Source organism: Elgaria multicarinata, chromosome 6, assembly GCF_023053635.1.
Source record: "Elgaria multicarinata webbii isolate HBS135686 ecotype San Diego chromosome 6, rElgMul1.1.pri, whole genome shotgun sequence".
In the NCBI taxonomy this organism is placed as follows: Eukaryota; Metazoa; Chordata; class Lepidosauria; order Squamata; family Anguidae; genus Elgaria; species Elgaria multicarinata.
Window position 1 is genome coordinate 53148430 of NC_086176.1, and position 60948 is coordinate 53209377.

General features: G+C 42.8%; 2 protein-coding genes across 3 annotated transcripts; both read right to left on the reverse strand.

The window, feature by feature from the left end:
* Positions 1–5596: 5596 nt before the first annotated feature.
* Positions 5597–31860, reverse strand: HSD17B3 (hydroxysteroid 17-beta dehydrogenase 3). Its single transcript, XM_063128577.1, has 11 exons — positions 31707–31860; positions 27657–27703; positions 23365–23440; positions 21191–21298; positions 19667–19734; positions 18661–18696; positions 16209–16243; positions 13527–13608; positions 11163–11228; positions 9337–9486; positions 5597–5779 (listed from the first exon to the last, which is right to left on the reverse strand). The coding sequence occupies exons 1-11, from the start codon at positions 31858–31860 to the stop codon at positions 5669–5671; spliced, it is 933 nt and encodes a 310-aa protein (XP_062984647.1). The 3' UTR covers positions 5597–5668.
* A 2095-nt stretch (positions 31861–33955) lies between these two features.
* On the reverse strand, positions 33956–55781 carry SLC35D2 (solute carrier family 35 member D2). Of its 2 annotated transcripts, none has more exons than XM_063129425.1 (12): positions 55578–55781; positions 51284–51317; positions 49435–49521; positions 48841–48908; positions 45901–45972; positions 42486–42554; positions 39643–39745; positions 38887–38979; positions 38022–38089; positions 36905–36983; positions 35787–35869; positions 33956–35686 (listed from the first exon to the last, which is right to left on the reverse strand). In XM_063129425.1, the coding sequence occupies exons 1-12, from the start codon at positions 55724–55726 to the stop codon at positions 35584–35586; spliced, it is 1008 nt and encodes a 335-aa protein (XP_062985495.1). In that variant the 5' UTR covers positions 55727–55781; the 3' UTR covers positions 33956–35583. The 2 variants fall into 2 exon arrangements, with proteins under 2 accessions (XP_062985495.1, XP_062985494.1); XM_063129424.1 differs by having other exon boundaries at positions 35787–35938.
* Positions 55782–60948: the final 5167 nt, after the last annotated feature.

Sequence of the window (60948 nt, forward strand, 5' to 3'; positions counted from 1 at the left end):
CTGTTGTGCATTTATACCTCATTGAGCACACAATGACATTTGTTATGGTATTTTGGATAATATGGAATAACAAGCAGGAAATCAGTATGAAAGTAGTACGTGGAAAGTGTAATGTGCTCCAACATTTATCAGTGCATTTTAATACCTCTATAAAGCAGTAGCGTAGAACTCTGGTCTCAGGGCCAAAATGCATTATTTAAAATGTGTTCTAACAGCTACATCTGTTTTTCATTTTTATTCTAAAATAGAGGCAGGAGGTCCAATCCAGATTAGGACCCTAACATGAGGGCAGGAGGACTTTTAAGATCTGGATTGGAGGTTCTGTGCCTACTTTTGAATTTTAAAAAAAGTGCCACTGCTAGACACACATTTAAAGTAATTCTTCTTTTGGCCCTCAGAATTCTTTAATTCTAAGTGTACTTTTACAACACGCTTCGGTTTGTAGATCTTTAAGTTCTAGTAAAACAAAAACAAAACATAAAACAATAACGTTTACTAACAGGGACTGGACAATGAGACCACATCACGCCAGTCCTTTTTGAACTTCACTGGCTGCCAGTCCAGGTCCGGGCCCAATTCAAAGTGCAGGTATTAACATTTAAAGCCCTAAATGGCTTGGGGCCAGGCTATCTGAAGGAACGCCTCCTCCCATATGTACCTGCCAAGGTCATCCTCAGGGCTCCTTCTCCATGAGCCCCTGCCAAAGGAAGTGAAGCAGGTGGCTACCAGGAGGAGGGCCTTCTCTGCTGTGGCACCCCGACTGTGGAATGAGCTCCCTAAGGAGGTTCGCTTGGCACCTACATTATACGCTTTTAGACGCCATGTACCTTTTTATTTTCCCAGCATTTTAACAGTCTATTAATTTAATTTTTACTTTGCTGTTTTAAATTTGTATTTTAAATTTGTATTTCTGCACTGCTGGTGATTTTATCCTGTTTGTGCTTTTATATTGTATTTTATATCATTTTTTAAATACTGTTTTATACTTTGAATGGTTTTAATTTTTGTGAACCACCCAGGGAGCTTTGGCTATTGGGTGGTATAAAAATGCAATAAATAAAATAAATAAAACCCCAAAGTAGATTCCAGAACCCTAAAAGACAGCGCACCCCGATCAACTGACAGTGCAAGGGGGAGCTGTAATTTGGGTCAGATCTACACCAAGCAGGATATGACACTTTGAAAACAGTTTGAAAACTGCATATGGAGTGTGTCCTGGGCCCCAACAGTTGTCACTACTGTTATAAACCCATGTAAAGCAGTAGTGTAGATCCTGCCCAAATCCACCTTTTTCTCATCATATGGCTTGTTTGGTGGGATGTAGGAGGTGTGTTTGTTTGGGCTGGGGAAGGGTTGATGATCTGTAGATAGAGACAGAATGTTTGTGTATGTTTTGGTGGTTGGAATAGTCTGGAAATAGAAGACAGGGGAATATTATCTTGGGTGTTGGCTGGTGGCTGGAAAGGATGTTGCCATGACTGACATGGTTCTGTTTGTGGAATAAAAATAATGAAAAGGTCTGTATAAGACAGAAGTGAAGAAGAACCATTAAAATTGAGATTTCTGTGGAATATCACCACAGCTAAAGAACACTATGCTGGCAAAGGAGAAGATGGAATTTCCAGATCCTAATGCTAACGCACACGTTTTGAACTTCCCTAAATGAGCAATTTATTACATGCTCATGATTGACCACTCACGGAAGTTTGTGGGTCCATTACACGACATCGTCAACAGCCAGGACATCTTTCACACCCCTGAAAATCTCGCTTTAAAAAGCCCAGAGATGATGCGGTAATATCTAGAAAATAGCAGGATTTCCCAGTGTATACACCCAGTGTTGCCCTATAATTATCCTACTGTCTCATTAAAGCAAATGGAAGTGAAAGCACCCAGAGAGGAAGTATTCAATTTCAAACCACGTGGTCACCCGTGGCTGCCCTTGTAATCCCAGAAAGAAAGCGGAAGCAGAAAGCCCTGGTAAGGCAGCGGGGATTTTTAGAAAATGTAGGGAAGCTCTTCATATTCTAGGATCAAAAGCTCTTCAATTTAACAGAGGAGTTAAATAATTTACAAAACCACTCATGGATCAAGAAAAGCATGGGTGTTGTAAGTCTAAATATATCTATCTGACATCATATTCGTTCTAATTGACCAACTTGTATCACTCACCACATAGATTTTCAGTGCCGGAATTCAAGTGGTTGACATAAATCACCTTGATTTGATAAAGTCTTAGAATGTTCAGGCTTTTTAATGGGAGAGTGTGCTGCTTGCTCCTTCTGCCTCGACTGTACACATGATCTTGCTTGTCATGGATAGTTTTCAATAGCACCAGACCTAGATTTCAAAAACTTTATAGCTGACTTCCAGCAGAGGTTGCCGCAGTAAAGAAAGTGCCAGCCAGCCTGGCTTTCCCCTGGGAAACACCCTGAACCACCAGTTTCCTGTTGCTGTGCTACACCAGGAGCATGGAAAGCCGCTACCAGGATGAGACCCCTGGCACAGCAGTTGTTGACTTTTTGCTGCTATCCATTGCTGCTCTGAAATTAGTCACAATTAGAATTTCTTGTCAGCACAGAGAATCTGATGCCTTTTAAAATTATTATTATTACAATAAACTGTACCCATTTGTGATTCATCTTCTGAGGAAAACATTGGCTGGTTCAGCACAATCAGGGAGATAAATTTTGGGATTTGGGAACACAAATGGCCCTAGTTGCTGAGGCTTTCCGGTTACTGAGCTTGCCTCAAAGGGACATAGGGCATTTCTACACAAGGCTTTTGTCCAGCACCTTTACTGAGGCTTCTGATTCTGAATTTTTTGATGGTTTAAGATTGGCTCTTTTACGTGTGTTTCCCACACCCCCAGGGGTATTCTTTATCCGCCTTTCTATATGTTTAATTATACAACCACCAGATGGCACTGTGGCATAGCAGAATTGTACAAATGCAATAACGTGATTCAGAGAAAATACCAGAATTTCCACATTAAGGAAAAACAACAATGTGATAATGAGTGCAAGCATGAGAGGCCATGGAGGATGACAATGTTGTGTAAAGGAACCATAAACTACCATGAGTGAGCAATCACGAATGCACATAAGAACATAAGAAGAGCCATGCTGAATCATACCAAGCATCCATCTAGTCCAGCATTCTGTCCACACAGTGGCCAACCAGCTGTTGGCCAGGAACCCACAAGCAGGACATGGTGCAAAAGCACCCTCCCACCCATGTTCCCCAACAACTAGTGTATATAGGCTTGCTGCTTCTGATGCTGAAGGTAGCAAATAGCCAGTCAGGACTAGTAGCCATTGATGGCCTTCTCCTCCAGGAATTTATCCAACCCTCTTTTAAAGCCATCCAAACTAGTGGCCATTACGACATCTTGTGGTAGCAAATTCCATAGCTTAGGTGTGCACTGTGTAAAGAAGCAGTTCCTCTTATCTGTCCCCAGTCTCCCACCAATCAGCTTCATGGGATGACTCTCGGTTCAAGTATTTGAAAAAGGAAGAAAAATTTCATCCTGCCCACATTCTCCACACCATGCGTAATTTTGCACACCTCCATCATGTCTCCCTTTAGCCTCTTTTCCCAGCTAAACAATCCCAGTTTCCCTCATAAGAGACACCAGGTTGGGGAAATCTGACATAAATGATCAGATGGAGATTGCGAATTATGCAGTTTCAAGCAGGGGGCTGTCTCTAAACATCATCTTTGCCCCATGGTGGCTACGAATCAGCACGGTTATATGATGCAACAGCCGATTCACTGCCACCGTCGGGCAAAGAGACAATGATGCACAGCAGAAAAGTCAGGCACTTATCCTGACTTTTCCTGGTGGAGCAAGGTCAGCACAGCTCTTCCATCATGCCCCAGCGCCATGCCTGGGGAAGTTCTCGGTGGAAGGCGACCCCCTATTGGTCACCAGAAGCCGGGGGAGGTGGTGGTCCCAGCAAGCCGAATGGCACCAGAAACCCCATGCTGCCTCCCTTCGTTTAGATAAATCGCCACCACCCTGCAGCAGTGACACTGCGGGGTTTGGCGGCGGAGTGGTGCAAACTTGGCACTGTAAAAGTAGGGCCCAGGACACTGCTGAAGTTGACTGTTAACATCAGAACGGAACCAAACACCAATAATTGTTGAAAGCTTAGCTAGTTCCACAACATATGTGTGCCATCAGCCCATGCCCACCCTGAGCCCATTACCTTAAATCAGGGGTGGGCAACTTCATGTTGCCCACCCCAGACCTTGCTGTGAGCTTCCCTCTGTGGGATTCTGCACACTCAGCAAGGCTCCAGGAAAATATCAATAGTACCACTACAGTGTGCGAAAGGGGTAAAGTTTAGCTTGAAAATGTGCTAAATTTGATCCTTTTAATGCCCTGTAGTGCTAAAACTGTTGATTCATCACCCCACCCCAATGCAGGTGGCAGGGTCCCCCCAGGGCGGGGCAGCAGCAGGGTCCACATGCATCCTGTGTGCCACATGGCTGTTGTCCACTCCTGCTTTAAATGTTCAAAAAACAACAAAAAGTAAAACCAAAAGCAATTGTAATATTTATTAGTTAATAATACGTATTTATGCTATTGCACATTAGTAATGATAGATTGATTACTTAACAATAATACTACAAGAGGTTTTGGGGTAGGTGCTACAAAACGCAGCTCAAGCATCCGCTACATTTTGAAGATTCAACATTTTCAAAAGCTTCAAGATACTTTTGAATTTTCACATATAAATTAAATAGCAATGGAAAAGTTATTTTAAAGTTTGCAGATCTAGGGGGAAAAGCTCTATTATGGATCCACTCTAATAATTCACAACGTTTCTTGAACTTAATCAATCATAAAGGATGACATATAATTTTTAATACAAGGATTTAGAATTTCTGCAGGTGGCAAACAACATCTTAAAAGAGGCAGCTTTCTAAAATGATGTCTGTACCATCTAAAAACGCATAATATATGTTTCTTGATTCAGAGCTATTTTATTTTGCCCATATGGAAATTTAACCAATGAAGTAATTGACCAAAACTCATATAATCAATTCACTCAGTTTTGTTGATGAAGCAGTACTAAATACCCATTATTCCGCTTGCTATTGGTAATATCTAATACAGTCCATCCCTCCAGCTGTTTTCAACTACATCCCCCATCAGCCCCAGCCACCATGGTTGATGGTCATGGATTATGGGTGATGTAGTCTAAAATATCTGAAAGACACTCAGTTGAGGAAGGCTGGTCCAATACGTTTCAGCATTGCGCTGGTACCTTTAACCATTTGTCTCACAAATGCTGTGTGACCCAAGTTCCTTCTATCCTCCACCACTATTCATATTTTCCCCGATTTCCTCCCACAAGACATACTCCCACATAGCTCTTCATCATCAAAATAATTCTGCGATTGTGTAATGAAAATCAATATTAAAATTAAATCAACCTGAAAATCAATACTTGGAAAATAAAATCACTTTAAAAAATGTGCTGGCTATAAACTCAGGCTACAGAAAAGACAACAGATTAATTTAATACCCAATTAAAAACAAGATTTTGAAGGGCTCTTCCTAATCATACTGAAAGCCTTTCAATTAATCAAATCCACTGCTGGCATGATTCATATGAGACTATCAAAGCAGGCTTCACATGTGCTCCAAGAGGTTTTATCAGGTGCTTTTCAAACACTTCATCATGGAACCGGAAATTCTGTCTTTTAGTCTTTCTTGTACTCTGTCACTCTCGAAGACCCACAAAGGAATACACTGCATGAACCGTGCCTTTAAAAAGTTATACAAAAGAGGGGAGAAAGATCTCATGTATACAGTCAGATTTTTATAAAACTGGTGAAACACTGAGTGATCATTTCCTATCTATCTATCTATCTATCTATCTATCTATCTATCTATCTATCTATCTATATGATTTTATAACACATACAATCATCATGCTACATCAACTTAATATACCACAATAATGAAATTAAAAAAGAACTTATTGAAATAATATAATACTGTCTTGTGCACCCCACCCCCCCAGGACCCTTATTTTCCTTTCCAAAATTGTAATGTATCCTGTGACGGTTTACTCCCTTTCCCTTTTTCTAATACAAATTTAACAAATGGACTCCAAACCTCATCAAAGTCATTTTGCTTCAGTAATCCTCTCTTAACTTTAATACTACTCATGAGTGTCATTAATAGCTATATCCCAGACTTCTTTATACCATTCTTCTATTTGATAATCCCTTTGTTCCTTCCAATTCCTGGCAATTATTAATCTAGCTGCAGTTAATAAGTTGTTTATTAAGTCTTTACTATTTTGTGTACATTTAACCCCTTCATATATTGATAACAGTGCTATCCTTGGCCCTATCTTTACCTTCCATCCCATTATATCATTTATCTCTTTAAATACTATTTGCCAAAACCTCTGAATAGCTTCACAAGTCCACCACATATGGAAATAAGTGCCTTTTTCCTGACAACCTCTCCAGCAATATACAGAATACTTTTTATCTATTTGGTGTAGTCTTACTGGTGTTAAATACCACCTCCATATCAGTTTATAATAATTTTCCTTTATTCTTACTGACATAGTCTTTAATAGACGTTGGTTCCATATCTTTTCCCACTCTTGACTACTCAACTGACTTTCCATGTCTTGATCCCATGTCATTTTATAATGTTCATATTGCTCTTCCAATCCCAGCAATATCTTATATAATGCACTCATTATACCCTTGCTAACTATCTTTCCACCTCCCTCTTCCCTTTGTATGATCCCTATCCCTTCTTTTCCCTATAGCTTTTAAACTTTGAGTTTGTTCTGACTCTATACTGTTAGCTTCACCCTTCCCGGTGCCTGTTTACACTTCCCTGTGCCTGTTTATTTATTTATTTATTTATTTATTACATTTTTATACCGCCCAATAGCCGAAGCTCTCTGGGCGGTTCACAAAAATTAAAATCATCATAAAACAACCAACAAGTTAAAAATACAAATACAAAATACAATATAAAAAGCACAACCAGGATAAAACCACGCAGCAAAATTGATATAAGGTTAAAATACAGAGTTAAAACAGTATAATTTAAATTTAAGTTAAAATTAAGTGTTAAAATACTGAGTGAATAAAAAGGTCTTCAGCTGGCGACGAAAGGAGTACAGTGTAGGCGCCAGGCGGACCTCTCTGGGGAGCTCATTCCACAACCGGGGTGCCACAGCGGAGAAAGCCCTCCTCCTAGTAGCCACCTGCCTCACTTCCTTTGGCAGGGGCTCACGGAGAAGGGCCCCTGTAGATGATCTTAAGGTCCGGGTAGGTACATATGGGAGGAGGCGTTCCTTTTGCATTCTCTTTCCCTCCTTATTGTTTACTACAACTTTATTAGATTGTAAGCCTATGCGGCAGGGTCTTGCTATTTACTGTGTTATCTGTACAGCACCATGTACATCGATGGTGCTATATAAATAAATAATAATAATAATAATAATAATAATAATAATAATAATGATCAGCTTTTCAATCTCCGTACACTCCCTACACTTTAAATTCTCCTTTTTCCATTTTTTTTGTCCATTGTTCTAGCTGTAATGCCTCCATCCAGGAATTTTTTCTCTCCCTTACTAACTCCTTTATTTTCTCTTTATTATCCATCTTTTCCATCCAATCTTTTAATGTATTTACTTCTCTTTCCCTTAAAACCTTTTCCAACTCTTTCTTTAAGTTCTCTGGAAAATTCTGCACCATTACTACTGGAGTTAGGGGGGGAGATCTTTGGCATTAATTTTCCTTTATATGAGTGATCATTTCCATGTGTAGTTTTTACAGGAATGCCACATTTTGGGTGCATGGTAACAGGGCCAACCCAAAACATTTTCCTGCCCCCACACTGCACCTAAAACAACAACAACAACAACAGCAATCTGATATAAAGATATGGTAGTTTAAGGCTTATTACTCAAGATCTACGAGACCGATTTTGCTCTCTCTTTTTGTTTTAAACTGAAGCTTGAGTGGTGTAGATGTGCAGAAAATTTTGAAAGTTTGAAAAAGTTCAAAGCTCAAGGTTCAATAGCAATCAATTTCCTGAGCATCAAACATGCAGGGCAGTCCCTCCACCAGCAGGATGACAGACAGCCCTGCTTGGCCAATCAGTGTGCAGTGAAGGCTGGTCCTAGGTGCAGCTGCACAACTAGGCTGTTGCCACTTGCACACACTTCATACGTATGCATTGAAATTGATATTTTTGAATCTATGAAACCACATTTTTCTTCTTTTTCTTTCTTTCTTTACTTTTCACAAAATTGTGTAATAAAAAATAAATTGTTTTTTTGTTTATTATATTTATATCCTGTCTTTATTCCTCCATGGAACCCAAGGAGTACATAATCCTCTTCCTCCTCTCTATTTTATCCTCACAACAACAACAACCCTGTGTTGTTGGTTGGGCTGAGAATCTGTAGGTATGTCCACACCATAGGGTGTAAAGGGAGGGAGGGGGAAGGATCGTGCTTACCGGCTTCTGTGATACTCTCCTAGCATCCATGTGACATCACGGAAAGATGTCGTGGCTGCCATTTTTTAAAGGAGTTTTTAAAACAACAACACCCAACCAGCTCTCCACCCCGATGGGCATGAACTGCCGCTGTGCAGGTCCGTTCCCATTTCAAGTGCCCCACTACTCAGGAGGATGGGATGACCCGGGAGCAGCAGCCACACAGCCTGCACTCCGCGGACTGCGGAGAAGTCAGGTTTTCCATGGTTCCCTATATCCTGGGGAAAGTCCTTGCTCGTCCCGAGTTGCTCCTAGGATTCCCTGTGTGTCATGTGGATGCACAAGGACAATCTAAAGACTACCCCAAGATATAGGGCTGGTGTAGACATGCCCTGTGACTGGCCCAAAATCACCCGGTGAGCTTCCATGGCTGAGTGGAGACTAGAACCCGGATCGCCTGACTCCCAGTCCAATACTTTAACCATGACACCACATTGGCTATAGTGAAGATCTCAGATTTCCCTCAGTATGTTACAGTAGAATCAATCGTGACTATTTCTGTAATCTGATGTGGTAATTTGGCTGCATAAATGCAACAGGGGCTGCAGTCCTGTTTTCTTTGCAGGGAGGGGGTAAGTCCTATTAAATACAGTGGAACTTACTTTCAGGTCGACATGGATAGGATTGGACTGGACAACATTGAAGACAAACATTAAAGTGTCATGGAAGGCAATAACAAACAGCATTCAAAGGAGCTTTACAGCCTCTAGAAATCAGTGATGAGAACTGGGAAGCCCTAAAGATCCCTTTCCTCAGATTAAAGTTTACAATAGAATTACCAAGATTTCATGGGCTAAGCATCCAAACGTCTCGGCGCCAAATGTGACATACTCCAGTGACTCTCTAGCGAACTCTTCTGCTGTTTTGGTGAATAGACTAGGCTTCATCCACATGGTCATTGGAGTAGAAACAGCAAAAGGAGTCACTGCCTGAAATGAGAGATAACATAACCACAGCAGAAACAAGCAGCCACCTCACATTCCTGAAGGCTTTGTAAATTACAGAAGGGAAGTGGGATCGTATAAAGTAGGGGTTTCAGTAAAATTTTAGAAACCATATAGGAGTTGCTGGGTTGTTCCCAATTGGACTGTCTGAGCAGTATCCAACATAGCTCGCCCACTAGTGGGATCTCCCGCTTGCACAGTGGGAAGCTAGCAGTGCCCAAAGCAATCAGAAATGAGCCGAAATCCTCTCTTCAAAAGAGTGCAGATCAGCAGAGCTCACAGAAGGGAGCTGTGATGGTCAGTCCAGTTCCAGAAATGAGAGTTTCCAGTCATTACCAGGCTTACTTGAAGAAACGCTAATTCCCCATTGCACAAGCAGTGGATCCCCCTTGCACAACACAACCAGCCGAGGCAGAGCAGCCCTATTGGACACTACCCATGTCTCAAAACCGACCCATGACAGAGCTCCAGGCCTAACTGGGGGTGTTAGGTCCATAGAATCATAGAATAGTAGAGTTGGAAGGGGCCTATAAGGCCACTGAGTCCAACACCCTGCTCAATGCAGGAATCCACCTCAAAGTATCCCTGACTGATGGTTGTCCAGCTGCATCTTGAATGTCTCTAGTGTGGGAGAGCCCATGACCTCCCTAGGTAACTGGTTCCATTGTCATACTGCTCTAACAGTCAGGAAGTTTTTTTCTGATGTCCAGCCGGAAACTGGCTTCCTGTCACTTGAGCCCATTATTCCATGCCCTGCACTCTGGGATGATCGAGAAGTGATCCTGGCCCTCCTCTGCGGGACAACCTTTCATGTCCCATATCATCCATTTTCTACAGACAAAGCACTTCTATGTAGAAAGTAGCATGATGCCTGCATCTAGATTCTCTTCTGCCAGCCACACATCGGTACATTTGATTATGTGCACACATAATTCCTGCGACGTGTCAGGAAAGCCCCCCCCCCCCATGCGTAGAACAATTTCCTTCATCTTGGAAACACTGGCAAACACCCTGTAGAAAGGAGAAGTGGGGTCTGCAGGGAGCATTTTTGCCAGGGAAAGGAGAAATGGATCCCTTTGACTGGAGTTTAAGGTTCTCGGTCTGGAAGTACTTACTTCGCTTTTCATATTGTTATAAGCCCCCTTTTACATCAGCTAGCATAATACAACTTTTATGTTACTTGAAGTTTGATTAGGACTACATCTTTTCCCCTGGAACTCCTCATTTTGTGTCTGGTTGCAGTTTAAAAAAGAAGAAAAACCATGATAGTGTTTGAGAGCAGGTCCTTCATAAATTGCGCTGCTGCTACTATCAACTCCACAGTTCCTCCCCACACTGCACTGCACTTTCCAGACAGTGGATATGTCAAACATTGCTATGACTTCATTTGTTAGCTAAAACCACGGAAAGGCAGGGAAGCAGGCTGCTTTCTCACACAATGAATGGATAGAATAGTGGCTGCATGTTCTGCCCCATTTCTCAGGTTGTGCCTGGGCTAGAGACTTGCTTTTTTTCCTGTTGAAATGAAAGTTTGGAATCTGGGCGTTATAATAAGGGCGAAGAAAGGAAAAACAATAAATACATCCACGGTTTCCCAGCACCTCATCTATTCAGTGAATTGTGCTTTATGCTTATTCCAGCAAAAAATAGAAATATATCACCTGTATGATCATTCCTTTTGCTTTATATTCCATTTGAAGGGCCCTGGAAAATGTGTATACAAAAGCCTAGACAGACAAAATTATATACATTGAGAAGATTTATGCTTTATTTAATTACTGAAACATCAGATTATAGCTAGAACTCCCCTTTCAGGAGTCCACGATCTTTCCTACCTATCACCACCCCACTTTAATGTTGGATGTTTTTCATACTGGGAACATAAAGGGTGCATGTATAGAGAAGTGTCACCAGTTTCACTAACGTTAAACCAGGTATAGAAGCCCCTGCAGGCATTCAGAATTAACTCACAAAGGGTGGGAGTGCTGGGAGGAGAGGGGCCTCACACATATTTGCTCCACCTCCACCATCCCCATCCCTGCAGAGGGAGCTTCTGACCATCACACAAGGTGTGCAAACGTATGAAGGGGGCTTCCACAAGTGGACTGGACTTGGCCCGTGGGCCTGAGGATCAACACCCCTGCTCTCTTTGAAAAGCTGTCCAGACCAAGGCAAAGAACCCTAAGAAGGGAGAGCAACGGAGGGCCTTGGAGTTGCCCTTCAATACTCAGCACCTGGACAAGTGACTGAGCAGCCACACAGCTCACCTGGCCAGTTTTCCCCATTATGTTGAGCTATATTATATTTCTATTTAAATTACAGTAATTATTTCTAATGTTCGTAGGTTCTTCCAAAGAAAACTGAGAGTCGTAGAATGACTACAGATGATGACATTAGCCTGGATTGAGCGCTATCTTATTGTATGGGATTCTGGCCATCTTTAAAATCTTAACAAGTCTTTTAGATATGTGGCAAACTCATCTTCTGTATGGACTTATAGAAGGCAAACCTGGCCAAAGTCAAAGACGCTTTAGTTAAATCAATGTTGGATTACTCTAACAGGCTGTATGCGTTGGTGCCTTTGAAAAGCGCAAAACACAGCTAGAGTTTTGACTGTTGTTCTTTTTGGATCATGGGATTCTTCCTTATTACATCATGTGGCTTGGGACCAGGATATTTACGGGACTGTCCCCTCCAACACAATTTTGTCCGCCTGCTAAGGAGGAAAGGGGAGGCCTGTTCCAGATCCTGCCACCCTCGGTGGAGTGGTTCATACACAGCAGAGAGCCTTCTTCTTCCTGGCACCCAGCTATGGAACTCTTTGCCCCAGGACATCCTATCAGATGTTTCTCAGACACCTAATAAAAAGTGTTTTATTTCAGCATGCCCATGGTATGGCCAGTTCTTGAATATTATTTCCCTATTGCAGCTTTCCCCAACTTGATGCCTTCAAGATGTGTTGGACTGCAACTCCCATAATTCTCAGGCAGCCAATGGCCATGCTGGCTGGGAATTATGGGAGTTGCAGTTGAACACATCTGGAGGACATCAGGGTGGAGCAAGGCTGCACTATAGGTTTTTATCTATAAAAACTGCTTTATAGCAGTTTTATAGCACTTTATAGCACTGCTTTATCTGCTGCTTCTAGTTTTCGTATTTTAAAATATTGTAGTGTTTCTAAATTTCGTTCAGGTTACCATATTGTTGGGATGGAAAGGATTTCCAATAAATAAATAAACAAACAAACAATAGCTTGCTGGGATTCTGAAAATTCTATTAAAGGTGTCTGTGCTCTTTTCCAGAAATACCATTCTGTCAAGAAGAAATTACACTTCACGCTTAACAGCACAATCCTGTACATATACCTTTTGGGGATCATCAGACAAGCGATTTATCGCATGCTCACAACTGGCCACTCGTGTTCTCTTGCGGGACATTTTGACGATGCAGAGATCATTCCTGTTTTAAAATAAGCCTCAGAAAACCCGACTTTTTAAAAATAAGTCGGGATTGGTCGGATTTCCTGCCATGTGCAGGAAAGTTCCCCTATAAAGGGTGCTGTTCCCATTGTTCTACTGAGGCCATGTGGTCTCTGAACACTTCCCCGTGTAATTGGAGCTTGTCCTCAATGCGGAAATGAAGTGGGGAGCAGAGCAACGGTATTAGATGATAGGGAAACGCGATTTCCCTCCATCTGAAGGAGCTCTTGGTCTAAGCAAACCTATCAGTATATTTGTTGTTTATTCGTTCAGTCGCTTCTGACTCTTCGTGACTTCATGGACCAGCCCACGCCAGAGCTTTCTGTCGGCCGTTGCCACCCCTAGCTCCCCCAAGGTCAAGTCTGTCACCTCCAGAATATCCTCCATCCATCTTGCCCTCTTCCTTTTGCCTTCCACTTTCCCTAGCATCAGCCTCTTATCCAGGGTATCCTGTCTTCTCATTATGTGGCCAAAGTACTTCAGTTTTGCCTTTAATACCATTCCCTCAAAGCTTAAAATAAAAACACACACACATGAAAGTCTTACTTTAGAGGCAGAATAGATGGCAAATAATGGACAGGGAAAGGTCCCAACGGCAGAAGAGAGATTCAGAACTATTCCCTTTTGTCTGAAAAATAAAACAAAATGTAGGGTAAATGATCATTGAATTATCTTACCTGCGTAAAACACCGGCGGGCTTCCCACACAATGAGAGCCAAATGACACATGACACATTCGCAACCATGTCAATTCCCCCATCCAAAATAAATAATAGCATATGTGGCAGGGCCTTCATTTCCATTGGGACTGCAGTGGGTTCATAGCGGGGGGGGGCGCTATTTCTGTCGGGACTGCCGGGGAGGAGAGGATCTGCATGGTGTGATGAAAACTGGGGTAGGCTGCATCTCCTTCTCTTTCATTTTAGACTGACATGGTTCCTTATGACATGTTTATCTTCACTGATATTTTGGCCTTCAGTTGTGCTTTTTATGTAGTGAGGGCCGGTATGAGTATATTTGTGCATTTCCAGAGAACTTTGTCAAGTCACAGGATTCTTGTTACACTGCAAGAGTGTCTGTCTGTTTTGTTCCTTTAATAGAGGGGATCGCCCGTCTCCTCACTCAGAGGCCCCCATCCTCACCCTTCTTATAGTAAAGTGCCTGGCTTCTAAAAGGTGCCCCACCAGTTCCTGGTGGATTTATTCCCAAATGTTTTACCATATAACATGAACAGTATATCTCTTTGTGTTAAAGTCAGTCTTGATTTTTCCTTTTGCAACAATTGTAATCAGAGGGGAGGGTTCTCAGCCCCTCGGTTATATTTTTTGTTGAATGGAAATCTCAGTCCTCAACTATAGTTTCAGGAGGGAAGATAATCTCAGCCATTCTTTGCAAAGCACCTTCATTTTCCCTTCCCTTATTTTCTGATCCTTCCTTTCTTCCTTACTACCCCTCTTACTGTCTATCTTTCTCTAAATTTCTCTAATCCTTCTTACATATTCATTGATGGCTAAATCCACCAGCCTGTGCGCTGTCTTAATTGAATTTTACTGATTTAAAATTTCATACTGGTTTTAACATTCGAATGGTTTAATTTGTTTTAGAATTGTATATTTATTGTATATGTATGATTTTAGCTGTACGAGGCCCTGAGAACCTTGTGATATAGGGTGGGATATAAATGTTTTAATAAATAAATAAAGCAATATTTTTTATTTTATTTTTTCCATTAGAAATATTTGGGGAGGCGCTCACACATTGGGGCACCAGCTTCTTGTGCAGGTGAAAAAAAAATGCTTAGAATAAACCCTGGATCACACTTTTCTCATGTTAATAATGGACGAGAAAGCATGCACTGCTGTTGTGATTGCTGGTTGGAACACCACTGTGTGAATGCCACGGGCTCCTATGGGACACTGTAGGTGACATAGCTCTCCCACCTACGCTTGTACAAGTTTCACAGGAAAATCCTATCCATGTCTCCTCCAGACACTGGGTTCAGTGGGACTTATTACCAGATAAGCAAGTATAGGATTGCAGCTTCAATTTGCTTTTGTTCTCATTTTAAGATTTTCAGAGTCATTTGGAAGCTCTGCACTGTGGTACAGCAAAACAATTGCATGGGAGGGAGCACACATCTATTCAGATTTTGAAAAAGAGGATGGAAAATGGAAGCATTTTATTTATTTGTTTGTTTGTTTGTTTGTTTATTATTGCATTTATATCCCGCCTTTTTTCCAAAAAGGAACCCAAGGTGGTGTATATAATCCACCTCCTCTCCATTTTATCCTCACAGCAAACAAACCTGTGAGGTAGGTAGGGCTGAGAGTCTGTGACTGGCCCAAAGTCAGCCAGTGGGCTTCCATGGCTGAGTGGAGACTAGAACCTAGATCTCCTGACTCCCAGTCCAACACTTTAGCCACTACACCACACTGACTCATTTGTACCTTTAGTCCTGGGGTGTCAAACCTCTTCCACCTTGAGGGCCGAATTCTATTTTGGAGAAGCTTTCGGAGGCCAGCGGTGGGTGGGGTCGAAGGGAAAAGGGACCAAAATACAGAAAATACCAGACTATTTCAGCTTAAAGCTCCTACTGCCAGTAAGTGAGCCTTAGAGTTTTTTTAAAAAAAAAGTTTGCTTTGTTCGCAGCCCACCTCCTAAATAGATCAGCCATTCCTGCATGCATGAATCTGGCAAATCGCCTTTTAAAGCCATCAAAGCCATTGTCGACCACCACCATACTTGTAGCAGTGTGTCCCTCTACTTAACCATATATTGTGTCAACAAATACCTTCTTTTATCTGTCCTGAATCTACCACTAATCAATTTCAAATCCTAGGGTTATGAGAAAGGGATAAAAATAAAATAAATCTCTCTATCCTCTTTCTTCACGCCATGCATAATTTTATACACATCTAACATATCCTCCCTCAGTGGTCAGGGGACCTGCAACATTTAAACTGCATCATTTAGTGGTCTCTGACCTGCATCATTTATACAGGTCAGAGAATTAGCACAGAAAATGTTCTCCATTGTTTGGGCTGTGCTGCACACAGTGGCACCAAGCTACATGGCCCAACATGTAGCACCAAGTTACATGGCCAGAAAGAGTGTGCACTTTATTGCAGCAAGTAACCCAACTACATAAAATCAATGCAAAGCCCATTAAAATTGGGGAGCGACTTTAAAAACGAACAAAAACAAAAGAGGACGTAGGGAAGAGGCTTACCTCGGCACCATCTGTTTCAAAATTATCCGGGTCATCTAAAAAAAACCCAAAACACACACCCTTATTTAGAAATTCATGTGTGTGCCTTTTTGAGAAAATATCAATAGTGTCATAGAATGGTAGGGTTAAAGAAATGCTGGCGATCATCTAGTCCAATCCCTTGCTCAGTGAAAGCATCCTGCAGCTACAATATCCCTGACAGATGGGTGTCCGGCTTCTGCTTCGATAGATCCAGCAAAGGACAACCCACTAGTGAATAGACATGGCTATTTATAATCAAAGCTGCTTCAATATAGTCAGGAAAGGACGGGTGTGCTGGTTCTACTGGGCAGATGGGAAGACAGGGACGCGCCTTTCAGAGGGGCTTCCCAATCTCTCAGTTTGGCACTTTAGCACATAATCAAATAAGCAGAAAAATGAAGGTAAAACCTGGCACTGGATCACATGGCTACAACACGAATTCCTACAGCACGTGCAGCCTAGAATTCCATGTGTCTGCTATACAGGGTGGGATCATCATGCACTATATGGGGGTGCCTTGCAGCTTGTACACATCAGTCATGTTGCATGAGAGGACACAACACTTTCCCCCACCCACTGAAATCCTTTGAAAGGAGGAAAAGTCATTTTAATAATGGGGAGAGAAGGAAGAATGGGAACTAGGACCCAAGAAGAAGCAAAGAGGGAGGAACAGTTTTAAATGATCTTGTTGAAATCATGTGCTCCTCTCAGGACATGGTATGGGGGAGGCATAGCAAGTGGGAATTGAAAGATTAAACAGTTGGGAAGATGTGGTGAAAGCTAGGTTAAGATCAGAGACTCCTAACAGTTCAAGAAGGGAAATATGATATTCTGTAATAAATATTTATAAAGGTACTTGTTGAGGTTGCAATGAACAGCGATGTTGATGTTTGAAATGTCTAAAACCAAGGTACACATTTCGAAGGACAGATCACCTTCCATTTGAATTTCTTTTGCTCTCTTTGTGAGCAGATACTGTGACAGCAAGAGCTGTCAGAATCTGTTCACCCAAAAAAAGGGGGGGAAAGGAAAACCAAGCCCATACATTTGGATAGCCCTATGGACATTAAGACTGCCAAAATCCCTTGTAAAATTGTGTATGGAGTTTAAATAGAGCTTAGACAAACAATTTCCCAAATGGTTTAGAAGAAAATGTGATAATAAAGACAACCAATTCTAACCCCGCATGGTTGGAGAGGGATAATAGGAACATTTCAGTACTCCCAGAAGGAAGAAAATCCTTCAACCAATGACATTTCTGCTGAAGTTAAGCATCTATATCAGAACGATAAGAAAATTAGACAGGTCCATGGAGGACAGACAGAGCAGTGCCTTTTAGCCATGACATCTAAAACCAGAACCCACATATTCAGAAGAAGATTAGTTGATTGAAACCAAGGATAGCATGAAGGTCATTTTCACACAGGCACACTAAAAGTGCTGAGTTTGTTTTGTTTCTCTTGTGATGTGTGAACATAAACTTGGAACATTCGGAGGTGGGTTTTTTTTTAATACTCTCTTCTGCTTCCTGTCACACATTATCCACATTCAGACTTGTGTATAAATTGCACAAGAGGGGCTCAAAGGCACTTTTGGTGTCCCATATTAAAAATGTGAACTATAGAGAGCTCCAAAAGATGCCCAGAGGTTGCAATGAATCCATTCAATAGCTAATGGCAAAGCAAATGAGCAGGAAGAACAGGACACAAGTGAAATGGAAGGAAAGCAAGAAGAAAGGCCCAGAAAGTTGAACTAGAAGGGTGGCTGGCTCTACCATTAGGGATACTGTGGCAGCAGCTTCAAGAGGTGGATGCTGGGGGAGTGGGGGGCAGAGGTTAGGTATTGGAGGTCAGAGCTGCGTGTGCCATGTGGCCTGTCCTGAACCCCTGCTGCCCTCAGGTGTGGTGAAGGACATTCTTCCGTCCACAGCGTTGAAGGTTCAACTGATAGTCCAATCATCTGTACATTGAAGGGGGAGTCCTTCACCTCTGGCAGCAACATGCCTTTGGCCAGCTTGGTTAACTGGTCTTATCAGGAACTCCCTGTGTTCTCAAGAAAGGAATTCTTGACTAAAAGAACTCAAGCTGTTTATCTCTGTGGCCCAGACAAGTTTTTTTTAAAAAAGACATGTATTCCATTCAGATGTTACAGCTTTCTTTCTTTCTTTCTGGCAAGCACATTACACAAAATTGTAACATGTGTCCATAAAGTGCAAACCAGTCCAGAGTAACCACAATTTAAGCTAATTTTGAAAACCTCCTCCAAGATCTTTTCAACGAATAGGCAACAAAGCTATGATCAGACAGAACATCTTGTACGAAAAACTTATTTGACTGCAAATTATTTGTTTTTGGAATCTGTTTTTGGAATTTTCTTTCACAAAAGAAATGCATTTTTTCCAACACAGGCTGAGCCTATATGTGGTACCTACCTTGGTGAGAGACAGGATGTTACAGTTGAGGAGGTCCTGTTGGGAGTAATAAATGGATTACATGGGTGCTTTGCTTGTCTGGTGAAGACAAGACGTCCAGAAATTAAAGGTGAACATATTAAAACAAATGACCAGAAACAGCTACTCACTGGCACACATGAGAGATACAATACAATCCTCTATATATTTACTCAGAACTCAGTCCCATTGTGTTCAATGGGACTTGTTTCCAGTAAGTGTGCACAGGGCTGCAGCCTTAATTTTGCTCTTCTGGTTACCTCCAGTCCATTGTAAAGCTGGACATTGTGAGGGAATTTCTCTGCATCCCTTTGCCTTTCTTCAAGCTTCCAGGACTTTCTGTGGATTTTATGAAGAAAGATTGGGTGCTTCCAGATGGAAGGCTGCTAGCACTAGCAATAAAGAGATATTGTGCAGCTATTCCATCTTTTCCTCCTTAATTGAATGGAGGAGGAGGAGGAGGGAATGGAAGTAGCAGTGGAAAAACACGGAAGGGTTATAAGCGCAAGAAAATGGTAAATTCTATGAATGAGGCAGCGCAATTGCACAATTAAGGCCTCTTCTGGAAGTAGCCATTGATTGGTTGCTTTTTCAAAAGCACAATTGTAGAATGATTTTCAGGGAAATAGAAGGTTTAAGGAATTTGACTGGCTTAAAATTACAGGGCCACGAACTTTGTATTAATGCTCTAATCAGTTCAAAAGAACCTTCATCAAAACAAATTCAGTCAGAAATGAATAGGATTCCTTATTTTAAAACAGGGGTGGGTGACTTTTGGCATCCCAGATGTTTTGGTGTGCATCTCCCAACAATAAGCCAACAGACCTGTATGGCCACAAGTTGCCCAGGCTTATTTTAAAAGCTCATTGGTCTTCTGTCCATTTTTTTCAAGACAGAAGTTCGTTGTCTATGTTTTCTGTGTGAAAGGGAACGTATCGGCGTTATCGGTTGCAGTCAAGGACACACACTATCACAGAATGCTCCTTACCTGATCTTTATCTGGCATATTAAGAAAACGGCATGGGAGGCGGTCAGGAAGTGTTCCAACATTGTTAACTAATAAAAGGAAGCATAGTAAGTAGAATCACATTACTAGATGGTAAAATTGCCTAAGCTGGGTTAATGACTTAGTTCGGCACATAGCAGCAGCAAATTGTGGGATAATTAACTTATAATTTGCTGCAGCGCATGCAGCAAATTATAGTGTCAATACACAACCTCAAATCTGCCTGATTGTAGGTTGCTCCATGATGCGCAAACCCAGACTCATGGTTGTTCGTGGGTTAAACAACCCAATGTTAACATTCAATTAGTTCTTAGGTTAACTTTGGATGGTTTAACCCATGAACAACTCAACAGTGTCTGGGTTCGGGCGTCACAGAGCAACCTAGGATTAGAGAGCCTGGAAGGTGTATACTGAAGCTGTAAGCGACTCATGCCTGGCATGCACAATGGCAAATTGTGATTAACCAACCCACACTTTGCTGTCATTACATGTGAACAGGCTCAGTGTGAAGGTAGAGCCATTGCTGAACTCACTTAGGGTATTTTATATAATACTAAGGCCATTTCTACACCAGCCCAGTGTAGAGGGAGAGAGGGGGCAGGATCTCGCGATATCCTGATCACGAAATCCTCCCCTTAGTCCACCTGTGGGTGCAACATCCCGGGATGAAGGAGGGTGTCGTGCCCGCCATTGTTTTTAATTTTTTTTTAAAAGGAGCTGAGTGCACATGCACTCCAATGAAAAGTGAGTTTTTAGACCCTGGACTTAAGGATCTTAAACCCCCCCCCCTTTAGACAGCTATGTATATTACGTCAGTGGTGAAGCACACTGCTAACAGACCTGCAGTCCCAATCTGGCCCACCTGGGGTTCTCCAGGTGGCTCCACCACCCTTCCCATGGCACTGTCCTTATCCTTTCACTGCCTGTAATCTGGTGGTTTCCTGGCTTTTGTAGCTTTGCAGGTTGCAATGCCTCTAGTAAGGTGTAGTTACAGGCAGCAAAAGCTTTAAGCTAAAATACGCTGCTATGTTTGGTATTTTGCTCTGCTCCTTGTGACTTTGGCCCCATGGATCACCTTAATGCGGTCCCTGGGAGCTTTTCCCAAATAGAATTCAGTCCACAGGCTGATAAAGGTTCAACACCGCTGCCATAAGAGCTAAAAACCTTCTATTAACCAACTGTCTGACTGCTTTTAACGATCAGTGGCATTATTAAATGCTCACCATAGCTTTCATCTTCAAAGAAAATCTCATGCATTTTTACTCATTCATCAGAACAGGTTGCTTAACTGTAACTGTGGTTCTTCGAGTGGTCATCTGTGCATTCACACATATGGGCTCTGCACAGGGGTGAAGCCCATACGTGTGATGCGCAGAGACCATGAAGAATAATTATGGCTTTCTAATATATTGAAAAAATTAAAAAATATATACATAGAAACAAGACATTTCTCACTTCAATCTGAAATTAACCCTTGAAAATCCATTGAACCCTTGGACAGCTTACCCAAAACTCCAATTTCTAATCCTTGCAGACTTTCTTCAATATCATCATATATGTTCTTTTTGGTGAAGTCAGCTTGTATTGTTTTCACTTTTTTCCCTGTGGTCTGCTCTTCATTTGAGGGGGAAAAAGAAAAAGAAAGAAAGAAAACACGTTTCCGTGCTGTACAAATTGAGTTGGCTGCTGCTAGAACAACAATGCACTACTGCAGAGATGCATCGTTGCTGGCTCGTCTTATAACACCAGTGTAGTGACACAAATTAAAGGCAGGCAATCAAATATTATGGAGTTCACTGGGAGGCAAGCCATGAGTGAGAAACAAATTCGGCTGTTGTGTCAAGTAGGAATCAATTCTCAATTGCCAGCAAAATAGCTCATTGTTAGATATGGTAACACTTTCCCATCAAAGATGAATCAAGAAAGTGATTCCCTGTTATCAGAGGAAGACGAGGGTAAAATGCCTCCTTGCAAAAGCCCCGAGTAAACAACGTGATTTCCCTTAATGTAGAGATGCTTCCTGTCTGGAGACCATAGGTTTAAATTGTTTTAATCTAATCAATTCATGGTATAAAGATTGATGCCCTAATTTTAGTTTAGCCATTTACTGATCACAACAATGTTTTAAGAAGAACAAGCAAACAAAGAAACAAACACAGGAATCCATGTTAGTCCATAATCCACCCCCACTACTCCCACCGCCAATCCACAGTTGGCCAATAGCTTCTAGCAGAGCCTAATCAAATTATGTCTGCTCCATCCTCCTACACTCCATCTTAAGACGGTGACCAAATGCAGACTTTTGTGTCTACAACATCCAAGGCCGTGTCTACACCAGCCCGATAGTCCAGGCTGGTCACCGCTGAGTCCCTGTGTGTCTAAATGATGCACAGGGACTCCTGGGGGCAGGATGGGGATGGACACGGGTTTTCCCAGGGATAAAAAAAAACCCCTGGGAAAACCCAGTTCTTTCCATGGTTTTTGGATCGTCTCGAGACTGCGGGAGGCGTGGGCGCCCGTCCCAGCTTCTACCCTCCACCCCGCAAGTAGCGGGGGTCAGCAGAGGGAAGGAGCTGGTCTGGGGGCAGTCCAGGGACATCAGGGTGGGGAGGGGAGCAGGGTCAGACCTTTAAAAAAACCCACACTTTTTGCTGGAACACAAGTTATTATTATTATTTATTTAATTTATTTATTTATATAGCGCCATCAATGTACATGGTGCTGTACAGAGTAAAACAATAAAATGGCAAGACCCTGCCGCATAGGCTTACATTCTAATAAAATCATAATAAAATAAGAAGGGGAAGAGAATGCACCAAGTGCGCTCTGGCTCCTTTTCCTTTAAAAAAAAAAAATGGCGGGTGCAACGCACACAACGTCCCTCCTCTCATCCGGGACATCACCCTTCCATTTAGACACCCTGTGATGATCCTGGAAGCAGGTAAGTCCGGGATCACCCCCCTCCCTCTCGTATGGTGTAGAAAGGCCCAAGTCAGCTTTTCTCCCCTGCCTCCCGTTTTGCTTAACTTCAATCCTGATAAAGAATTCGAAAAAACCGCCCAGAGAGCTTCGGCTATTGGGCGGTATAAAATGTAATAAATAAATAAATAAAATTTTTAAAAAACCTGAAAGCTTGCACACTCTTTTGTAGCAAAGGTAGCACCCAGCTGTAGAACATGAAGGAGAGATGGCGAGGAGGCATAGTTGATTATCACTCATTGTTGCATGTCCAGTGTACATTTACAGACTGCGGCTCATGCTGAAAACATGAGAGGCAATGTGGTGTAGTGGTTAGAGTGTTGGACTGGGAGTCGGGAGATCTGGGTTCCAGTCCCCACTTGGCCATGGAAGCTCACTGGGTGACTTTGGGCCAGTCACAGATTCTCAGCCCAACCTACCTCACAGGGTGGTTGTTGTGAGGATAAAATGGAGCGGAGGAGGATTACCTTGGGCTCCTTAAGGAGGAAAAAAGGCGGGTATAAATGTAACAAATAAATAAATACTTGCCATGTCATGTGTGGAACTTCCCAACACTAATATTATGTGGCGCTAAATACAGAAGAAAACTCTACATGTTGAGAAAATTGACCTTATACGCCTAGAGCAGTCTCCCAAGCTCCCCTTACACACACACACCCCAGCCAGCATGGGAAGAATGCTTTCATTTTATAGGGACTTACCTATTTCAGAGGCTACCTTCTGCAATTTTTCAAGCGTTCTGCTAATCAAAACAATATTTAGTCCACGTTTGGCCAGCTACAAAAACAAGTTTTAAACATATTAATGTTTCAGAATTGAGCAGGTTGTGATGTGATGGAGCACTTTCAGTGTAAAGATCACTGTGCTTTCATTAATGGCATTTTGTGAGAAAACAACCCCAACCTCCAAGAGGAACTGACCATCTTGTACTATCTTGTCAGCACACTTTCTAGATGCCTACTACGTCTGTCCTAATATCCACAAAGTTGTGGAATGCCCAAGGGCACTGAAACACAAAGCAATTAGTAGACTTCCACTTGAGCGATAAGAGTCTGAGCAAATTGGAAAATTCCTCTTCCTAGGGGTTTTCTACATGAGGCTTTTAAACTGCACATTTACAAGGCTTCTGCTTCCAGGTTTATTGAGGGATTAAGATTGCCTCCTCTACATGTGTTTTCCAGGTTTTTACTTTCTCTGCCTTTCTATATATTTCATTACACAACCACTAGGTGGTGATGTAGTATAGCGGATTGTGCAATTACACAAGAATCTCATTCTGTCATTTCTAAATAATACCACACTTCCTTCATTCTTTTCTTGTATAGAAAGGCTTTTAACGGCAAAAGGATGAAAATGCTCATACGGGTCTTGATCTTCAAAATGATGACCAAGATTCACTCCCTCCTTCTTTTATATTATCTCCCACCACCCTCTGTGAGGGATGTAGCCACATGAAAGCAATACCCAAGGCCATCTAAAGGGGGGCTGACATAGGACTTTTCTACACAAGGCATTTACTGTGCACTCATCATTCCCTACTCATGGTTGTTTACAGATTCTTTAGAGAATCTCATGACCTTCCAGGTTCACTTTTGTTGAGGTTTTTAATTTTTTTTAGAGCTGGGAAAATGGGGTATTATTTTGTGATGATGAAAGAAAATGCTGTTTCCATTTCTGTACTTGTGCTATTCTGCTATATCACAGTGCCACCTACAGGTTATATAGCAGAAAAGAGGAAAGGAAGCACTCCACATGTAGTGCTCGTATCCCCATACTGCAACGAACTGGAAAGTAGATGCAGTGGATTAACATCCCCATGTAGAAAAGCCCTACAATTACCTAGCTGTACCAATGCTTGAAAGCTTCGTATCTTCAGTGCTAAGGAGAAAGTAATGCCACCTCCCCGCCCTTAAAAAAAGGAGGCTCCAGGTTTTATGATATTTAATACATTTCTTTGACCCACTGTGCTTCTAGACTGATCCCATGATTCCCTTGCCTATGAGCTGGAGTACACACATTGCAGTCACCACAGGTCCAGGTGCTAAACAGAGGGCTGGGGTGGGCAAACGTATGCTAAGATTTAAGAACAGGGTCCCTCAGAATACACTCTCAGCCCAGGAATATGTGGTCAGTCACAGAATGGATACTGTTTTTATACTGTTTTTATGTTTTTGATGGTTTTAAATTTTGTATACTTTTTTAATGTTTACTGTTTTTAACTTTTGTAAACCGCCCAGAAAGCTTCAGCTACGGGGCAGTATATAAATGTAATAAATAAATAAATAAATCATATCTTTTCACCCCAAAATCCACTCCTATTTTCCCACCCCTAATATTTTTTCAGCAATCTTTTTTGGGGGGGGAGGGGGCTTTTTTGGTTGCTGCTATTCTTAGACTATTAGGAGTTAGAATCTAGTGAAAATGACACAGAAATCTACAAGTACATCCTAATCTACCTTCTGCTCATCTTGATGTACTGCCTCTTAGATAAATAAAGACATGTTCCTGTACAAGGTTGCAAAATAATGGAAGACGGGTGAGGTGCCGGATGACTGGAGGAGGGCTAACGTCCCTATCTTCAAAAAGGGCAAAAAGGAGGAACCTGGGAACTACAGACCAGTCAGTCTGACATCCATCCCTGGAAAAATTCTGGAGCAGATTATAAAGAAGTCAATCTGTAAACACCTTGAAATCAATGCAGTGATCACTAGAAGCCAACATGGATTTGTCAGGAACAAGTCCTGTCAGACTAATTTGATCTCATTTTTTGATCGGGTAACCTCCCTTGTGGACTGTGGGAATGCTGTGGATGTCATATATCTTGACTTCAGCAAAGCTTTTGACAAAGTGCCCCATGATATTCTGATTAACAAACTAGCTAAAAGTGGGCTAGATGGAACAACTATTAGGTGGATTCACAGTTGGCTAGAATCGGACTCAAAGAGTACTTATCAATAGAACCTTCTCAAACTGGGGAGAGGCAGCGAGTGGGGTACCGCAGGGCTCAGCCCTGGGCCCAGTGCTCTTCAACATTTTTATTAATGATTTGGACGAGGAGGTGCAGGGAACACTTATCAAATTTGCAGATGACACAAAATTGGGTGGGATAGCTAATACCCTGGAAGACAGAAACAAACTTCAAAGTGATCTTGATAGGCTGGAGTGCTGGGCTGAAAACAACAGAATGAAATTTAATAGGGATAAATGCCAAGTTCTACATTTAGGGAATAGAAACCAAATGCAGTTACAAGATGGGGAATACTTGGCTCAGCAATACTACAAACAAGAAGGATCTTGGAATTGTTGTAGATCACAAGCTGAATATGAGCTAACAGTGCTATATGGCTGCAAGAAAGGCAAATGCTATTTTGGGCTGCATTAATAGAAGTATAGCTTCCAAATCACATGAGGTACTGGTTCCTCTCTATTCAGCCCTGGTTAGGCCTCATCTAGAGTATTGCGTCCAGTTCTGGGCTCCACAATTCAAGAAGGATGCAGACAAGCTGGAGCGTGTTCAGAGTTGGGCAACCAGGATGATCAGGGGTCTGGAAACAAAGCCCTATGAAGAGAGACTGAAAGAACTGGGCATGTTTAGCCTGGAGAAGAGAAGATTGAGGGGAGACATGATAGCACTCTTCAAATACTTAAAAGGTTGTCACACAGAGGAGGGCCAGGATCTCTTCTCGATCCTCCCAGAGTGCAGGACACGGAATAACAGGCTCAAGTTAAAGGAAGCCAGATTCCAGCTGGACATCAGGAAAAACTTCCTGACTGTTAGAGCAGTACTACAACGGAATCAGTTGCCTGGTGAGGTTGTGGGCTCTCCCACACTAGAGGCCTTCAAGAGGCAGCTGGACAACCATCTGTCAGGGATGCTTTAGGGTGGATTCTACATTGAGCAGGGGGTTGGAATCGATGGCCTTGTAGGCCCCTTCCAACTCTGCTATTCTATGATTCTAAGGACAAACATATGCAAAGCCCTCTGAAAAGTTCTTTGTTGTTTTTGCTGCAACAGGCCAACATGACTATCCCTCTGGAGACTGTTAAAATAAATAAATCTATGTTTCAGCCAGATGTGGATCTATCTGCCAAAACAGCCTTATTTGACAGATAGTCCCTGATCTGACTGAAACATCAATTTATTTATTTTAACAATTTTCAGTTGTGTTAGTTGCAGCAAAAACAATAAAGAGTTTTGTGTCACCTTAAAGACTAACAAATTCATTTGGGCATCAGCTTTCATGGACATGGTCCACTTCATCAGATGCATGATCCCATCTGATAAAATAGACTGGGTCCATGAAAGGTTATGCTAGAATAAATGTGCTGAGTCTTTAAAGTGCCACAAGACTCTTTTGTTATTTAGTTACAAGATTTATATATATAACTCTTATCTAACAAGATTATCAAGCAGTGAAGATTTATCATGTGAAAGTCTATCATCATGTTGCTCTGGTCATAGGTACACTTCCAAGGTATACTTACACCACAGTCCTATACATGCCTACTCAAAAGTCCCATGGCGTTCAATGGGGCTTACTTGCAAGTAAGTGGGTACAGGATTGCCATCTTCCACAATCTATTGCAGGGCTAGGCAGACTTCAAGCTTGTGGGGTCTGGTGTTTTTTGTTTTTGCATTGTTTTTAGTAGAATTGTGGAGCTCCACCAACCTGATCCAGGTGTCAAACAGAGGCTGAGAAGAGCAAAAGTATGCTAAGATTTAAGGAACCGGGTGCCTCTGAGCACACGCTCAGTCCAGGAATACAGTATGTGGTCAGTGCCAGAATCATATCCTTTCACACAAAAATCCACTCCTGTTTTCCCGCCCCAAGTATTCTGCTCACCTCAATGTACTGTGACTCAGATAAACAAAGATAAGTTCCTGTGAACTTACCTTTATTTACAAGAATAACTGTAAAAACACATGCAAAGCCCTCTGAATGCCTTGAAGTGCGCTATACATGTTCAGTAATTTTGTAGGCAATTTTCTTACCTCAAAGGCGTAGGCTCTTCCAATGCCATCTCCTGATCCAGTGATCACTAAAAAATGCATTTTAAACAGTCATTGTCCTTGTGGGTTTTCTTTTATCCCAATTTCCTTTGTCAATATGTAGTAAAGACACTTATTGTATAATTGAGTAGTGGGGATAATGTAAAATGATCTAATCCATGGAACAGAATAGAGGGAAATATACTACAGAGCAGAGATGCTACCACCTTAGAAAGTGTTATTCTTGAGTAAATGTTTGTGCCTGAGCTAAATTTGTGAACCGCCCAGAGTGCTCCAGCTATTGGACGGTATAGAAATGTAATAAATAAATAAATAAACAAATCAATAAATCAAGGAGACTCAGAATTCTGTTGACAGGCGAAGGTTCCAAGGTTCTTACCCACCAAGGTGGATATAGATGGATAATAAAATAAAAATAAAAATATGGACTTGTCTTCTAAAACAAGTTAACCTAAGCAATTTCATAGAAGGAAAGGTGTCCATTCCCTCCTCCTGGCAGAATTGGACTTGGATTTAGTGGAGGCTGGTGGCTCCAATGTCAACGTGGCTGTGAATCAGTTCTGGATTTCAGTCAGAGCTGTAAAGGAGCTATCCAACTGGTTCTGACTGAGAACCGGAGCAGATTCACTGCCCACTGATATCAGAGCCACCAGCCTCCACTGCTTGGATCCTAAGATAAGTTAACTTAAGGAAGTCTGTTTAAGAGAAGGTTCTGGTTCCACACCCACACTTTCCTGATCCCATATTGTTCAGGAGTCCCCCTCAGATCCTCCAGGCAGGCTTTTTCAGATGGTGGAAGGGGTAGGAAATGTTCGTCCCATGAACTTGCTTAACTACGAGACAAGCCCATATTATTATTATTATTTTATTAAATTAAATTTATATACTGCCCCATAGCTGAAGCTCTCTGGGCGGTTTACAAAAGTTTAAAACAGTGAACATTAAAAAGTACACAAAATTTAAAACCAACAAAAAATATTAAAACAACAGTATAAAACATTATTATTGTTGTTGTTGTTGTTGTTGTTGTTATTATTATTATTATTATTATTATTATTATTATTATTATTATATATCTTCCATGGTGGGGGGGAATCCTGGGTCACATTGACTTAGGCAGAAACATTTACTCCAGAACATGAAGTTCCCAAAGAGTGCAATCCTATACATATTAGGATGAGCCAATGACTTTGATGGGATTTACATGCAGGAACGTGGGTATACCACTGCAAACTATGTTTTACAATCCAAGTTGTGGTTTTACTTTTATTTTATTTTATTTTTTAAATGGAAGTTTAATTTTCATTTAGTTTCAATTATTTATATATTTATCTTGCTCTCCGCTGCTCTACAATAATTTTAATAACTATGGGCTCACTGCAGCTTCATATCTGTATGCTTTAACCATTCCCAAGTATAGGAGAGCATTTACCCTTGGTCGCTTTAATGTGTTGCCATCAGCATTACTAGAAGGACGGTTTAATAAGATCCCGGTTAATGAACGGATATGTCCCTGTGGTTCTGGAGCAACAGAATCTGTTGAACATGTCATTTTGCATTGTAACATGTATGAGGAATGCAGAAAAAAGTTAATCTTTCCTTTATTAACTGCCTTTTCTGGATATAGCCCCACAACGTTGGTATTAATTTGTTTAAGGGATGTGTCCTCCCATATTACTGAAAGGGTCTCTAAGTTTCTCATGACCTCAATGCAAATTAGAAAAATAACATTGCAATCCTTCTGAGAGAAGCAACTCACCAAGCTGTATTTTGTTTTTATGTCACCTTTTATTTATCCTTTGTATGTTTTGGTGTTGATTTTGCTGGTCTGTGACCGTAATAAAGAACAATGATGATGATGATATATTTATTACATTTATCTACCGCCCCATAGCTGAAGCTCTCTGGGCGGTTTACAAAAGTTATAGTATCTTTAAAAGCAAAACAACAAAAACCCACCACCACCACAGCTAACAATGTAAGACTTAAACTGAAATCTGAGTTTAATAATACAAACAAGTTATGGCCAAGCTTATAGATTAAATCTTTTAAAACTAAATCTATGACTCCCTGGAGAGCCAGTGTGGACTGGGACTCAGGAGATCTGGGTTCTAGTCCCCACTTGGTCATGAAGCTCCTTGGGTGACTGTGGGCCAGTCACAGACTCTCAGCCTAACCTACCTCACAGGATTGTTGCGAAGTTAAAATGGAGAGGAAGTGGACCATGTAACCCACCTCGAGTTCCTTGCAGGGGAAAAATGGTTGGATATAAATGTAACAAATTACATTTATCAGACAGTTTGATATAATATATATATATATGTGTGTGTGTGTGTGTGTGTGTGTGTGTGTGTGTGTGTGTGTGTATCTTTGATAAGCTGCTTTGTGGAGTAAATACTTTTGTAGTCTGCACAGCCCTGATGCATAGCAAAAAGGGGCTCTCTTTACAACCTAAGGCTAAAACTACAAGTGGAAAATCAAGCCTCTATGACTCCTAGCAGGATGCCTTACAGACTACGGGAACAGCTGAGTTGGACTCTTTTGGCACGTTTGCACTACCAAAAAACCTGTATCTCAGGAGGGCTTGAAGGCAAGACAAACAAGGCAACATCTTTTCTTGTTTGAAGTGTAGCAGTACACTGCTTTAACCACAAGTAAGCTTCAGTGAGTTCAATGGGACTTTGAGTCTAATGATGCTTACTCCCAAGTAAGTAGGTATACGGTATGCAGCCTTACAGCACAATGTTATGCATGTTTACTCAGAAGTAAATAATACTGTGTTTGATAGGGCTTATTCTCAGGTATGCATAGGACTGCAGCCTTAATGTCTTTTCAGTATGTTTGTATTGGTATTTATCAAAGGTATCTCTGAACTGGCTTTTTTTCAAAAGTAGGGTGAACATATGGAAAGGAGGACAGGGCTGCTGTATCTTTAACAGTTGTACTGAAAAGGGAATTTCAGCAGGTGTCATTTGAATGCATGCAGCACCTGATTAAATTCCCTCTTCATCACAACAGTTAAAGCTGCAGGAGCCTTGCCCTTTTTGTATCTGGCCAAGAGGGCAGGGTTCCTACAGCTTTTCTATACAACTGTATACAACTGTTAAAGATACAGGAGCCCTGTCCCCCTTTCCATGTGGTTACCTTATTCAAGAGGATATGAGAGGGTTTTACCCTTAAAGACGCCTGAAAATAATGTTAAAATAAATATGCTAATAAGAGTGGGGTTGTGTTGTTCTTGGTTTTAAAGAAAAGAAATACTAAAGGTGTAGAGGGTTGTATTTCCTTAATGAAAAAAGTGCTAGGGAGGTTCAGCTGTCATGAGCTTTGAAAGACTGTCAGCAATTCTTTGTACACTTACCAAGGAGAAAGGCCCATAGGAACTGATAGCAACTTGCACTGGAGTTACAACCTTAGTATTGTGCAGCAGGTTCAAGCCAGAAAACCCCTTTATAATAGAAAATTCTCTTGCAACTACAAGCTGAAGGCAATTACAAAATTATACTTGAATGGAAAGAAAACAACCAAGAAAGAAAGGTCAAGTGTTCTGTTTCTGCAAGATGGAAAATTTGTGACTATATAACATTTAAAACACACAACAACAACAACAACAACAACAACAACAACAACCATTCACAAATGAATGCCCACCATTGCAATGCCAGTTCTAATTCTCTTTCCATTTAAAATAGTGAGTAATCCCAATTTTGAACAATCTGGATATTAAAAACCACATGAAAGGAGAAGAATTTGATCTCCTTTACACTAAAAGAAGGGGCATAATTGAATTAAGACAGTTGCCATGCATCGTAGGCACACAGAAAGCTGCCTTATAGCAAGGCAATCCATCGGTCTGTTTGCTCTGACTGGCAATATCTTTCCAGAGTTCCAGGTGGGGGGTCATTCCCAGCCCTACCTGGAGGTACCGAGGATGGAACCTGCTATGCCAAATATACAAAGCAAATGCTCTGCCACTGATCTACTGCCTGTTCTACATCACAGCAAACAAAAATTTAAGGGAAGTTCCTTTACCTGCCCAGTCTCCCATTGACTGAAAAAAAGACCGAGGCAAAGTAGTCCATAGACGTGGGAAGAAATATCTCAGGAACCGAATGCATTTCACCACAAAAACCAGGCAAACGATGCTCCCAAGGAGAGCAAGCAGCTGCTGCTGGAACTCACCCATGATGAATAGATGTAACAAACTCAAGACAAGGTATTGCCACTTATCTCTTTTCTGATGGGCTGAAACTTTTGAGTTCTGGCAAACCCCCCCTTCCTCCAAAGAATCTAATCATAAACGCTTGAGTCATGTGGATTTTTCCCCATGGAGTGCACAAGGAGTTTCCTTGGCCCAGATATGGAAACTGCAAGACACAAAAATAATAATACTACACAAACCAAGTATGAGCTCTTGAGTCAAGCTGATGATATGCCATCTTCGGCAGAAGGCCAAGGAACTTAAATGCCTGGTTATGTTTAGATGAGCCCAGAGATGCTCACACTGTGGTCTATGTCAACCTTTCCCAGTTCAGTGCCCTCAAGATGCGTTGGATGACAACAACCCCCATCATCCCCATCCATCAAGGGCATGGTAACTGGGGACAATGGTAGTTGTGGCCCAATACATCCAGAAGGCACCAGGCTCGGGATGGCTGGTTTATTAGGCTATGTTGCCTGATTTGCAGAATGATCGTGCCTTTAGCCAGTGAAATGCTGGCTCCCTGAGCTGAAAGATGGATCTGACACAAAACTCTGCTTAGGAATACCCTTACACCTTATTCAAGATATTCATAGCCATCTACTGAAGTTTCGGCTTTCTATCAGGACCACTTAGCTAGTGAACTCACAAGGCAATCCTATGTGTGTCTACTCAAAAGTGAGCCCCATTGTCTTCAATAGAGCTTACCCCTGGTGTGTACAGGATTGCATCCTGAGTGTGTAACTGTGAGTGGCTCAGGGTCGGGCACAATAGTTCTTCACCCACTCCCCATTTTATTCTCACAGCAACCCTAGGGGGTAGGTTAGGCTGATAAGAAGTGACTGATCAAAGGTCATCCTTTGAGCTTCATGGCTGGATGGTTTGAATCTGGGTCTCCCTGCACCTAGTCTGACATGCTAACCACTGAACCACAGGGCCTTTCTGTGCAGATTCTGCTGCTCTTTTACTGTGTGATAAAACTAGTTCTTCCTTTGGGCACAAGACTCATTATGGGGCTCTTTCAACTCCCCTGGAGATTCGGGCCATCCAAAATCCAACATGACCTGTCCAAGCATGTTATTATGCAGCCCCCAGAGGCTCCGGTGTAGATTTACTGGCATCACTAGAAAGAGCAAAAGCACCAACCACTTCCCAGGAACAGAAAAGATGTAGCATAAAGCAGCATGGAGGATGCACCTAGGCTGGATCCACCAGAGAGTTTTCTCCTGTCAGAGCTGACAACTTCAAGACACCTTGAAACCCATCAAGTACTTCGTGTTTAATAACAGCAACTAGGTATGGGTAAGGAATTTGTACCAACTCAGTTTTTATGAGAATTGACCAAGTTCTCCCTTTATGACCCAATGGATGAACTGCAATGCAAGTTTTGCACCAAAATCCACACTTTTCCAGAATTTTGTGATACAGTTCCCCATTCAAAACTCTGCACACATTAGGACAGGGACAGGAAGCTTTTTGGGCAGTGGGCACATTTTGCAACTTGAGAAACTGTCCTGGCTGTGCTATGGAGCAGAGCATTATCCTTCTGCCACCAGCCATCTTCATTTCCTAAGAATGGCCGGGTTCACACAATCAGTGGGGAAACTATGCAGTATAGGTTGTTTTCCCCCGTATGCAGCTCACACGCCCAGCGTTTCCTTCGTAACCTGTGGTGCAGGTTGCAACGTCATCCAAACCTGGCACATGGCACGGCAGGGGTGGCTTCTAATCCACCCCACAGCCCTTACTACAAAATCCATAGGCTAGGGGAAGATGGGCACAAAAATGGGCACAATTGTGCAAATGACGCCCAGAAACACGTTATAGTAGGGAAAATAAGTGGCAAGAAACACATATGTTAGCAAAAGGTGTGCACAAACACACATCCATTGGGGAAAAGTGGTCGCCAAAATTCATATTTTAGGAATATAATGTATACAAATTTAGGTACAGACTTCTTTTTAAAATGGTACCAACAGGCCAAGACAAAAAAGTCAAGACAGGTCAGAAACGGAGTGGAACTGAAATGGGAAGATTTTCGTTTGTTTCTTGTTTAAAAATATACTTTCCTGGTGTTTTACATATGTATTGATCTTATAGCCTTTTATTGTTCTTGTTTTTATATTATTACAAATCATGGAAAACACACAACCAACTTTTTAAAATACAAACACAAACATTGTAAACAGAACATATCTTGTTGCTGCACTCCTAACAACCAGCAGAAACCTGCATGGTTCACCTGGGGTAGCAAAAGGTGACAGAAGCATGTTTTGATCTGGCTGAAGCCCACGGCTTCACTGGGAGAACGAAGTGAACAGGATTAGCACCGTGGGAAGGAAAGCCCTTTTTCAAACACACTGGCTTGAACCCAAAAGAGGCTGTTGCACAAGCAGAAAGCAAGGGGCGGGGGGGGAGGAGAATCCTCAATTTTTACTGATGCTTTTTCCACTGCTTCCCCCCTCCCCAAATGCCTCGTGCCATTCTAGAGTGCTCCCCAATCCTCAGGAGTGGCTTTTTGGAATCTGCAAGAGGCTCAGCTAGAAGGGGACACTGGGAAAGGCCTATTCCATAAACAGATCCCTGTATGCAGAAGTGAGGATCCAAACCACTGAGTGGAAGCCCTGATGTTCTTACTTAAGGCACATAGGCACTGAGCATATTTGGTATCAGATGTACTTGTTCGGTACATTTAACCCCCAGAAAATCCAGCGCCCCAGGAGGGCTGCAGATAACATGGGAGCCCTGTGCACCACAGGAGGCATTCATGAGATCCCAGCAGGCTGTGCAACAGAATGGCTAGTTTCTTGAGAGCGCTGGGGTCGACCCGAAAGGAACAGCGTCTGCTGTGCGAAGGACACATTGGTTGTAGCATCACAGAGCTGACATGCAGTCAAAGGGACATTTAGTTCTATCCCCTGCCCCGAGACAGATTATCCATCTTTCAGCTGGCCTACAGAGATCAACCCACACCATTCAGACCGTTAAAAAGTTTTGAACCGAGAGCTACACGCGGCCGTGGAGAAGTGTTCCCCTTAGCAAGGGAAGCTGATGGCTCCAACGTCAGTGGGGCTGTGAATCCATTCCAAGGTTCCAGTCAGAACTCTAAAGGACCTAGCTCCTTTAGAGTTCTGACTGAAACTCTGGAATGGATTTACTGCCCCACTGAGACTGGATCCACCAGCTTCTACCACCCCAGCTCCTTAGCAGGACCTCCATGTGCAAAAGACGCTCAATGCCTCAGTACTTTGCAGCCTGTACGCTCCCCTCCAGAGCCAGTGAATCATTTTCAAAAATTTAAGCCAGCATTTTACTCTGAGGCCTACAACTGTGGGCAAGACCGGGTGCCCGTGAACCAACCCCCACCACGTTGGAATGGAAGCCTAGACTGTACGGAATGGAATACGGGTCATTGGATTTGGCCCATTGCAGAGATTTTCAATGGATGAATAAGAAATCTCCAGTCCCTGCCATCCATTCTGGGGAGAGTCCAGTCTACTGCAGTCAATCTAGGGATGTAAAGAATCAAACCCCTCTGCAGTCCACGGCTTTGCAGAGGTCACCTTCTGCCTGAAAACACGATGTGGCCCGTGGCCCCACAGGGGCCACCATGTGAGATGAGGTAGAAGTTTAATTCCGTATGCTTTTCAGCAAAAGTCCGTCTGACTTCTAGAAGAGCTGGCACCCGCACAGCTTCTCACGCCTCTGCTAGCTCCTAGTGTCCGGCACCGCTTTTTCTTCATCTGTGGGTCGCTTAGGATTGTCCAGTCCTCGGATTGTCAGAAATGAGTACCTCAGCCCTCCTGCCATGCTAAAGGAGGAAAGCAGAGAATGCACACACACCCATTCAGAAAACTATGTTAACTGTCCCCCATGTGAATTTGCATTCATACATTCCATACCCTACTCACCAGATATTGAGCCCAATGAAGTTCAACGTGGAAAAGACATAGTCTCCACCAACCAGCATTCCAATATAAGCAATGGACACATTCTGTAAACAAACAGCAGTGTGTCTACTTGGTCTTTTAGTATCATTCTGCTTTTTGGCATGCCCCTCCACCTCCAAGATAAAAATGACAAACAATGAAGTAACTATTCTGAACTAACCCTGACGAACTGAAAATAATATGTAGGTTCCAGCTAGTAGATGGTGGAGATTGCATGATGTTATTCTGCTCTGCGCAGGTGGTAATCTGCCTCCATTCTATAAGGCCCCCCAATTATGGAATGATCTCCCTGATGACGCCCGCCTGGCACCAACACTGTTATCTTTTAGGCGCCAGGTCAAGACTTTTCTTTGCTCCCAGGCATTTAACAGCATATGTTATTAACTGTCTTTGGCCTGGCTGAAGGTTTAAAAATTGTTTGAAATATTAGCTGTTTTTATATTTTTATGGTTTAAAATTTTGTATATTGGTTTTTAATGTTCAGTCTTTTAATCTTTATAAACCACCCAGAGAGCTTCAGCTATGGGGCGGTATATAAACACAATAAATCTGCCTTCTGTTGATGGAAGGGCTTCCCCCAGTTTTCAGAGATCACTCCCACCACCCTCTCTCCTCAACCAGAGCTCATCCCATTCAGCAGAGTCGCCTGACTCTCTGTGTAGAATTTTTACAGAGCTGGAGGGGTTGCCGTGGTGAGGGGGAGCAGGGAAGTTCACTTCCATCACCCCAGTTGCACGTGGCTAAATCTGGATCCAACCCATGGACTTCTTGGAGAAACTGAAGACAAGAGATAACTTTTCAGTGAGTAACATCAGGCTATGGACTGCATAGCTATGTCCATCCTGTTGACAGATAATATTCAGCCTCCATTATGCCATTCTTTGCTTATTTTAGAAAAGTAAGAATCGCCACATTTTTATAAGCTGCTAGTCTTCATGATAGGAAAGGCCCTGCAATCAAAGCAACAGTGTTTCTGTTCTAGAACTTGAAGCTGTAATCAAGACACAGTGTAATTTGAATGACTTCCATAGTCATTTCTGACACTGTCACCTACCTCCAATTTCCTTTGGTTCACTTACCTTTATAGCACCAACCACTGTGGTCGTGAGGGCAGAATTATAATAGCTGCAGAGGACTGTAGAGTACAACAGAAGAAACCTAACATAAAGAAATTAATCTTACAGCCTGATTCTCTCCATGTCCCTCGCACTCTACCCCAAAGCAAGCATGCACTGGAGTGCAGCGTGAGCATCGTAATTCCACACTGATGTCCACTAGACAGGCTGTGTGTATTTTAAACAACCCCAATGTAATCTCAACAAAGCTGAATCTAGCGACCTGTATAAAATTATGCAAATGAAAATTGTGTCCATATAGACTTTTCTGCCCGTACTGACTCTTACCATTTTCACAACTGACACTCAGTGGTTGAGCATGGGTTGAGCATTGGCTGTCATTGAAGCATGGATTGTTGTTGAACCATGGGTTATCATGTTGTCTGAACCCAGATTGTTTTCCTCCAGGTGGCTTTTCTTGAACAAGCCGCCCTGAGAAACCATTGTTTGTTGTTGGGTTGTGAACTGTAGGTTGTTCGTGCTTAAAAACGTAAGCGTTCATGCTTAACAATGTAAACTGCCCAGATAGCCTCGGCTATGGGGCGGTATAAAAATGTAATAAATAATAACAACAAGGCATGGTTTATTGGCAACAACACGAAAACCCATGGTTCATCATCAGTCCATGGTTCAACGACAACCCACACTCAATCACTGAGTATAGGTTGTCATGTTATGTGGACCGAGTCAGAGTGTCATGTGGACTATCAGAAATTGCCCCATGATTTAAATGTGATGAATCAGTGACAAATTAGTGAGGGGAATCACTCTGGATCCTTCATAACCATTTGTGCATTATGGTGCAAGGGAGGGCAACATTTTCTGAAAAGGAAACTAATAGTTTGCAGAAATTATCTTTCCTTCCTGATAAAGAGTAATTCTCAAAATGTACTGGGGCCTTTGAGAAAGCTTGGACAATGAACACATTGTTTGAACCAATTTGGTCTCTTTTCTTTTTTTGGTGTTGCTGTGGTTGTTGGCTGTTATCTTATTGTGTGAGTGTCTACAAAGGTCAGGAGCGGATAGGCAACATGCAAAAACATGCCAGACATTACTTCCTTACTTGTCCAAGATTCCTTACCCCAGTAAACAGGAGAGAAGAAATTGAAAGATAAATAAAATATTTGTCCACTGCTTGAAATCGGTGGCCTATAAAAATAAAGAGTATTGTTTGGGGTATATTGTATTAAGAAGAGATAGTCTAAGCATTAAACTTAAGAAAAAGGTGTCAGGCTGAAGCATCTATCAATTGGGCCAGGATTCACCTCCAGCAGAATGCCCCCTCCCATTCCCTCCTGCTAGGAACTGCTACTGTTGAGGCCATCGAAAAGAGAAAGCAGCAGCCCTTCCATTGAGTTTAGATCCAACCTGCTGAACTTTGCAACTAATGATCTAGTGCCTGAAATTGCTTTTTTCCTCCTCCCTTCCAATCCCCTTTCCTTTTGTGTCATGTCTCTTGGAATGTAAGCTTGCAAGCAGGGACTGCATTAATTCTGATCTTTGTAAGCTGCTCCGAGAGAGCTCTGGCTGAAGGGTAAGACCAAAATGTGTTGAATACGTAATAAATAAACCTGATTTTTTATTTTGAAATCACATGGCTACACTTGTTCTAATTTTCACCGCCGAGCTCTTTTGGAAATTACTTTTCATCAACATGGATCTGAAGACCTGCTCCTTAAGACCCCCATCAAGGTAGAAAGGTTTCTCTCCCAGATATGCATTCAGAATGTGTGTATCTCCCTGATCCCTCAGTCTTATTCCTAGATTTGATAGGACTGTGCACCAAGCCTGCATAACGAAGGTGTGGAGTATGGATCCCCATTTTTTTCTCCACATGCAGAAGGGGTCCCTTCCATTCACAGAAGCTCCTACCACTCAAGGAACAAAATTCTAGAATCCAAGCCAATGATTGTATTACCCTTACCTTGAATTGTCTGTAAGCTTACCTGTTGAAAGTCTCCAGTGAAGACGCTTATGAGAACTGTAGGAATTACCATAAAACAGGCATTATAAAACATGACTCCATATTTTCCCAGCTCCTGTGTAAAACAGACACATGTGTTGACAAGCTGGTTAAAGTTCACTTAATATCCACTGGCAGATTGAATATTGGCAGCATAGCTAGAAGCCAATTCATCAACTTACAATGCTCGAAGGTGGTGGGATATACACTTCAGTAATAAGCGTATGCGGAGCTCCATCCAGGTGGGTGGCAGCAGGTATAATGTGGTTTTTTTTCTTAACCAAAGAATTTATGCCTAGACTAAACCTAGCAGAGGCTGCAACAGCAAATGGCTCAGAAGAATTAGAGCAGGTGACCAGAAAAGTAGATTTTAAAGGAGGTTGAAGATAAATTCTTGACAGGTAAAGGTGGATGATGGAGAAATCTGTTACAAACACACCAAAGAATTTCTCAAATTCCCTGGAACAGCATTTTGGCTGAAAGCTTTAAGGGCTTTATGGTTGAAGGTGGTCTACAAATATTTAATAAAATAAAAATTCTCACATTACTATGTTGGGCTTATTTTTGCCATTAAGAACATAAACCTTTTTGCAGGGATGGCGCCTAAAAACCTTTAAAAAATTTTTAACCCTGAGTAAAGCTGCTTATGAACATATTTCTAAAATCAGCGAACAAAGATAACAATTTCTTTGTCGAAAGTGCAAAGTAAGGAGGAAAAATGAAATCCCCGTACTGTTACCTTCGGGTCAATTTTTTGTTTTGTGTAAACGCCGTTTGCTGCCGTGAAGATATCATTGAGCAAAACAGACATGTAGCCTTCCAGGCTGAAAGCTAGATCTGATCTGGAAGAGAGAAATATTTAAGCAATGAAAGAATTCAAAGAGTCACAACAGGCAGGGCATTCTTTTTATGGTCATGTTCTCTCCCCCAACCATTTTCATGTTACAAACTTGGGCACACAAGCAGTAAGTTCAAGTGTTCACACCAGTAAAGCAGCCTTCTCCAAGCTGGATTTTACAACCACCATCATCCATAGCCAGCCAAACCAATGGCCATGATGGCTGGGGATAATCGGAGTTGTAGTCCAACGCAGCTGAAGGGTACCCAGTTTGGGGAACCCTGCAGCAAAGGCACAAGAATGCAAAGAACAGAACAGTTGCTGTGTTCTGGTTGGCATTTTGCCCAGAGCCTGCTCTGATTCATTCTTGGCAACTTCTCCAGTGATGATTTAACTGTACAGCACAACCTAAAACTATGATCACACTAATTCTTAGAAGAGAGACAGATGGGAAATGTCCACGAGTGCAGTCTTAACAAGTGCTACAGCTGGATGACCCTCGTTCGTTTCAACAGAGCTTGTATAGTGGAAGTTCTTGGGGTTGTGACTGGGGCCTAATCTAAACCAAGCAGGATATAGCACTATGAAAGTGGTATGAAAGTGGTATATAAAAGGCAGGAGCCACACCAAGCAGAATACTTCACTATGAAAGCGGAATGAAAGTAGTATATAAAAGGCAGGAGCCACACTACTGCTTTATAGCGGTATTGATGTGCACTGACAACTGTCAGGGCCCATGGACACATACCATATGCCTCTTTCATAGTGCTATATCCTGCTTGGTGTGGCTCCTGCCTTTTATATACCGCTTTCATACTGCTTTTATAGTGCAATATCCTGCTTGGTGTAGATTAGGTCTCTGACTTCTGTTGCTTTCAGTCTTCCCTTAGGTCTGAGACACTTCCCACTCTCCAGCCCACTTAATTATCTTCAATCTTTTTGGTGACATAAAAAAAGGCAAAAAAACCCCTCCACCCTCGCCTTAAGCAAAAATGCATCAGTAAAAGACAGCAAAATAATGAAATAATTTGCTAAGGAGAACTAGCGTGGCAAGCTTAACCCCACTAAAACTAAGCCTAGTTTTAAAAAAATATTTCAGTCCTTCATAGCCCTGGGGAGTCAAAGAATTCCACAAAATGCCAGTTTGTTGGCCCACTGGCTTATTGTGGGTTAATTAACCCATGATTAGCCCCAGTACATGTGGGGTGCAAGTGGCCACCATTTTGAATATTTGCTCTGTGATCGGGGTTTGCGGCATGTTGTGTGAACCCAGCTATTGTGGATTAATCAAGATTTATACAATCCACACTTAACCCAGCTACTAGTTCCCCCAATCAGAGATTGCATATTCAAAATGGTGAACGGGTGTTGCAGCATGTCATATAAACCTGGACATTGTGAGTTCATCAAGGGTTACACAATTAGCCCAACTCCTAATCATCCAACTGGAGGCTGCATATTCAAAATGGTGGCTGTATGCACTCCACACACACTATGGCTAATCTTGGGTTAATTAATCCACAATAACCCTCTGCGCCATGTGAACCTGGTCAGTAAGTCTGAAACACACAAAGGAGGCTAGGACTTGTGTTTCTCCAAGACTAGCTCCTCCCTGGAAACTGGGGGAAGTTAAATAAGCAGTTTTTGATAAAGCACGGGGGAAGTAGTCTGCCATTCAAAGGAAAGCAAGCCAAAAATTCCAGTGGGGACACCCATGTTTGAGGGTGCACCTAAAATAGGACTTTGGATCATAGTTTTAATCTTAAGAATACTCAATTTAGAGTGGTTGTTTGGCACTTAAAACCTCACTGAGTTTACCACAAACAATGGAATATTGACAACAAAGGAGAATAAAATAATTTCCACAGATTTTAAATGGAGCACTCATTAAAAAAACTGTGCAAATTTCTAGCTCTTGATGCCACAACTGTTGTACATTACGCAAATACTAGGAGTCTCCCAATGCTCCACTGTTATTGCCCAGTGCTTCTGCATTGCTAGGTCACATCCAGCACATAGTTAATGAAGTGTTATTTTCAGTGGACCATCAGTATGATTAGCAACACATCAAGGCCTTATTGGTCCCAACATTCAATGACTACCAACCCATTTCCGTCCATAAGTGTCAAAACTGGAATAATCAGCCCCGCTTCCAAATTCTGAAAGAAGTATGTGCAACCAAAATGAAATCAAGTCACTTTATGTAAATATTCTTAATTTGCATTTATTCTAAGGAAATAATTTTGGCTGCTTATTCATTTCTTTTTTCTTCACTGCAAACTTTGGGACATTTTGATTTGAATTCCTGATCATGGTCATCCACAATTGCCTAGAGTAGGGGTGAGTAACTTGTAGCTTTAAAGTCATTTGGGCATACAATTTCCATCAGCCATAGCCAGTTTAGCCAATGGTGAGGGATGATGGGAGTTGTAGGCCAAAATATTCAGAGAGTCACACAACATGTCCTCCAATGATTTAGTCCACAGGTGGGCAGAAAGAAGATCTTTCTTCAATTTCCAGCATTCCTGACCATTGGCCATGCTGGCAGGGGCTTCTGGGAGCTGAAGTCCAAAATCTCTGGAGAGCTACTTCTGCCCACCCTTGATCTAGAGGACCGCAGAATATTAGATAATATCAGTTCCCTGTGCTAATTCTTGTAACGGTCTCCTACAAAGCAATGCTGTTCTTTAGCCATGCCCATGACATGAAGATGCAACTCGAAAGGAAGCTGTTTAAAACCTTACCCCGCTGCAATGAAAGCTCCCAAGATTATTGCAAACACACTGATGAGGATGCTCAATGGATAGCGCTTCCTGTAATGATAAATGATATAACTGACCCCACAAAGTTTCTATTCAGCAATTAGGATAGTCAACAAACCCCACACCTATCTGAACCAATTGTATTGGTTTGTGATGTACCAAAATAAGACAAAATGACTAGGCTTATTTCTTTTCCTTGCTTATCTTCAGCAGCTGTGAATGAAGCTGAAATCTTTTCATCCTAAAAGATTCGGAAATTTACTTTAGGATGATCCATAGCTTAGAGCAGGGTTGTTGAACCTCAGACCCATATCCAACCTGCCTTGGCTCCCACAGTGCAGCCCTCTGGGGTTCCCCAGAAGGACTCGCCTCCTTCCTCTGGCCCCACGCTTTCCCCCCAACTGCCAATCATTTGGTGGCTTCCTGGCTTTCACACAGTTCCCACCCACAATGCCCCATTCTAAAAGGCTTTAAGAGCTCTAAGCTAAAATATACTGGTTGTTGTTATTTCTAGTATTTTTGCCTTTGGCCCCACTCAGCATTGGAATGTGGTTCCTTAGAGCTTCTCTGAAACTGAATTTGGCCCTTGGGCTGAAAGAGGCTGAACATCCCTGGCTTAGAAGTAGAGCCCCTTGCTTTGCTTGTAGAAGGTCCCAGGTTTGATTCCCGGCATCTCCAATTAGGGATGGGAAAGAGCCCTGCCTGTGACCCATCCAAATCAGTCTAGGCAGTGCTGAACTAAATGGACCAATGGCCTGACTTCGTACAAGACCGCTTCCTTTGCAGCTACGGTATTCTGTTTGGCTCCTGGGTCAGTCAAAGCCAATACCTACTTTGGATCCCTTCCAGCCATGCGTTATTGGCCATGTGGGGGAGCCTCACCGCTTCAAAGAAGGGGGTGACTCCAGCTACACAGACGGGAATGAGATAGCTGAAAAAAGCAAAATGCTCCAGGTATGTACTGAAGGGCACCTCCAGAATAAGGCAGCTGTATCCTCAATCTTATACCTATCTACTCAGAAGTAAATACTTCCGAGTTCAATAGGACTTATTCCCAGGTAATTGTGTGCCAGATTGTACCCTTACTTATTCACTGACAGTAGACTGGGGTGCAGACCTCAGGCGGGGGGGGGGGGCAATCCGGCCCACCTGCAGTCCCAATCCAGCCCTCCGCGGTCCACCAGATGATCCCCTGGCCATACCCCCCTTTTGTTTGGTGGTTTCACAATTTTTGTGCAGTTCTTTCCCATTCTAAAAAGTTGAAATGCTTCTCCTAAGACTTAGGGCTTCTCTAAACAAGCGGTTTACAGCACACTCGTGAATGGCCACTCTTTGCATTGTTTTTGCCAGTTTCTTCCCATATGTTTCAATTCTACCGCCAGCAGATGGCACTGTTTTATATAGCGTTTTCAATTTATTACAGCATTTTCAGGGTTTTATAAAATGACGGATTCCCGCTTGAAAACAGCAGGACAGGCACCAGAGGCTGCTGATATCATGAAAAGGACCCACAAACTTCCATGAGTGACCAATCACTAGCATGCAATAAATCACTCGTGTGGAAAAGTTCCTATTTACAGGTTAGCAGAGGACTAGAATATTGCCAATTTGTTTTACCAGACTTTCTTGTAATGCACAATAATTTTGAGTTGAAATTATATTTTCCCACTACAACAGCCTGAACAACAAGGAAAAAAGTTTACTCCCAATAATAAATCCACTTCACTTGCATCCCAAACATGTACAGAATTCCACTGATTTCAGTGCAATGTACTCATACACATGTGTGCACATGTTTTAGACTCTTAACACCTGGCTTGTGGCAGTGTCTGATGCCTCAGGAAAGATGGTCCTATTTCCCCAAGTATGCAAGTGAAATTCATTTGCTTCAGGATAGTAATAGATAAAAAAACCTTCATAAAACCCCCCAAATTATTAAAGAATCAGACCAAAGTAATCTTGTAATCTATATTGCATTGCGCTTGTGGCAGTAAAGCTTCTGTCATGCATTGGCTGAGCTGGTGTCATTGTATAGTGTTCACAAACATCCAAATGCTTAGGGGACAAAGAATGTTTGCAATCCAAACTCTGTGAGGCAAGGAAGAATTGTCAGTTTGGTAAGGTTTAACATCTTTCAGAGGGCCTAAGGAGTGCTCCAAGAAGATAGAGGACCTAAAAGACAGGAAGCCCAGAGACAAGATAGCTGAAGGAAGGGTACAGAGGATGCAACAGGACCTGAGGGAAAGTTCTAGAAGGCAGCATGAAGAATAGGACAAAAGAGGCAGGAAACTGAGGTGGTTCTGTGTTCACGAGATGGAGAAAGAGGAGTATGAGGGAGGTTAGCCAAGAGGCAAGGTAGCTAAAGGACCTTGAAGAAGGCAAAGAATGTACAAAGAAGGACCTTGAAGAAGGCAAAGAAGGAACAAAGAAGGCAACCAACTGAAAATCAAGAAAACAATGGGTGGTAGGGACAGGGAGAAGGCTGGGCTTGATTAAAACCTCACATCAGGGAGAGGGGAAATTAAGGGAGGTTTGGAAAATTGGGGGAAGGGGAAAGAGGTTGACCAGAGAGCTGTCTGTTCACTCTATTTACTCTGTGGCGGCTGTGCAGTAGCGCTGCATTGGCTATACGATGCAGCTGCCAACTAGCAGCCACCATGGGGGGGGGGTTGTTCCCCAAAGCTGCAGATTTTAAAAGTTGGGGATTTATAGTGACCTTCTGCTTTGCTGCGAAGTCACCACCATCTTCCACCATCTATCGGTGGTGACCTTGCTTTGACTTTGGGCCAGGGGCATTCTGGGGGCGAATCCAACCACTGATAGGTTGCCAGAAGTGTGGGACGGCCAGACAGAGGGCAGTAGGCGGGCCCGATGAGCCTAATGGCCTCCAAAGGCCCACACTCCCTCCTGCTGTGGGGATTAAACATCCCCACCCCGCAGCTGGGATGCCACAGGGTTTTAAGGTAATGCAGGGCCAAAGCGGTGCTGTGAAGACACCCCGCAGTTCAAGATTCACAGAGTATCTTTCAGGGTTGTGTAGGAGATGAATTCCTACAATTGTGACTTCTGCGGCCATTTCAGTCTTGCAACCTGGCAATCCCAAGCGGGTAACAGGGGCCAAGAAACCACTGGGAGTATTGGGGAGAAGTGAATTTCACATATTGGGTTGAACTACCTAGCCAATTCTCTGGTTGCAAGTTTCTAATATTCATAGATTTAACCCTGTCTCTTTTGAAACAAACAAATCTCTTTGCTCCTGCAAGTGTTCCAAGGAGCCCAAATATTCTCTGCAAATTCTCTTCGTCAACAAGCACCACCAATCCATGCATTCTGACCAGATAACACAAGAATCCGATAGGCCGCAGTGGTATTTCAAAAATGGGAGGCAAATACTCACCCAAGTATAATAACTTCCAGCAGCAATGTAAGTGGAATGGTAAACTTCCTAAGGACTGTAAACATTGGCAGACTGCATTTTAAAGAGACAGAGAGATTGATTGATTTCAGGTCATGTCCATTGCAAGCTCTTTTATTAATGCTTATCTACTTTCATTAATGAGTTCATCCTCAACTTAGACTAGCATTAAGAATGTGCCGGAACAAATTGTTAGCCTCTCTCACAGCCAAATGTCAGTCTGACACCAAAGGCCGATTAGACAACGGACTAGTCGGAAATGAACATTTTGAAAAAGTAGAACTTTGACTCTGACTCTGACTCAGCAATACACATGATGGGATATGTTGTCTTCCATCCACTGCTATGTATTACAGGCCAAGGCATCAGGCAAGCCACTGGGAAAAGTTCGGTGGGCCAGTTCAGATCCTAATAACCATCAGAGTTGAGTAGCATAACCTCATCCATGCTTACTCAGAAATACATCCCACTGTATTCAATGAAGCGTACTCCCAAGTTAGAGTGCCCAGGCCTGCAAACCAGGACATCAACTATCCTAATATTTTATTAGAAATCCAAACATAGCTTTTCTAAGTTTAATGCAAACTCAATGACCCATGCATGAGGGGAAGTGAGTGACTGCAATGCCTCCCATGTGTTCCTTACATCTGCTTTTAATCAACAACCTACAATTGCATGAATTGTAGGGTGTGAGCATGACATGCGAACCCAGAGTGCTGGGTTGTTCAGGGGCTAAACAACCCAGCAGTTAACCCATGGTTTGTTGTTAAGTTAACCACTGGGTTGTTTAGCCCCTCAACAATCAGTGGTATGGCTTCACCTGTCACATTCACACCCTACAATCTAGCCCATCGTAGGTTGTTGATTAAAAGTGGACGTGAAAAGTGCATGGGAGGCAGTGCGCTCGCCCATTCCTGATCATGCATGGCAAATCGTCAATTAATTAATCCACAATTTGCCATTATGTGTGAACCTGGTCAATGTTGAAAAACGCACAAATTTTACTCTCAACTTTCTAGGCCCCCAAAGGCAAAAGTAACGGTGCTCTTTAAAACATTAAACTAACATAACTTTTGGGGGGCAGGGAGGGGCACAGGAAGTGTTCAAAATGGTCTTCTGCCTTTTTTGTCTTTCCAAAGCCTCTACTTTTTCTCTCTTTTCTGGCTCCTCAGGAAACAAAACAAAAAGGAGAAGAAGGAGAAGAAGAAACAACACTGCGCCCTCAGGTTTTCTTAACTATGAGTCAACATTTCATTCTTGGACTGGTGATCCATTATACGAGTGCCAGAGTCACACATGCAGCAATCCATGTGTGCAGCTACATTCATGGGCACAGCTACTGGGGTGGAGCTCCATTTGGCAAGCCATTTTATTTTATTTTATTATTATTATTATTATTATTATTATTATTATTATTATTATTATTTATTTATATAGCACCATCAATGTACATGGTGCTGTACAGAGTAAAACAGTAAATAGCGAGACCCTGCCGCATAGGCTTACATTCTAATAAAACCATAATAAAACAATAAGGAGGGGAAGAGAAAGCAAACAGGCACAGGGTAGGGTAAACAGGCACTGGGTAGGGTAAAACTAGCAGTATAAAGTCAGAACAAAATCAAGTTAAAAAGGCGAATGCGGTTCTAAGCTGCGGCAATAGGCTCAGCGGAGGACCTGGCTCCTGAGAAGGAGCGGTGCTGCTTGGGCCTCATCCGCAGTGCTGCATCCAGTCCTGGCCACCGCAGTTCAGGGAGGAACTTGCTCCCCCCCGCACCCACCCACGAAGCCCCGCAACCTGTCCCGCGAGGGCGGTGGCCGGGCTGGAGGCCGCCTTCCCTGCGCCGCCCTGCAGCTCCCATCTTCCCGAGCTGGGGGGGCATTTTATTTATATCTTGCCTTTCTCCTAAAAACGATGATCAAAGTGGCTAACAATGATACAGCCATTTGCAGAAGAGCAGTTTCAATCTTTACACAGCAATCATATTTGCAGTGGATACAGCAGTGTTTCCCTCTGCAAATACACCGAGGGTAAAATGACAGATGTACATCCTTAAATGTTCATGTCTACATGCCATGTTCTGATTGGGTTACAGCCCCCTGATGCAATCATGCAGTAGTTTATAGATGTATATCTCTCCTCTGCCCTATACATACATATTTACTACACACCGGGGTAAGACTGGTGTACCCTGTGTCAAATATAACGTCCATGTAAACAATGGAATTACTCCCAAGTGACTGACTGTCCATGCAGTTCAGGCAGATTTTCACTATACCAGCACAACTGCTCACAAATGGCCTACCAGACCAGATGTTTACATTCAGAGCAGTCAACCATACATAAAGCGAATCCAGGATTGTTTCCAATGTCACTTTGCTGACGGAACCACTTCCATCAGAGGAAATGGAAGAGGGGTGGTTCCACCCCAGCACGCACTCAAAATCTGCTCCGGACATTGGGAAACCATTTGAAGCAGATTTTCAGGTGGCACAGAGAGGGGAGGAGATAGGAGCCAGTGAGGGGGGCGCGGAGAGAGACAGGGAGAAAGTCCAGCTGCACTAGCACACTTCTGTTAGCACAATACTGGATTTAAGCCACAGGTGGGCACTCATTAAAAGGAGAGGAAGAAAATGACAAAACACATAGGAGAGAAGGCAGAACGACTGGTTTCATCTTTTCTCAATGAACAAAAGGGACTAATCCCATATAAATGCAGCACCTAGCTCGTAAACTGATTTTACACACTGGAATTTCCAAAGCAATGCCTAAGTGTGGTAATATTGCTCCCATTCAAATTCACGGGCAGCACAAAGGCAGCAGAACGTTGATGTTCTCCAACTACAAAAGTCTCAAACCTTTTTACCAACAAGAATAAAATAAAAACCAAACTGCCCGGAACAACCCAGCTTTTATTGTACCTTAGCTTGCTTGTGCTTGATAATCCACTTATGTGATTTCCAGCATAAATCAGAGGAAGTGGAAACAGCTGCAATAAAATGAGTGTACCATTCAGAATAAGCTTGTTTTGCCCTACTGTGGAAGGAATTCATTCTGGTTAATTCATACAACCAGTTACACTCCAGCATCGACAGAAAACAATAATACATGCACACACACATACAGACACACAAACACACACACAACCACCACATAAGTAACATAGCACTGGTTATCTAATAATAACTCAGTCACAATGTGATTGGCCCAAAGTCACCCAGTGGGTTTCCATAGCTAAGTAGGGACTAGAACCTGCATCTCCCGACTCCCAGTCCAACTCGTTAGCCACTATGCCACACTGGCTCTAACACATCTGGAGGGCACTAGGTTGGGAAGGCTATACTACAGACTTACTTTGAGTAGTTGAGATCTCTCTAGCAAACCAGATAGCATAGAAAAGTGCAGTACTCCCTGTGGCGACTAGGTAATGCTGGACAATAGCCCAGATTATGCAATACGTAACAGAACACAGAATAGGGTTCTTCTAAAATGAAAACCCAAGCAGTTGTTCTTACCTTCCTGGGGATACTTTTGTTAAAATCAGGGAAGTGGATGATTTTATTTAATTTAGATACATATAAGATCAGAATAGTGGTTACCATCTAAAAAGAAGAAAGAATTATATTATACATACAGAAATAAAATAGTATTTCCCATATACAGCTGGGGTGAATCAGAGCCCACTTACTCTGTTGGTCTGCATAACAGCTGTTGTGCTGCATGGCAAGAAGGGGGGGGGACTCCTTTAGAAGACCTAAAGGGTCATTAAACAGTTGCCCTGAGACTGGAGAGTAGAAAGGAGGCACACTCTGGATTCTGCCATCAGTTAGGGGACCTAAGGCCACTAAATCAGAAGGCTTTGCATATGTTTGTCCTTAGAATCATAGAATAGCAGAGTTGGAAGGGGCCTACAAGGCCATCGAGTCCAACCCCCTGCTCAATGTAGGAATCCACCTTAAAGCATCCCTGACAGATGGTAGTCCAGCTGCCTCTTGAAGGCCTCTAGTGTGGGAGAGCCCACAACCTCACCAGGCAACTGATTCCATTGTCATACTGCTCTAACAGTCAGGAAGTTTTTCCTGATGTCCAGCAGGAATCTGGCTTCCTTTAACTTGAGCCCGTTATTCCGTGTCCTGCACTCTGGGAGGATCGAGAAGAGATCCTGGCCCTCCTCTGTGTGACAACCTTTTAAATATTTGAAGAGTGCTATCATGTCTCCCCTCAATCTTCTCTTCTCCAGGCTAAACATGCCCAGTTCTTTCAGTCTCTCTTCATAGGGCTTTGTTTCCAGACCCCTGATCATCCTGGTTGCCCAACTCTGAACACGCTCCAGCTTGTCTGCATCCTTCTTGAATTGTGGAGCCCAGAACTGGACGCAATACTCTAGATGAGGCCTAACCAGGGCTGAATAGAGAGGAACCAGTACCTCATGTGATTTGGAAGCTATACTTCAATTAATGCAGCCCAAAATAGCATTTGCCTTTCTTGCAGCCATATCGCACTGTTGGCTCATATTCAGCTTGCGATCTACAACAATTCCAAGATCCTTCTCATTTGTAGTATTGCTGAGCCAAGTATCCCCCATCTTGAAACTGTGCATTTGGTTTCTTTTTCCTAGAATCTAGATCCTAGAACCTAGATCTAGTCACCTATTTTAGACTGCAATCCTTTGGTCCCTGAGAGGGTGTCGTAGGAGCCATTGGATTTTTGGATCTCCCCCTCAGAGGGCAGAGATAAACGTCTACCGTTAAAGAGAGAGATCCAAATTCATAACCCTCCTCTGTGGGGCTGCAGAAAGGTGTGTGACCAGTGGAGGCTGGGCCCTCCAATGTCAATAAAGCAGTGAATTTACTCTGGGTTTCCATCAGAATCAGCCAGAACTCTAAAGGAGCTGAACCCTATCCCCCAAATGGGTTCAGCTCTTAGGAGAGCTCCTTTAGAGTTTTGCCTGGTTCTGACTGAAATCCAGAGAGGATTCACAGCCCACCTGATATCAGAGCCACCAGCCTCCACTGGTTGAAGCTTCACTGTCAGAGAGGGCAAAAGGGAGGTGTTTCAGGAGAAGCAGGATCCAAAACACTCCTGCCTTCCCCCCCCCCCCACATGCCCACATAGAAGTCAGCGAAGGGGAGAGGCAACTATATCATCCCTGGAGCTGGCATAATTTATTTCCCTTCCATTCAAACCAATTTTTTTAAGAAAAGCTCCTGAAAGGGGGCGCGGGGGGGGGCAAAACAACAACATCCCCAACTTCCACCCTGCCGGCCTGAGTCCAGCAGGGAAAAGGTAGGTTCCTCCACCTTGGATTCTCTCTCTCCCACCCTGTAGGGTTCTTCTACTCGTCCCTTTGATCTTGGAACATACCTGTCCTATTCCAAGAAACATTGGAGATGGGAATCTAGAAAGAAAAGAAAATGGTATATCTCAAATAAAAAGATTATACTGTACATCACCCATTTTTTCCATTTCAGAAATAAACAAAACGTCTTTCAAAATTTGGGTAAAACCAAAACAAAAGCCAGCAGTTTTCAAGTCAGCTTTGATGATTCCAAGTGTGGAAACAAAAGCCTTGTAAATATTTCTGAAACAGTTCAGAGAAAAATAAAATCAGTATGTTTACAGGTTACATCATAACTTTTTAAAAAAACAACATTTACCAGAGTTAGGTTGAAAAATAAATATGAAAATAGTTAATTTTCAATGGAATATTTTCCTAATAATAGAAAGACAGACAAGCAAAACTCGAGAGTACAGATTACTTGCAGATTTTAGATGCATTTTGGAATGTGTCTAAAATGACACTAGTTTCTCCAGTTAGGTATGGCTTCCTTCTTGTTTTAGCAAAGATAGATGAAATCCTATACCTAAAAAGAGATTATGCATGAAAAGCCAGTGTTCATTGTTTCCAAAAGCTGCTTGGAATTGTACTGTTGTGATTGTCTTGAATGTTTCCTGCTACAGAGCTATGATCCTCTCATAGAACAGGAGAGGGCAGACTTCAGGTTTTGCAGGATCTACTTTGCTTTTTCACTAGAACCCCTAAACCACAAACAGGAGCCTGGTGCAAAAGACACACACTCAGAATCCGAGAATTCTGATCCAAAGAACTGCTTTTGAGTAGCAGAACAGTCCTGTGGTGGAACCCGAAAGGGCGGCTTCTCATGGTTCGCTGAGTGGTGGTCACAGACTCTCAAGACACAATTTCTCTCTCTTTACAAGGTTTATTATGAGCAGCCTGCAGTGCTGCAAGGTGACAGTCCCAGAAGACTTGAGGAACTGCCCAATAATTTCAGGAAAGGCTAACATATTTATAAGATCAGTTTCCCTCAGATACACTTCTATCTGCAAGTGCCCCCAGGATACAAATACAAATCCTTCTCAGACCTACACCGATGGGACCCCATCATGGCATGATTCATGTTGACCTGGGTAGGTACTTTTAAGGAGGCAGGGTATCTGTTTGCCTTTAGTCAGTTCCCAACTGAAGGCAAATTTGGGGGATTTTTGTTCCTGGTTTTGCTCTACCCTATCATTGCCCAGACCTTGTCTGATGTTGTTATATGCCCCGCTTTGCAACTCTTCCTTATTGGTGGGCCTATTATGGCAAACACGTCATGGTGGAGGTATGATCCCATTCCTGTACCGTCTCTTCAGTGCACACATTTTCTGTAGCTCCAGTGTTGCATTGTTGCCCTTTCTTCTATAATTCTAATTCCTGCCCTCATCTCTGAACTCTCTATTATTTCTGGCTCCCATTCTTTTCCAAAGCTGGAGCTCGGTGTCCATATCCTGAGATCCGTGCCTCAAGGTCCCAAGCATGCCCCCAAGTTCTTGTCGATAGCTGCATATGCTAACAACCAGGCTGATATGCCTCCTCTCTTTTGGTTCCATAAGAGCTCAGTAAAAAGAATGGCATACAACTGGAGTCTCCAGTGAGGTGGGGAAGGCAGCCTTAATCCCAGAGTTGTGAGGAAATGCTGAAATTGGTTACTGGTGAAGAAATAGCACTCCGAACATTCCCATAAACCAGAGGTGGGCAAGCTGTGGCTCTCCAGATGTTCTGGCCTACAACTCCCATCTACCTTCACAATTGGCTATGTTGGCTTGGGTTGATAGCCAAAATATCAGTTGCCCACCTGTGCCTTAAGACTTTTCTATAATCTTGCAAATTCTGGAGTTGAGCTCTTGCCTTGAAAAGAGGCTTCCTGAGGCCTGGTCCTTATCCAAATGGAATTCTGTCAACGAGTTCTACCTCCCTGCTGCCTAGGCCCCGAAAGAATGTATTGGTTTGGTTCATTATTTCATGAACCTTTAGTCATGTTTGGATTGTAACTCCAGTTGTTTTTGTTGCCTGAAGTTGATAAGAGGCCCTTGTCACTCCGCCAAAGACTATGGGGACAAGGGTGCTTGATAGATACCTGTTACATTAGGCTTTGGCAGCACGGCCAATGGTAAAGGATTGTGGGAATTGTAGTCCAAAACATATGGAGGACACCACAGACAGTAAGAAATGACCGTTTCCGTAACAGATCAGGTCAGAGAAGCTCACAGAAGGCACCTCCACCAACCTGTCCCAGAAACTAGTGTTTCTGCTCATTTTCAGGGTTACTTTATTTTTATTTTATTTACAATATTTATATACCATTCCCCATCCAAAGATTTCAGAGCAGTGTTTTATTTATTTTATTTACAATATTTATACACTGCTCCCTGTGCGAGCTTCCTGTTGCACAGGTGACTGGTCCTGTGGGCTGATCAGGATGAACAGAGGCACAGTAGCAGTACTGGGTATTGCCCCAGGTTGCCCACCCCTGCACTAAACCTGAATTTGTAGTTTCTTATACTGTGTAACAAAATCCCACTGGGAGGAATCTTTAATTGGGGTGCAGACCCCCACAAAATTCTGTGAATGAGGCAATGCAATTTCACAATAAAAGCCTCTTTTGGAAGCACTCTAGCTCTTAAGCAAGAGTTCACAAAACAGCACGAGTCCGGTTGCCCACGGTTCTTCGGACCAAAACCTGGATGTTTACTTTCCCACAGCTTTTGGTGCAGCCTTCCCCAACCTCCCCTCCAAATATTTTGGACTATATCTCCCAGCATTCCTGACCATTGGCCATGCTAGCTGGGGCTGATTGGTGTTGAAGTCTCAAAGATCTGGAGAGCACCAGGTAGGGGAAGGCTGTGTTAGAGCAATAGCTCAGTATACTTACCTGGAAGTAAGTCACATTGAAAGCAAAGGGACTTGCTTTCAATCCACATCACACCAGTCCTTTTCCAAGGTAACTGGCTGCCAGTCCAGGTCCGGCCAGATTCAAAGTGCTAGTATTAACATTTAAAGCGCTAAACGGCTTGGGGCCAGGCTATCTGAAGGAATGCCTCCTCCCATATGTACCTGGGCGGATCCTAAGATCATCCACAGGTGTCCTTCTCTGAGAGCCCCTGCCAAAGGAAGTGAGGCAGGTGGCTACCAGGAGGAGGGCCTTCTCTGCTGTGGCACCCCGGCTATGAAATGAGCTCCCTAAGGATGTTCACCTGACACCTACACTATATTCTTTCAGACGCCAGGTGAAGACCTTTTTATCCTCTCAGCATTTTAACAGTCTATAAATTTAATTTTAACTTTGCTGTTTTAAATTTGTATTTTAAATTTGTATTCTGCACTGCTGGTGATTTTATCCTGGTTGTGCTTTTATATTGTATTTTATATCATGTTTTTATACTGTTTGTTTTATACTTTGGTTTTAATTTTTGTGAACCGCCCAGGGAGCTTCGGCTATTGGGCGGTATAAAAATGCAATAAATAAATAAAATAAATAGCTTCTGGCTTTGGATGGAAACCGGCAATAGAATAGCTTAATTTTGAATGCACTGATCTATCAAATAAAAAGAAAATCCTTCAGAATGAATGAAAGATATTCCTTCGAACCACGAAAACTGTTAGCTTTGGCTACATATAGATATGATTCATGAAACACATTCCTCTCTCTTTCTAAACTGCCTTTTCTTTGCTATTTTATTATCAATATCAAGTGTACTGAGTGAGAACTTTGGAATGAAACCTTTGGCACCAGGCTTTGTCCCAAGTGCAACAACCGTCCATGATTTGAAGGACGCCAGAGACGGATCACGTAAACCACCTTTGCAAACGAAAGCGTGAGAACTCATGAAGACATGGGGCATTCCTCTTGGCGTAGGGTTAAGGAGAGGGCTTCTCCCTAAGCCAAAAGATATGACCCAGCCAGGGAATTAGGGAATTGGACGGGGCGGGCGAGTGCGGAGGAGAAGCAGGCTCGGGGCCAAGAGGCAGCTGCGACGAGGAGGGCACCGCAACAATATATTCGGTAACAAGTAGCTTTTCACTCCGAGCGGGGAGAGAAGTTTACAGACGCCTCTGCGAAGGCAGGGGCGCGCGGGGGCGGGGGGAGTAATTTCGGGGGGGGGGCATGGATTTGCCCCATCGACAGTAAGTTGGATCCAGTTTTAGTCATACTTAGAGGAGACCCGTTAAAATCAATGGCACTCAAGCGAGTCACGCCAAATTTATGACCCATTGATTTCAACGACTCTACGCGAAGCACGCCTAAATCCGGCTCCAACTCGAGGGGCCGAAGAGTCCAACCCGCCCGGCTGCCATCCAAGCTGCTCCTCGCCTCACCTGTACGCAGTCAGCACTGTCTTGTTTACCAGGACGATCAAGAAAGAGCAGGTCCCGTAGAAGAGGGCGGAGAGCAGCTTGGCCAACGGGGAAGGGGCGGCGGCGGCAGCAGAAGCAGCCGGCTCCTCTCCCGCCTGCTTGGCGTTCATCGCTTTGCCGGGGCGGCGAGTCCCAAGCTGTTCGCCATGCAGCGAGGCATAGTCCCGCGGCCCCGGCAAGTGCAACGCCGGCCCCGCCTCGGCAAACAGGAAGAAGATCGCGCTGAGCCGGCCCGGCCCCACCCACCCCGCGGCTGCGACCCGCCCCCTTCCCCCCCCCGGTCGGAACTTCTCCCAAGCAGGGCGGCTAGGGCGCCCCCTGGCGCAAATTTCGTTTTTACAGCCTTTGCGGGGACCCGCATTGGTGTCAGACGAAGGGGTTTGTTTTTACAGCCATTGCCTGGACCCATATTACGGGCGCAGCCCTATCTATTCCCGAAGTAATTCCACAGAGCGCCGAGTGTCCATTGGTACCAGAAGAAGGCATTTTTTCGTCAGTTTAAGTGCCATACTGGGGCAATTTTCAAGGGTGGTGATGGTTGCAGCTGGTGAAGGAAGCATTTCGTTTTATTCATTTTTATTTATATCCCGCCTTTTTTTTTCTGCAAGGAACTCAAGGTTGCTTACATAACGCATCCTCTCCAATTTATTCTCACAAAAACTCTGTGAGGTAGTTAGGCTAAGAGTCAGGGCCCTCCAGATGTTGGATTGCAACTCCCATCAGGCCTAGCCAGCATAGCTAATGGTGGGGCATGATGGGAATTGCAGTCCAACAATACCTGGCAGGCCCTAGAAGATCAGTACAGTTCAATCTTTTCAGAACTGGGACTCATTTGGCTTCTCCACCTATGGGACCCACTTAAAAACAAGTTGTGAAGCGCACTTTCTTTGGTGTTTCTCTCCCTTCCATTCTTTTTCAAGAAGGAAAATTGGTGATGGCTTCACTGACACCCCCCACCCTTAGGTCCAATCATGAGCCGGAACCCATTACTTGAAGAGCAATGAACTACATTACATAGTAAAGTTGTTGTTGTTTATTCGTTCAGTCGCTTCTGACTCTTCGTGACTTCATGGACCAGCCCATGCCAGAGCTTTCTGTCGGCTGTCGCCACCCCTAGCTTTCCCAAGGTCAAGTCTGTCACCTCCAGAATATCATCCATCCATCTTGCCCTTGGTCGGCCCCTCTTCCTTTTGCCTTCCACTTTCCCTAGCATCAGCCTCTTCTCCAGGGTATCCTGTCTTCTCATTATGTGGCCAAAGTACTTCAGTTTTGCCTTTAATACCATTCCCTCAAGTGAGCAGTCTGGCTTTATTTCCTGGAGTATGGACTGGTTTGATCTTCTTGGAGTCCAAGGCACTCTCAGAATTTTCCTCCGACACCACAGTTCAAAAGCATCTATCTTCCTTCGCTCAGCTTTCCTTATGGTCCAGCTCTCGCAGCTATAGGTTACTACGGGGAATACCATAGTAAAGAGCCACCTGTATTTCTATTGGTGTCCATGAAGAATATCATGGAAAACACACCTTTCTCTCTCAGTGACAAAGTCCTAGTAGTTCCTTTGATCTTAAGCCTGGGAAACAGCTGAAAAACAAGAGCATTTTAAAATCTATTTCAGACTTGATCAAGTTGAGGACTTTCTTTCCCACTGCATTTGTGAAATTAACAGCAAAGCTAGGAAGGTTGGGTTATCATCAACTCTGCTGTATCAAAAGGACACTGTACTCATCTTTTATGTATTTGCTAGAAATGTCAGATTGCACCTCTTGCGTTTCATGGACTTTTCCACTGGTAGATTGGTAGATGGTAATTAGTAAGGAAGATCCATTTCTGCATATTGGTACCTTTGTTATTAAAATCTCCCAAACTCCCAGCATAGATAAGTTAAAATTAATTTTGAGAGATCTATTCCTAAACTATCTCAAAACACAAACAGTGCCAATAAGGATTCAATCCTGGGTATCAAACGCTTTTGCACATTGCCTATACAAATTGCCAAGGCAAACGGAGATAGCAAATATTGTTCAGCCAGAACAGCTTTTGTGTCACCTACATGTATTTTTCCTTAAACAAATCCTAGGAATTCATTTTTCTCCCCCAATTGATCTATACCTCACTTTCTCAGCCCTTTGCATATTTAAGATTTACATTAACAGTGTTTCCTGAAAGGTGACCTAGTTGTTGTTCTGAACATCTTGTTCTGAACACACTTAAAAATTGAAAGCAGCACTTTTCACACATTCTCTCAACCAGACTATTGTATACTTGACAATACAGGAATTCCAGCTGTGCAGCCTTTGTATACCCCTAATATTCTCAATCTGAAGGGATGGGAACATTGTTTTCATAACTAGCATATTTGATTCAAATCAATGCATCTGCTCTGAATAAGACATTTGGAGAGATCCTTAGAGGATCAGAAATGATCTCTCCAAACTGGGAGATGACATTCAATGGTGCAATTACAAAAATCTTAACTTCAAATATATGCCGATAGGGTCTGAATTGGCTGCAAATTACCCAGGAAAGATCTTTGTATTGTGTTATAAAGCTAAACTGTCTTTTGTGTTAGCTCTACAAAAGAAGCAAGTTCAGCATTAGAAACTTAGAAAGGAACACAAAATAAAAGCACAAAGTACTAAAATACTTTATATGAATAGAGATAGAGGCTACAGTGAGAATATTGAATGCAGCTCTACTTGCCACATCTTGACAGGTAGAGGTGAGAAAAGACTAGGCAAAAGACAGCTAGTAAGAATTATAGCAACCTTTCCTATGAGGCTGTTTTGGAGGCATTTCTTCAGAAGTGAGACGTTGGCCTAAGGTCCATAGAATAAGATGCACAGGTCAGTAACATCTGGGGAGGGACACTGTGTATAGGTGTTTCTATGCAGTGCTAGAAGCCTCTGAGACAAGATGGGAGAGTTAGAGTGCTTGGTTTTAAAGGCAAACTCGGATATAGTGGGCATAACAGAAACCTGGTGGAATGGAGATATGGTAATCTCCGGATATATACTGTATAGGAAGGACAGGGAAGCATGTACTGGAGGAGGTGTTGCTCTGTATGTCAAAGAAGGCATAATATCAAACAGAATAGAAAACTTTGGATGAAAATACTGGGGCCTTAGCTAGACGGGGCAAAATCCCAGGGCGATCCCTGGGATCGTCACTGTGTATTCATATGACGCACAGGGGATCCCGGGATCAGGGAAGAATGATCCCTCCTTGCCCCGAGATCTCGCCCTACCCTTTGAGCCTGGTTTTTCCGCAGTCCCTAGCTGAGCCCAAGACTGGGGAATGTGTGGCCAGGCGTCAGTTTGTCCTGGTTCCTCGCGGTTACTTGCGAGGCGCCAGGACCTGCGCACGGGGTGCAGAGCTCCTCAGGATCACTGCACCCATCGAGGGTGGGGTGGGGATTTTTTTTTTAAAAAAGGAGCTTACCTTTTGTCCACGAGCTCTTGTGTGCATCTTCTCCTTTAAGAATTTTTTTAAAAAATGATCATCGCGCGCCACGTGTGAACAGAGGGGGAGATCTTGCGATAAAAATATCATGGGTCTTCACCCCTCCGTCGCACTAGACCGGTAGGTCTAGCTAAGGCCTGGGTTGTGAAAGTAATTTAGTACTAGGGACATGCTATTGTCCTGCAGACCAGAACACTCAGGGTAATATTGAGATGGAAAATGAAATCAGGGAGGCATCCAAATGAGGAAGTGTTGTAATAATGGGTGACTTCAATTAGTCCCACATTGACTGAATAAATACATGTTCCAGTCACAACAAAGAGTTGGGCATAGAACCAAGCAGAGGGGTGCCAAACCTGGTTTTAATCCTAAATGGAGCAACCCAGGACCTAGTGCAAGATGTGAGTATTGTTGAACCAATTGGATCAGTAACTAGTTAAAGAACAGAAAGCAAAGAGCAGGAATAAATTGTAACTTCTTCCAATGGAAGGATGTAAATAGTTGGCGTCCAACAGGGATCTGTATTGGGCCCAATGCTTTCCAACTTGTTAATAAATAATCTGGAATTAGGAGTATGCAGTGAGGTGGCCATGTTTGCTGATGACACCAAATTATTTAGGATTGTGAAGAGCTCCAAAAGGATCACTCAAAGTTGGGAGAATGGAATACAAAATGGTAAATGCAGTTCAATGTAAGCAAGTGTTAAGTGATGTACTTAAGGGCAAAAAAAAATCCCAATTTCACATATAATCTAATGGGATCTGAGCAAGTGATGACTGACGAAGAGAGATCTTGTGGTTGTGATGGACAATTTGATGAAAACGTCAACTCAGTGTGTAGCTGCTGTGAAAAAGATGAATTCCCTGTTGGGCATAATTAGGAAAGAAATAAAAAATAAAACTGCCAAAACATCCCTTTGAAGAAGCAATGGTGTGACCACACTTGAAATACTGTGTACTGTTCTGGGCACTGCACCTAAATTAGGACATCATAGAGTTGAGAGAAGTGCAGAAAAGAGCAATGGAAATGATCAAGGGCCTGGAAAAGCTCCTCTATGAAAAAAGGTTGCAACTGCTTGGACTGTTTAGCTTATGGCTCCCTCCCTGATGTGCTTTCGGAAGCAGGCAAAAACTTGTTTGTTCAGACAGGCCTTTGGAGATTAATCTGGTCCTCCATCTATGTTAAGGTCTTGTAAAATTGTCGTATGTTTTAAACGTTTTATGTTTTAATATTGTATTTTTTATTTTATTTAATTTTTTGTACATTTCTTTCCCTAGGTTTAATATGTATATGTTTTAAATTTTGTAAGGGCGCCTTGAGGCCCAGTATTGGGCAAAAGGCAGGATACAAATATAATAATATAGAAAAGGCAAGTAAGCGGGGGGACAAGACAGAAGTGTACAAAATTATGCACTGTGTGGAGGAAGTGGACAGGAAGACATTTTTCTCCTTTCGTACTAGAACCTGTGGTCATCCCATGAAGCTGATTGGTTGGAAATTCAGGACAGGTAAAAAGAAGTACTTCACATAGCACATAGTAAAACTAAGGAATTTGCTACCACAAGATAGTGATGGCCACCAATTTGGATGGCTTTAAAAGGGGAATGGAAAAATTCATGGAAGAGAAGGCGATCGATGGCTACTATTCCTGAGGGTTGTTTGCTACCTGTGATATCAGAGGAAGTATCGAATACTTTTGGGACATGCACTCCAGGGTGCTATTTTACATATGTCCTATTTGTAGATTTCCCATAGGCAGTTGGCTGGGCAGTGTGAAGCGAATGCTGGGCTAGGTGGACCTTGGTCAGATCTTGTTAAAAGATTTATAAATTAATAGTATTAATGGAGTGAAGTGTTTTTTTCCTCCTTGTCA

Excerpts from the sequence above, each read along its gene's own strand:
- HSD17B3 (XM_063128577.1), bottom strand. The coding sequence starts at position 31,860 with ATGGGTGAGTTCCAGCAGCAGCTGCTTGCTCTCCTTGGGAGCATCGTT. Across the intron at positions 16,244-18,660 it reads ACATCCTGTCTCTCACCAAG|ATGACCCGGATAATTTTGAA; the intron begins GTAGGTACCACA and ends GGTTTTTTTTAG. Across the intron at positions 9,487-11,162 it reads CAAAAGGAATGATCATACAG|GCAGTGACTCCTTTTGCTGT; the intron begins GTGATATATTTC and ends CTCTCATTTCAG.
- SLC35D2 (XM_063129424.1), bottom strand. The coding sequence starts at position 55,726 with ATGAACGCCAAGCAGGCGGGAGAGGAGCCGGCTGCTTCTGCTGCCGCC. Across the intron at positions 36,984-38,021 it reads CTTCTCTCCTGTTTACTGGG|GTTTCTTCTGTTGTACTCTA; the intron begins GTAAGGAATCTT and ends TCTTTATGTTAG. Across the intron at positions 35,939-36,904 it reads CAGTGGTTGGTGCTATAAAG|GTGGAGGGGCATGCCAAAAA; the intron begins GTAAGTGAACCA and ends TTTATCTTGGAG.